This window comes from Argentina anserina, chromosome 5, assembly GCF_933775445.1.
Source record: "Argentina anserina chromosome 5, drPotAnse1.1, whole genome shotgun sequence".
NCBI lineage: Eukaryota > Viridiplantae > Streptophyta > Magnoliopsida > Rosales > Rosaceae > Argentina > Argentina anserina.
This window is the reverse complement of record NC_065876.1, coordinates 17,785,382-17,848,987: the sequence shown is the minus strand read 5'-3', so window position 1 is coordinate 17,848,987 and position 63,606 is coordinate 17,785,382. Positions and strand designations below refer to the sequence as shown.

Below are 63,606 nucleotides of genomic sequence, written 5' to 3'. Positions count from 1 at the left end.
AATGTGTGGGATCTTCTTCAGTACGTGGCAAATGAACATATTAGTTCTGATTATAAAGTATAAATCACAAGTTCAAATAAATCCTCCCACAAACAAACACAGTAGTTATGTGGATCAAAGGTGATGGTTAATTTGTTAATGGTTTGGCTTCTATCAATATGCAAGGCTCCGATTTAATGAACACTTTATTTGACACAAAATTGTACACACCATGTGAGTCGTTATAGATAAACAGATTCAATATACTAGATTAGATATGATAAGTGACATCAAATTAAATTTGTATTAAAAAAATCATATTAGTAATTATTTTTTAATGAAATAAATAATACATATGACTTGGAGTAAGATTTTGAGAACAAGACGCCTGGATTAGAGAAAGAACATGATTCATCTTCTTAACAAAATCTCCCGATTTCAAAACCTAATTACAATCATTAACCCAACAAAGTTTTTATAAAAAAAACAAAGGTCACTACACTTTTATTAGGTATATAATTATAATTCATTTTAGTGGCGGATGTAGGATCTAAACATCAGGTGGGCCTCAAGTTCGGCCAAAGCCCAAAACAGTTTTTGTTAGTATAGAAATATATATAACCATGCAAACTGTAGATATCAATTAGCCTTTAAAAATAAAATAAAATAAAATAGCATTAGTGAAATTAATATAAAAAATTATTTAAAAATCATTGCAATTTAAATACCCAATAATTGTTTTTTGAATTAATTAGAATGAAACTCAATAACTCATACTTATAATTTCAAATTCAGTATATAGAGTAACAAGAAGATTAGAAGAATTATACTTGAGAATTCTTGATGATTTAAGAAGGAGAATACAATTATGTAGAGAAAATTCAAACTAAAAATTCAATTATACAATTGTATATATATACAGTCCCTATCCAGAGTGAAGCTTCACTCTGAAATTACAGAGTGAAGTTCTAATTTTGGCACACTTTTCGGTCAAATTTTTTCACCATAAGCGATTCAATATTTATATATGCTATTCAAGATCATCTCTACAAAGTTTCATCCAATTTGACAATGATTTGAGCTTTCAAAATTGAGATTTACACGAACGGTTCACGTTGAACAGTTTTAATTCATTCATTAATTTAATCTAATTTCAATACCTTAGCGATGTCCGAATTAGATGAAATTTTGTAGAGATGATCTTGAATATCATACATAAATATTGAATCTCTTATGGTGAAAACAATTGACCGAAAAGTGTGTCAAAATTGGAACTTTACTCTGTAATTTCAGAGTGAAGCTTCACTCTGGATATGGACTGTATATATATATATATATTTGTTAACGTATAGTAAAAAAATTCGGTAAAAAATCTTACATGGGCTCTAGCCTAAAGGCAAGCCTTAGGCGGGATCCACAACTGATTCATTTGGTGGTGTAGAGTATATAATTAAACTTATGATTATAATTCATAAGTGTGTTCTTAATGCTGATTTAAACCTGTTGGCTCAAAAATCGTCTCGGCCGCGTATCAATAGGCCGGAGTCCTATTTGGTTTGCACTTGTCCTTCTCTGGCTTGTGACGTGTGCTAAGGCATGCCAACTCGCGGCCAAAGGGACAAGCGAGGTTTCAAAGTTATTGTTTGCGCAGATCTAACTTGTAATCAAACGACTGTGGGCCGAGGAATGATCACTCTCGGCCGCGGGATTCTCAATGCCTTGATACAAGGACTTTGACACGGATCGGTTAGCTAGCCGCAATCTTAGTGTTGTGTGGTACGGGTGAATGTTGTGAATATGATGGTGATTGTGGTTCTTTGTGATTTTCTTAATACTTAATGTAAGCAATATAAAGAAAAGACAGGGAAATATAAAACAAGAACGTAAAAAACAATATAGTAAAGAACGATATAGAAAAGTGCAGAAAGATAAATACCGGTAAAGAAAACGATGAAGTAAACTTGGAAATTGAAAAGAGACTGGTGTGTTGTGGATTGTAGAATTGTATTGATGAGAAAATAGTGTAGCCGCGTTGAGCATTTGGTTGAGGACCTCTAACAATGAAACCTAAGGCCCTATTTATACTGAAACTAAGAAAAGGAAAGAGAATGAAATCTTACCAATAATTGCTCAGATTAATTACAAATGAATAAGAAAAACAAACGGTAGCACTGATTGCTCCAACATTAAGGCGGCCAAATTGTCAAAGTTGACAATGCAAACGTCTTTATGTACATGTGATTGTAGAATAACTATGGCCGCAGTAACATATTATGGCTGCGGTAACTTTAGGGACCATCACAGGCATGACCCATCTGTCCTACTATGCCACGTGGGCCTTGCAAAATATAGGTTCAAAACAAAACCCTAAACCTATCAAACTCACTCAATGAGAACATGAAGTTTGTTATTTGCTGCAACCTCAATATATTTAACAAAGATTATAGAAGTAGACATAATCGAGATCCTTAAAACCTCTATTTTTATTCTATTGTACCATCATATTGTAGATAGGGTTTAATCGTTCTAAGCATTTGAACGTCTTTTGTAACACCCCTAAATTCAGAACAGTAAAAATTCGAATTTGTGGATGCCAACACTCTGATATAACTTCAATAAATGAAATTACGTTACAGCAGCTGAATATCTTATTTAAGTTTAACAAAACACTTAGACTTCAAACTGTAATAGAACGTAAATACACGTGTAAGTTGTATAGTAGTCAACTCTCACAAGTCCTCACTAAAATAGGAAAATGAACAGAAGTAAAAACAGCACCCTGCTGTTACACTGCTCACTCCTTCCTCCTCTACTACTGCGAAGTACCTGCAGTATTACCCCCTACACCAATAATGGTACACCAGGATTGTAAACACAAACCTGGTAAGCTACAAAGCTGGTATGAGTAAACTAATAGAAATACTCAAGAATAATGTAACATATTTCTAAACTCCGAAATATATATAAAACAACATTATCATCACAACACTAACAACGTCAACTCACAACCAATACCACAACAAACGCCACATATTGCCACATAAGCATAATCACAACTCACAATCACATCGCAACACATGTAGAACATTCTGGGTTAATGCGACTCTCAAGTCGCACCCAGAAGATTGGCAGTAATACTAGAACTCTAGATGATCATCCCCACAACCGGCCAAGGAGTGGTTCTGACATATGCCTACGCCACTAAGGCCGCCACACATGTAAAACATTGAAATACATTTTTCCACTTGGGCCGCCACTAAGGCTAAATCATATGTATTCATTTTCTTTCGCCAAACTGGCCGCCACTAAGGCAGAACAACTCACACAAAGTCTTTTGCCTCAAAAGGCCGCCACAAAGACAACACCACAACCCATAAACCTACACGCGCAATAATAATGCCGGAAGGTACATTTTCTTCCCTCCCGGCCACACAACATAAGAATCACAACATAATAATGCCGGAAAGTACATTTTCTTCCATCTCGGCCACACAACATATAAGCACTTCAACTATACAAATATTCCATCCAAATCCTCCAATTTACCGAGAGGTACATTTTATTCCCCCTCGGTCTCATCCTTCACAATTTAATGAAAACCAACTAAAAATACACAATATATTTCACAAATATAGTAGCTTTATATACTTAGTGATAAATATATGCATATCATATTACCATTTAGATATACGTATATAAATCACCAAACATATACACATTTATATTCAATCACACAACAAGTAAGAATATATAAATTATAAGTTCACACGTCTAGTTACTGCCAAGGTGTAACTAGACCAAACGTGAGGTTTACTCACTTTTTCGCTCCCGCAAACAACTTGTAATAAACTTTACTTCTTTCCTTTTTCTCATTTTGTTTCTTTCTTCTCCTCTTTCTTTCCTTAATTTCAAAGCCATTATCTCTCATATAATTCTGACAATAAGGAAAGAAAAGAATAAATATAAATCATAAATGTTACAGAAATGTTGAATAATAAAAATCATAACCCAATTAGGTTTCCTAGTTCGACAAGGAATACTACTTTATAGCATCGACAATTTATGCGTTTTACATCTGTTTTAGCACCAAAATGCAACCAACGCCACCAAAAACTCTTAACTCGACACAATGACTCAATACTACAATAATAAGGGCTAAGTAAAGTACAAATGGAGGTAAAACATGTTAAGAACGTCGCACAAAGTACTCCTATCAAACTTCTCTTCATCCCTTCTTATTATTTTAATTTATTTTTATTTTGGTGACTAAGCATTAAAATAAGATATGAATTTGACTATATCATTAGAGATTGCAATTGTCAAAATATGTCAGTCATATATGCCATGTCTTAAAATTTAAATTTGACAAACGCATTTGACAAGATCATTGGAGTTGCTCTAATACTCTCCATACCTGGAGAAATTACAGTAGGAAAATCCAAAAATGGATTACTCTAAGTAGCTAAACCAACCAAACTATGCCCAACACTATTCGCTGAATGGCATACAAAATGCAATATACTAATAGACAATGAAGCCATAATACATCTCACATCAGAAAAAAAAAACCATACTCTGAAAAATCTAGCGTCCCATGAAGGACAGCATCAACAGTAACATGACAATTTGACTCAAAAATTAGTGGGGTTAAAGAATGTGTGTGAGCAAACTTCAACCCTTCCATGAGAGCAAGAAATTCAACATGTAATAGGGACATAGAAGTAGTCCAATAAAGAGAGAAAACACCTAAACATGAGCCAATATGATCCCTGAAAATCTTACCCAGACTAGTAGCATGATCAGTAGGATAAAATGTTGCATCCACATTTAGCTATGTTCACAGTTGAATAGTTGACATAAAAAAAACCATGTGGCATTCTCATATTGTAGGGTCACATAGGACACATGGTACGTTTGTCCCACGTGAGAATTTTTTTAGTGTATCACAAACAAGAGTAACTTGTACTAAACAAAGATTAGAGTTGCTTAATTGAATCCCCTCTACAGTCATTCAATATCATAAAGTCGACTTTTGCTCTGCTAGGGTTTTGGCCTAGCATTCAACTGTTCGAGTTTTTTTATGGCGGTGTCGGCGATGCATTCTCCATATTTAATGGAAGAGCTGTCATTCAGCTCGTCAATGGTGAAGAGGTAATAGATTATGGTTCCTACCTGTGTGGCCGACTCCTTTCCAAGAAGCCAATTGCACTTCCATCACTCTTGGCGGCGGTCTCCAATATTTAGGGACTAAAGAAAAGGGTGCTCATCCGGCAAGATTAGGAGGATGTGCTTGTCTTTCAATTCAAAGAGGTGGAATAATCGGGTTCCACCAAAGGTCCATGGTTTTATAATAACTCCATCCTTTTATTAGCTGATTATGATGGCATCACTGCTGTTAGCACGATGCCTTTGCATCATTTGGAGGTTTGGGTGGCTATCAAGGGTTTGAGTATTGCTCTAAGGAATGATAAAGCTTTGACTCGTATCAGAATGCCTATGGGAGAGTTTGTTCGATTTGATTCGGTGGCTTAGCATTGGAAGGAGTTGATCCAGCGGGTTCATGTGCGGCACGATGTTCGCTAAAGAGTTTTGCCAAAAAGGATGTTTGAGTTTTCTCCAAGTGTGTCGGTGGTGGTGGCGCTTAATTATGAGAAGTGCCACGACGTATGGGTGTTTTGGTCTTGGCGATGGCATATGTGATGGAGTGGTGGCAATGTCTATGGAGGTTTTGGTGCCGACCCTAATACCGATGAGTGAGGTCCCCCCGCTGACAATGGAGGATGGGCTGAATCTAGGTGAGAGAGGGTTGACGGTGGTTGGTGAACTAGAGGTGGGATCAGTGGATGCGGTCGAGATGGCTGAAGCGACTAATCCAAAAAAGGGATCCTTAGCCACTCCAGTTTTTTCGGCATATAGTATGGGTGGGTCAACCCTTTTGAATTATGGGTTGACTTGGGCTAGGCTGGGTTCTTCTGGGACTTTGATGGAGGGACAAATGGAGACTGGGGTTGGGCTAAATGGGTTTGCTGGTGAGCTTGTTGTTCTTCCCACTCTACAACATGGGCCAGTCACTGAGAGTTATGCTGGGCATTTTGCCCTTGAAGATGTTCCAGTGCGGTTTGAGAAGGGCACACCCATTGTCACCAAACCTTAGGCTCATAACTAATGGTTTGTGGAGGTGTCGATTGAGTTATTTGCTCTAAGCTGATTCTGATGGAGACACCAAGAAGAGGAGATTACATCCTCCAGGAAAGAAGAACAATAATCCTCCCGAAGATAAGAAGGAGCAGGTTGTGATTCCTAGTCTGATTTTTTCTCGTGCTTCGGTTCACCCTACTATTTAAGGCAAAGACAAAATCAAGAGTGTTTTTTAGAATAATATCCTTCAATATGCTATTTAGTAGTAGTTGTATGATTAATAATTCTAGGAGTTTTTTAGAATAATATCCTTCAATTTTTAGAATAACAAGATGTGAACTCTCACGTTATGACTTCACATCTTTATTCTACAACATACATCTATTTTCTATTGAAGCATATTATATTCTAGGAGTTGAATCAAATTCTATTTAACCTTTGGTGTAATAGAATTGTAGAGTGTCAGGTTGAAACATCGTATTTCTTATTTTTCTACTGTGTTGCACTTTTTTCTGTTTTCTTGTGTCTTATATATCTATTAGTAGTCTAATGCTACATGTGCGAGAGTACTAGAAAATTTGAAAATAATGATCATTTCACTCTATAACTCACCCATTGCCCACATATTTCATTGTCATTTCATTTTGTTTCACTTTCTTTAGTCGTTCACGTAATCATCAAATGTTAATCAATTTTATGAAAACCAATATGTATTAATCAATCTATATGAGATTGTTATTTTAATTTGAAATGATTAAATCTCAGATTAGAGCAGAAAAAAAGATTAGATTGAAGATTGGATCAATATATTTTATTTTATTGAAACATAAGATGAGAATGAAAAAATAAAAAAATAAAATAAAATGAGGTGTATATAGAAATTAAAGGAGTAAATTTGGAAAATTTAGGGAAAAAATGATGATGGATGTTTAGATAGTAATTAAAGAATTGTAATTAGATTCACTCTTTCTTAAAAAAATAAAAATAAAAGAGTAACTTGTACTTTTTTTTGTTTTGTTTTAACTTGTACTTCTTCTAATAGTTACTTTTGGAATTAAAAAAAGACTAAAGGACGTAGAAACATCTACTTTCTAAAAACAAATTGAGAGGTCCAAAAATAAATTTTTAATATAAAAAGATTTATTTAGGTCTTCCTTCACTCTTTTTGCCTTCTTCCTGTGAAACCTTCTTCTTCTTCCGAAGGCTAAAAATCTCGACTAATTTCAATCTCTGAAGACCAGAAAACAAAAAAGGAATGGAAGGCGAAGGATCAGAAGAGCTAACCATGGAAGAGCTCTCGTCCAATCTCTCCCTTTACAAAGAAGAGCTTGACAAGGTTAATCTTCTTCTTCCAATCTTGTTTTCCGATTTTTATTTTTAGCGTCATAATTATGTTATGGTTAGGGGTTTCGCAATTCATCTAGGGTTTTCCTTAATGCACCACAATACATTTAGAATTGGCTTCCAAGATATAATCGGGCATCTAATCTATTTCGATGCCTGTGTTATCATTCTGTGAACGAAGCTACTGACTTTCTCGTATCTGTATCAAGTACATGTGAGGTAGTAGTAGTGCCGATTTCGTTGTGCCAAATGTTTTCAATTGTAAAGATTTGTTCTTGTGATTACTGGCGATTCTCATCACTTTATCGTATCATCACTTGATGAATTGGAATACACGACCGCCGCCAGACTAGTGCCTAGTGATTTTAGAACACTGCACATATGCTATTAGCAGCCAATTATTATAAGGGTTGACATCTGCTCAATTCGCATTGGATACCGGGATTGGGAAGTTCTATCCACTTGTCTTCTTTAGTCTTTAACGGAAGTGAACTGTATTCCTCATCGGTGAAATGTCTGCATGCTGTTAAGATGAGGAAATGTAGGAATAAAGAATCGCGCAGTTGAGCTAAGTGAACTGAATTGCAAATTAACTTTTATAAAGTTAGAAATCTTTACTGAAGGCGCTAGGCAATATATCTATGCATGTAGCCGTCCATTGCTTTGATGACTCTGATATGGATTATGTAATTTCAACTTATCAGTTCCATGACATTGAACATGCTCTGTGTCTTATTGGTGTGTTAAAGTGAATTTTGGTTGCAAAGTTTTGTCCCTTAAAATTAACTTTGAATGAGCAGGTGTCGTGTGTTCATAATCTATATCTCACAATTACATACTACGGGCTGCAAAGTCAGTCTATATATTTTATTTTATGCCTGCCTAATGACTTCCTCTGTCATCTGTATCAGGTTAAGGAGATTTTAGCTCATGACCCTGGAAACTCTGACTGTGTTGAAATGGAAAGAGATCTCCTTGAGGTAGTTATTTTTTTGTGCAGCATTTTTTGAACCTCTGTGTAATAATGCATTAACGTTGTATCATAATGTTCTATCTATTTCTTAAACAAAAAAAAACTTCTTTATTTAAATTTGAGTTAGTTGTGTAGATGTCTTGATTTTAGTGTTATTGCAAAAATAGTCAACATCTTCTCTGGCCTTTAGGGACAAGTGCAGTTACTATAATATGGGTAGGTTTCATTACAATATCATTCTTCTTTTATTTCTTCCTTCTCTCTTTTGAAGGAATCAACGTGTTGCTCAAACTAGCAACACCAAATAACTGCTCTGGCAGCTCTCGAGGTTTGTTTTCATTAAAGGATTGAATAAGGTGAGGATGGTTTATGCACTCAAGAAAACTGTAGATATTCTTAGAATAAGAAAAATAAGGATATTTTTAGTCAAGATGCATGTTACTTCTCTTTCATTCATTTGCAGGTCTGCTATGTGTGGCGTTGGTCAAATTGTCTTTCTCTGTCATCTGGTTTCGAATGTTCACACTGAGACTCTTAAGTTTGAATTTGACATCAATGTGTTTTTTTTTGATGATGTTGACAATCATATGCATGTATTTGTTCAAATTCTGGTCTGGACTAAATTTTTGATAATGCAGCTGATAGCCGTGACAGAAGAAGTACTTTCCAAGCGAAATCAGAATTTCAGATTAGAAATTGGAACAACTGGAAGTGCATCTCCTAGTTTTCTGCAGTCTAAGAAGAATGAGAGTGTAAGCTCATCTATTTCATCTTTGTTTTTGCCTTTTTGGGAAAGTTTTATGGTGAAATTTTATTTGTGTTTGCTTAGGGTCTGCTGGGATTCTTTATGATAAAACAGAACCTATTTGTATTCTATTTGGCTGTGTTTGGGACCTGCAAATAATATAAAAGGGTATTTTTGTAGACAATGAAGCATTGAACAGTGATTTTTAGTAACCATGACAAGTACACTAATTGTACTGTAATAAATTTTTGCTGCGATTGGACCTTCTGCTCTTTCTGTTGTAGGTATAGACACATTTTATTTTCTTATGTAGGATACAGGAAGTGTTTCGGATTATCATGACAAATTTGCTCCTGGAACAAAAGTTCAAGCTGTTTGGAGTGAAGATGGAGAGTGGTATGTGAGAAAAAACAAATCAAGTTTTCCGATTTCACTCTTTTGTTATAGTAGACTTACAAATTTCCAGATTTGTTTTACCATTTTTCTTCTCCTTTGTCCGTGCTTGATCAGTTGAATGTACAGGTATGACGCAACAATCAATTCTCTTACTCCAAATGGGTATTATGTTACATATGATGGCTGGGGGAATAAAGAAGAGGTACGTTTTCTTAGATAACTGAATTATAATGCTTTTAAGTTGGCTCTGCATCCTTATCCTAATTATATTCATTCTGAGGCCACATTTTAAAATACATATATATGAGCCACATGTCCTTCCTTAAGCTATCCATGATTACAGACTTGGAATAAGTATTATTATTAATTAACTGTAGAGGATTTAAGGCAGGGGCGGATATGCGCTTGCGGAAAGGGGTGTAAGCATAATTCGACCAAACATGTTTGAAATCTTTCATTTGAGATAAGTTATAATTAGACTTTAATGCAATTAAATTTGAATAACATTTAACCTGTTTAAATAACTTGATTGTTCGAACTTCATCTGTTTGCTCTTTGCCCCTCTCGTTTATTTTTGTCTTTCTTTTGATTTTCATAAATCTCCTATAGAAAGTGACATATACTTAGTGCTCTGAATTTTTATATATATAATTGCTATAGAGCTTATAACTTCAAGGAGACTAGGAGAGTATAAGAAAGCTTTCTTCCAAAACCAGGTGAAAACAAGTTAAGGAAAATTTCTGGATCCGCCACTGGTTTAAGGCATGGAATTTTTTTTTTAATCATGGAAATGACATTATGTATTACTTGCAATGCACTGGCACAACTATAAAAAAGTGTCTCTACATGATCATATGTAAAGGTTTCTTCTCAGAATGCTCTTTTCTTTTCTCTTTTTCTTTTTAACTTATGTATATCAGTATATGTATCGTCATTCACTAGAATCGGTAATTTTGTTCATAGGAAAATGATCCTGATTTATTTGAAATTGTCAGTTTGCTGTCATTTTTCTTTTCATGGGCTATTCAAATTGAGATCTCAAAACTGATTTCAAAAACTCAATTGCCTTTCATTTAAAAGTGGCATACCCTTGACCCTTGAAGTGGAATATATTCCACTACGTAATTGGCATGTGACAAAAAATGGTTGATTTGAGTGGAAATTTTAAGAAGATAAAACATTGTGCAAATTGGAAGTATCTGCCAAATTAGGAATGCACACTAGCAGATACTGTTGGTCAAAAAGGCCAATACTATCGCAGATTACGAAAAAACCCTCCTCTTTTGACTCTGCTAGCGTGCTGCTAATTGCATTACAATGTGATGGTTGTGTAATGCATTGCATTCCATTTATGTGGGCTGCCATGACACCTATCGCAACTTCTAACTTGTCTGGCACTGCAGTATCACTTTAGTGGATTGTATCCGTAATGATTTTGTTATTAGAAGGGAATTTACCATCGTCTTGTTGAATGAATTTTGCAACTTGAAATGCTTCATTACAAGTTAAGGGAAAAAAATCTGAAGAATGATGAGAATGCATTGCCTCTGGGTTGGTCTTGGTATATGACACAACATTCATAAGTTCCCTCTGGTTGCTTATTTATTGTCCTGTACAAAGATGCAATGGCATATAGGCCCCACCTTTTGAGTCTTTGACAAGGTTGATGGAATTGTCTCCATCAATTCTGATATTCTGATCTATGATTACATAATTTTGTTTAATTGAATCTGTTACCTGCAAACAGGAAGTTCAAATTATTCAAATTGTATAGCATATATCTGGTCTATAATGAGTTTCAACTAACAAGCCAATAACTTTTTTATTGGTTCTTGAAAGTTTTATCACCTAGAATCAGTAGAATGCAGTTGTCTGGCTATTATTCCAAAGTTGTGGATCCGTTTATACTGTTCATACAAATGTATGATCACATACATCCCTTAGCGTGGTTAATTTACTCCTTTTATGTTCAAATATTACATGTTGTAAATGTTATTCACCACCTCTCAGGTGGATCCAGCAAATGTAAGACCAATTCAAGAAGGAGCTGTCAATGCATTGTTGGAAGCCGAAAGAGTTGCTGAAGCTACTAAACAAGCAATCAAAAGGAAAATTGCACAAGCTGGTTCTGTTGACTTCCAGTCGCGGAGTTTACCGGCAAAGCTTCGTATAGAACCAGATGATCCTGAGGATGTGGTAATTTGTCCGTCTCTAACATTGTATATAATAAAGTGAAGTGTGGTGTGTTAATGGTAGCTAGTTTGTAGGGTGTTTAGATTATACTGTATTCTGATCCATCATTTTCTATTTTACCAAAAGTTATGTACAAAATTTAACATTATTCTTCTGACTTTTCTTTTTGTACTGATGCTTGCTAATTACAAAATCTGCAGAAAATTGCCAAACGCAAGAAGATACATGCTTTTAAGTCGAAAGTGAGGATGGAGCAGCTGGAAATCAATCAGAACAAGCGTCAAAATGCTTGGCAGCAATTCCAAACTACCAAAGGAAAGACAAAGAAGGTATGCATGTATTTATGGACTCCATTGAGCATGCAAGTTTGCCCAGATCCTTACTATTTTACATTTATTCACAGTTACTGTTCTTTTTATTTTTCTTGGAGAAATCACAGTACCGTTTGAAAATAAAAGGGTAGAGATACACAACTATATTTGCTTAATGCTTATATTGTATTGTGGCAAGTCTGTTGCTTCAGGTCTCCAGTTTAGTATATAACTAAAAATATTAAACCTGCGATGCTTATTATCTATTTTGACGAACATAAAAAAAAGAAATACGAGGTGAAAAGAATACCTTTATGCATATTCTAGATTTGTAACTTTATGCACATTCTGGAATTATAACTTGTTAAATTTTCAGACTGGTTATTTATCTACACGCAAGCGGGAGAGCATCTTCAAGTCTCCAGATGATCCTTTTGGAAAGGTTGGGGTTACCGGTAGTGGGAAGGGTTTGACAGACTTTCAGAAGAGGGAAAAGCATTTGCATCTCAAAGGGGGAACAGCTGAGAATGATGATGAGGCTTCTTAGCTCCAAATCAATCCCCTTTCCAAGTCAAAAGCACCATTCTGAACTTGGCTCAAAACCTGTGGTAGTATTTAAACCTGTAATGTTCTTATGAATGATGTCGATGACTACTGTTGCTGTAATAGCTCGCTTCTTATTGAATCATATTCTCGTTGGTATGTGTTCCTCTCTTTAAATGAATGAATAGTTCCCTAGCGCCAGAGATGTGTAATTCTCTAGGGAGTTAGATGGAGTATCTGGTTTCCTTGCTGAGACCATCTTTGTTGGTAATGCAACGCCGAATGGCAGAACAGTCGGAAACTGAACCTGTTATATCCAGGTTATGGCGGAATAGGTTAGAGAAAGAGAGCTAGGATATGATTATGGTTTAGTTATGCCATAGTAGATTGTCAAATATTTTTACCAATGTGATAATTAGATCCATGACGGATAAAATCACAAATGATGAATAGGGACTGGCCACCTTCAAACATGTCGATCTTTTGGCCAACAACGAATGAATCATTCATTCAAGTAAAATTTTCATTAAACCAACAAGGGATACCAAGGGCCCCTATACATGGGCACCATCCAACATGAAAAGTTCAAAAACATGTTTGAGACATGTCTCATTTCAGAAAGGTTTTATGATTGACTTAACAACACCAAAATGGGAACAAACTTCGCTGCTTCCTGTAGTATGCTTTCTAATTGATTGCCCATATATGCATGCATCAAATTTCTAATTGGATGATGCTAAAATTTCTCTGAAGAGCAAAGGACCCCCTCCTGAATTCAAAAAGTAACACATATACATCATGGATCCCTATCTAACCCATCACTTTGCTATTCATTCCCTTTTTGACATTCAAAACCATAAAGCCAGCCAGCCAGCCACAAACCTCCTCCACCCTTTTGTTAATTATTATCATCTAACAATTTACTCTTTTTTTTATTTGTGCTGGGACAATTTACTCATCAAAGTTTTTGGAAAGCCTAGCTAGTTCGATAAAGTTCGATCATCTCCATCTGTTTTTGTTGTATGTCTAGTGCAGTTAAATCAGATCAAGAATGTTTTATGTTTATTTAATTTTCAGATAGGCACCCATTCTTGACATTCAAAACCATAAAGCCAGCCAGCCAGCCACAAACCTCCTCCGCCCTTTTGTTAATTATTATAAGCTAACAATTTACTCATCAAAGTTCTTGGAAAGCCTAGCTAGTTCGATAAAGTTCGATCATCTCCATCTGTTTTTTGTTGTATGTCTAGTCCAGTTAAATCAGATCAAGAATGTTTTATGTTTATTTAATTTTCAGATAGGCACCCATTCTCAACCCTTATTGTCGAGGACCATCAACTTTCGGCACCTCACCTATGTGGTGCGGTTACTTTGAAAAAATTAGTGTGCGCAAAGCAAACCTATGCTCTAGCTAGATATATTAGCATCGGATAATATCATAAGATTTCAGTCCTATTCTGTTGGCCCTTCAGTAATGATTAGCATGGACAGATTTCATACTCAGAGGTGGAATTTTTGGATTAGGGAGTAATTTTTTTAACAATATAAGAAACTAGCTCATCTACCCTTCATATTCCTTTCTCTGGTTATTCATTCATGCTGCTTAATCATGCACCTAGGCATATATATATATATATATATATATATCTCGAGGAGTCTTAAATAATGTGCATATACCAAAATAGCAATCGAGGATTTGGGAGGGTCTTATACAACATGCATGTCGTAGGCATGTGTTCTGTACATTGACGGAGAGCCTCAATATAGAAGCCCTTCACTAAATCCCCTTTATAATTCACATTTATAATCTTAGAACACCATATTCATTGTTTAGGTTATGGTAGATTATGAGCATGATTCGCAGTGGCAGCAGCAGCAGTAGTGCCATATCTGTAATGGTCTTGTTGAGATGATGAGGAAGATGGAGTACTGTGAGAGTACCACTTAGCCCAGAACAGATAGTTGAGGAAGTTGAGGAAGCTAAGTCCTGCTAGCAACCAGTAGAAAAGGTCCAATCTGTCCCTGTTCAGATCATTGTCACTAAGCCAACCCCCGGTTGATGAAGATGAAGAGGTGATCTTATTCACCAGAGAGACCAACAGTGAACTTAAATAAAACCCGAATGAATACGAGCAATATGTCACTGCGGTTAGAAATGCTTGCATCCGCCCTTTCAAGGATTGCTTGTAGAAGAACTCAATGAGGCCGACTGCCGTTAACATTTCCGATAACCCAAAGATCAAGAACTGCGGCGTGATCCAGAAAATCGACAATGTCTTGTTGGACATAACAGCTGCTTCCCTTCGCTTCTGCTCCATTACAGCAGCTGAGATCATGGAAAACGTGGCAAAGAACAGGCCAGCTCCTATTCTTTGTAATGGGGAGACTCCTGATTCTTGGCCGGTGAGCTTTCTTGCGAAAGGGACAAAGAAAGTGTCGTAGACAGGAACAAGGAAAATGAGGATGATGTACGGGATGGCCTGGAGTGAGGCCGGAGGGATATGGAAAGATTTGGTGAGTTGGGTATCCATAGCACTTCCTTGTTGGACTGAGAAAGTTTGGAGCTGAGCCAAAATGGTATTGAAAACAATTGTGGAAGCAAAGATTGGAATCACTGAGAGAAGGATCTTCACTTGCTGCACTTGTGTCACTGTGCACAATCTCCATGGACTTTCCTTTGTGTTTGTGCCATCTTCCATCTTAATGCACGCCTTGTCCAAGAACCTGATGCATATATTTATTATTGTCAATATAGTCGAATATGCATGGTAATAAGAATCTGAAATAAACTAGAATCAGACGAAGAGCTGTGTTTATAACTATTATAGCTGTGAAAATCATTGTTCTTTCGTATGTTTCTTAATCGTATCCACCTGAACTTTCCAGAATGAAGAACAGGGTCAATGTCAGAAGAGAGAGCGGAGTTGTCATTTAGCACATTGATTTGGCTTCCATGAAGCAAGTGAGGATTGGATGGACACACTTGCTTTCTCTTCAGTATTGCAGCCACAAAAACCTGAAATAAACGAAATTAGACACGATATGAATATATGATCATGCATGCATGAGTCAGCAGACATGAATAGTATGTTCATTATTTTGTCTAGTACTTGTAAGAAGATGATTATGTTATTCAAGTAATTCAACAACCCATGTTAAATATATTCGTGAGCAAACAAAATTGCTTACCTACACATGTAGAGCAAATAGTAGAAACCAATTATATACAAACTATACTATTTATGTTAATTAATTCACACAAGAATAGTTGCATTCCTGTTGGGAAATGAAGTAATTAATTAAAAATCTTACTTGAGCAATGGGGGTGAAAATGCCTCTTTGAGGTGGCTTGTTTCTGTAATAGAGGGTACCGGAGACCAAGCAGATGAGTCCCACAGCCATGACAGCCGCAGAGATACCGAAGCCAACATCCATCCCCGAATGAGTTTGGACCCAAACGAGAAGCGTGAGAGCGATGAGTTCTCCGACGGAGAAGGCGAAATAAGCAGCATTGAAGTAGGAGGAAAGTTTCTTGGATTGTTTAGGGTTATCTGCAGGGTTAAACTGATCAGCTCCATGAGCAATCATGTTGGGCTTAACACAACCACTCCCTAATGCCACCAAGTAGAGAGCTATGAAGAAGATCAATGACTTGAACCCTTTTGCTTCTTCACAGTATTCTCCAACAGCTGTGTTGTTGTTGTTGGTGCATGGTGGTGGCTTAAGCTGCGAAAGATGAGCTTGGACTGACAGTAATATAAAACCCTGCAAATGTTAACATGCACGAACATTTATTGACCTCCCGTACTTGATCTACTTAAACACTTGAAAACCAAAAACTAATCCCTAATAGCTAGGGTTTAGGGCTATGATTGATCAATAATATATAGTCATGCTGCTGTGGTAGGCAGACGAAGTCGTCACATATGTAACTATATATATGGTTATATACTAATGTTTAAGTACAAGTCCGTGACCGAAATACTATATGGTACTCGATCGATCTACCAACAAATACAAAAAATAATAGTGCTAGTCAAGAACGTTGAACGTTTACAAAAAAATGGTGTTACTATCTTCGTCGCTAAAACCGAGAGAGAGAGAGAGAGAGAGAGAGAGAGAGAGAGAGAGAGAGAGAGAGAGGTACCGAAAGTTCGACAAAGCCAAAGATAAGCATGGTCCAGAAGCAGCCGAGATAAGAATCGGAGAGGTAGCCACCAACAAGGGCCAAGAGAAAGACGGTTCCAATGAAGTTTGTCACTATGTTTGCAGACTTGGATAATGAGAAATGCATCTCATTTATCACATATGTTATCAGGTTGTTCCCAACAGCCGCTATTGCCATTATCTCAAATGATTGAAGCCCTGAAATTTATATCACACCAACCAATTACCTACGTCAATTACCAACACCATATATATAATTTTACGTGAACTAAAACGTCGAAACATTTAATAAAGGGTACGTATAAGATGGTTGTAGTGTATTACTCAAAAAAAGATGGTTGTAGTTTCCATAGGGTCCAAATCTGATATTGCATTGACATGCATGTCTATTATACATTTAGGGTTTTGTAAGCATATACACAAATAGCGAATCAGCTAGCTAGTAGAAATATATGTAATAAGGTAATATGAACTCTTAAATTCGTAATGCACCAATTAAGAAAATCATTCTTTCGGGTGTCGTTGCTTTGGTAAGTAGGAACCCGAACGGTATATTCCGGCAAAGCTTCAAAGTGACGACCCCACGTCCGAACATAAAGTTGGATGTAGGAGTGAGTTAATCCTTTGATTGTGATCGGAATAATTGTCGTCAAAACCCCAAAACAAAACGACAAAAAAGGCAAACAAAACCAAAGAGAAACAAGATCGATCGAAGCTATATATAGCTAGCTAAAACAAAAGGCAAGAGGATTAAATTTTCGTAATTTATGTAGATATATACACCATGATATTATCTGGATATATAGAAAGCGAAGGGTGTATGCATACGTACCAAGAACAAAGGAAGCAGCTTTCATTCCACCATGCTTGGCGGGATTAGAAGGTCTGCCTCTCCAATCCACAGTGACGACTACCTCTTCACCACCCATTAACTCATGATGATGACAATGATTATCATTCATGCTGCTCTCCTGACTCTCAACCTTAAGATTATTACTCTGCAGTCTCCTATCTTCTGCTGCCATTTCTGTCTGATATGACGTACCAAAAGCTTAGCAATTCAAGCTAGCTAGTTAGCTTTATACAGCTCTTCAAACAGGTATAATTAAGTGTAGAACTAATTAACCTTAGAGCTATGGGAGAGAGCCAGATAGGGAAAGGGATAAGGACATGTGAAGGAGGAGGCCCTAGCCTGTTTCTTGTTGCTCTCTCTCTCTCTCTCTCTCTCTCTCTCTCTCTCTCTCTCTGTGATATCGATATTGCTGAAGTTGAGGGGAGGGGATCTGAATTTATAGGCAATCTACTATCCTTATTGAGTGAGATTTGTAGACGCAGAAAAGAAGAAGAAAGAAAGTTTTAAATCCACACGCATTATAACCACGTGGATCACACTTGCACCAGGCCTTTGATCGATTTTAGTTGTGTGCTATACCAGAAGTTGCAAATCCATTTCGGCTATTCATACTTTCCTCCCCACCACTGCTTGTGGTCAACTAATTATCAAATTAACAAGTATTGGACTACTCGAGGATGTGCAGCTACAGTCTTGATGTTTTTATGCTCCAGCGGCAAGAGTTGACGTGTTGAGCTGCCTGTATATGTTTCAATGTTTGGCCCATTTCATAAAGCTTTATTAGGTTGAGACAAGAATTGCAGAAGCATCTTGTGGAGTAGGAAAGGACAAAACTTATACATCTGAAGAAATAATTCTTCGCATTACATGCATCAAATTGTTACTGACTTATGTTTTAAACTTGGAACGAAAGAGGCAGTCGAATATTATATATAGACCAATAGACCATGGTTTAAACTTTTAGACCTTTGATCGAAATAAGGTCAATGAGTGTACTTTAGAATAAGAACTTCTTCACCATACATATTATAATTGAGAAATTCCATTTATGCTTTCTTCAGAGCAGCTTACTATCCATGATTAGTGTTTAGATGCTCAAAATATATATATGTTTCCAGTTTTCCCTTCCTTGTTATATAAGGTCCTCATGCATGTACGTGTTCCAAGGTAGCAAGTTAGCAACTGTCTATTCGCATGGCATAATTGCGTTCCGGTTTATCGAAACGTATCGTAGACTCGTACTTGCGATGAGTACTCTGTGATGACACTCCTTTTCAACGAGCATCTTCTTAGGTTGCATGTTAATACAACGTTAGTAAGAATAACTGGTTAGATTTTAATCTTGAACAACTAACTAATATGAGTTTCTGCAACTATAGATAAACGGAATTGGATTTATATTAGCGTTTTTGCATCATTATTGAATTACAATTTCAACTTCACCATTCTCATCCATGTGTCTCGTACATGCGATCTGCATGTTTTTTTTTTCGTTATTTAAAATGCCAAATGACTTCTAGAAATCCTGAAAATTGAGCAAAAAATGAGTAAGGAAAAAATGGGATATGCATGTTGTGTCTCGTACCTTTGTGTTTCTCGCACTTGAGCAAACAATGTTGCTGCAGTTCGATTAGGTCAGGTAACCTCAATACTTAAATTTCAGTCGGGCCTTGCAAGAAAATAAAATGTTAATTAGAGTTTGAGTGGGGGGAACTGTACGTAGATCGCATATTACTGTTCTTCGATCTTAGAGTGAAGTATGAGAGCTCATTTCTCTCCTCCCATTGTTTGAGCCTATAGGCCATGCAACACTTGGAACTAACACATAGGTCTGCCAGCAAAGGAGGCAAAGTCAATCGTGAAATTCATGTCTTCCGTAGAGGCCGGTATATGCAAAAAAGTGGGAGACCAAGTGGAGACACACAACATATATTTTTCTGGGTGGATCCCAACTCACCACACACATTTACAATATTTGGTGTTCATCATCTAGTTTATTTACTTCACATTTCATATCCTTTGATATCATTCCATATTGGATGGAAATGTCTTTGTGTTTTCTTCTTCCAAATCATATGTCAACAGACCAAAATTAGTAAAGCATATATAGAACATTATCAATTAGTGTTCGTAATCCTCAATTATGTTCTTAATTTTATATATCTGTCAAGATATTAGAGAACTAGAAGTGATGAGGAAATCGGTTCATATGTAGTTTTTAACTTATAAAATCCAGCCCCCACTTTGCAGTCAAAGAATCTAATCCATTCTCGTGCCAAGTATAAAAGTGGCTAGTTTTATAAGCAAGCAATTTTCTGCCGACTACCATTATCCATTTAGATCGATCAGCTTGGTTGGGGTGTCCTAGAAATTTTGCGTTGTAGTTTTTCCGTTTTCGATTTCATTCAAAACAAATGTGGATCATGTAAATTCATGATGGTTGTATTCCATGTTTTTATTTTCTAGTACCAAGAACGATCACTCGGAGTCCACCACGTGTCCGTGTCCAAAAAAATTTATATATACCGTGTCTACGTATCAAATCGTGTCAAATACAGACACTCGTGTCTGTGTCCGTGCTACTTAGATCACTCCCTAGCTTTCTCATCATTTTCAAGAGAAAATATAAAATTGTGGTGGATGGTTTTGCTTCGCTTGTTCTGTCTTTCTTTCTCTCATTGTTGGCTCCATTGCCATGACAAATTTTATATACACTACCCAAACCTCTTAATACACCACTATTTTAATTTCTAATTATAATATTTTACTAAATACACAACCGTACATGATCTATCCTTAATCATAATTTATTTTATTATTTGATATTTCAAAATCTAATTTTACTCATTTCACCCATTTCTTTTCACCAAATTATCCTTCTACATATACAATTAAGAAGTTACTTTTGTTAATTAAAATATTTCATTTAATATTTTAATATATGGTAATTCTCAAAATTTCCTAATCTAATCTACTTCCGTTATCTTATTACAATCTCAAACAATTTTAATGTTTTTTTAACAAACAAACAAACAAACAATTTCCATGTTTTTTTTTAAAAACAAACAACAATTTCCATGTTTGTCTTTTCCGATTTATCTTTAGAGATATGATGTTAACATTTGTGACTAACGAAGAAAAGTTTTATTCTTTCTATTTGTTCTTGGTATTGTACATATTTTGATGATTATCATGAAGCTAACGTAATAATTTGGTGAGATGGATAGCAAATCAATGATGATGGGAAATAAAAAAGAAAAAGCAAAAAGACCAATGAAGTATTTAGTATTAATCATTTTATACTTGGTTAATATAGTTTTTTAATAATTAGAACATATGTCAGGTGAACAAAGAACATGATAGGGTGACAATAGCCACACCCTTATCCAAAGTTCTCATACCAGACGTTCCATTATAATAGGAGTCATCTTAAATTCCCTTGCAATTTTAAATTAATTTGTTTCCAAATCAATTTTGTTTTTTGTATGTTAATTTGTATTATATTTTCATAATTTGTGATATATGGTTGTTTTCGTCTTTTCACATAACTACAAAATCTCTTTTAATTCAAAAATATTAGAGATGTGTATTAAGAGGTTTTGGGAGTGTATATAAAATTTCTCCATTGCCACACATGAAGAGTTTCTAATCAGAATATTAAAATAAAAATAAAGTGAAGACTTTTAAATAAACAGTTGTTGGATGACATGCATATTGAAACTTGAAAATAAATACAAAACTTCATACTCATTTTAACCGTTCATATGAACTCCCTTGGTCCTCATGACCACATTGGAAGCTAAATGTGTGTTAAAATATCTGGTTGGTTTTTCAACTCTGTAAATTCATATTGTGCTTTTCAACTGTGCATATATATGTCATTAAGTCAACCAAGATCCACTCATTTTGATTCAATTTAAGTCAGCAGTAGCAGGAACTTAGACATGCCTCATTTTCTATTAGGGTGTAGAGAATGAGAAGACGTTGGACCAATGCAAGTTAGGGAAAAAGGAGAGAAGTGGATTCAAAGAACCACCCTATTTTTCAAATATTGTTGGTTGGTAGGCAGTAGCTAGCAATACTAGGGATGCACTACTGAACCTGAATTTAAGGAGGGCTCTTCACTTGTCCATCCAGGCCCCCCTTTTATTGGAGAGGGTAACCATTTTCTTCCACGCTGTTCCAGTTTCCACTCACTTGATTTCTCAATACTGTAACTAGTTTAATCAAATGTGGGAATGATAACAGCTACATTTGTTGGCAAATTAAAAACTGTGATGTATGGTGGAAGTAACAAACTGCTCATGCATAGCATCAGTGCTTCTACTGCCGAAGAGAGGTGGCATATTGGCTATCTGTAACAATCGATACCATGAAAGTCACAAGCTCACTTGCGTCATGAAATTCAAATCAGTGGAGGAAGAAGAAATATCGTAAATGCTTCCACTTCACGATCATAGTAACTCATGGTAAAAGATATGCAAATCCAATTTAGGCACTAGTTGTGAGTGTATCGATCCCATGTTCCCAATGGATTTGACGTTGTGAGCCTCTATTTTGTTTGTTCCTTTTCTAAAAAGTTTGAGTTCCAGTGTATTCCTCTTGATCTAAAACCTTATGTTGGTCTTCTGTGTTGCCAGCTATAACATTTTCCTCTACCATCAATTGTATATATTCTTCTTGGAGCTCTGATCTAAAAGGGATTTGATCTTTTAATATGAGTTTGTTCTTGCCACAAAATTTAAAGGTAGAAGGTTTCTCATTTAAGAGATTGGCAGGAAAACATTTTGATGCAAGATAATTCACTCAAGATGACGGCAAATACAGATATAAGTGCTCCACCGTTGAAGCCATGAACCAACTTTGATTCCAGCTTCTACCACTAGTCTTTTCCTCCCAACATGGCCTTCGAGTTGCATTCAATCATCTGGCATTCCGGCCAATATGTGGTAGCAACACAGAGCATTATAATTCGTCATGTTAAATATTGCGAGTTTTCACTAAACGAGTGCCTCTTTTATTTATTTGTATTTTTATTTTTTTTTTAATCAAAGAGGTCAAAAGCTTTATTGAGAAACAAAAAGATTACATAGTAGAATTGTAAGTTTGCTATGGCAGCCAAAGCAAAAGAAGGAACAGAAGAAGAATATGTCTCTGCAGATAGAGATTTCAAATAAGCAACCAGAGAATGAGCTGCCCCATTAGCATTATGCTGGACAGAGACTATGCGAATTGCATTAGGCTGAAGCAACAACCTGATATCCTCATAAATCCTCCCCAACATCGAGCAATTTGAGGCCTTCTTACTATTGAGTTGGTTAACCACTACTTGGGCATCCATCTCAACAATAACAGGCATAAGGTCATGAGCAACCACCATGGAAATAGCATGTTGACAGGCAAGTACCTCAGCATGCTCAGCCGAGTACAACCTCGCAAGAGGTCTTCCACCACCACCAAGAAAACTCCCAACCGAGTCCCTGATCACAATACCTGACCCTCCTTTCTTTGAAATATTATTAATAGAGCCATCCACATTAACTTTAACAATACCAGAAGAGGGCGGTTTCCATCGAGCCACAGTTCTCACCCTAACTCTGCTAAAACCAGCCTTTTCTTTAATCAAACGAAAGTCTGTTAGTCGGGCCATACTAGAAATAACAACATTCATAACCTAGCCATTTTTCTCATCCCAAACTCTGTTATTTCGTTCCTTCCAGATTCCCCAAAGCAAGTAGACCAATTCCTGAAAAAGATGAGATTAATATGGCTTGAAGGAATGAATATCATTGATACTGAGATGCATTCTTTATACAAGAGTGAATACAAGAGGTAATTCCTCTGATCCTACAAGTTAGCAGTAGATTGCTATCTAGAATTCATATAAGGAAAGTTACAGCTAATATACTTAATATACAATCCTCATATAGAATATTCTGCAATTATACAGAAGATATGCCAGCATGACTTTCCTTACAATTCCCCTAGAGCATAGGAAGATAGTCTAACAGTACAAGCTTCAATCCACACTAGCAACTCCATAATAACCATATCTGAAGCAAAACATACCTGCCATCGGCTGGCACAGATTTCTTCTATTCAGTACCTATCTCACCAGCGTCCATCCTCAAAAAAAAAAACTTGTAACCATTCCTCCAGTATAAGTATTACACCATTTACCATAAAAGGCTACAAATATCCAACACACAACACTGCCTCCCACGTCCGAACTCATAAAAGTATTGCCAAGTGTAATTTTCAAGCCTGCTCGTCCATTCATCCAAATCCAGACAAGTTCTGCTTTCTGTAAGAATTTCAGACAAAGCCTTTTTTACGGTATTGCATCATATATTCCTATTATTTGGGGCACTGTCTCTTATACTTTGAAATGAAACAGGCCGCTCTCTTATCCGGGATAATAGGATTGATGCCTGCTCAGTTGCTATATCCAGTCTCTCCCTAGACTTTGAAGATTCTGTAACCAGAGCTGATACTATGCTTTGTAACAACTGTATTTTTTCTGCATGGTCACTTGGAACAGTATGAAGGAGTTTCTCAGAAGGTATGCTGACGCGACGCCAACGCACAGGAAGATACCTATCAGGAATCTGAAAGCAATTTCCCGTTGAGAGAACTCGAAGTGCATGGCGACAAAGGATCCCCGAGAACTCAAAATGATGGCAACTGCAATTTATGATGCCTTCCCGAGGCATCCAATATACTTTACGGCCTACATCACCTTTCGTGTGATGTCGAACAAGAAAACCATCATCCATTTGGAAAGATGCGTAGTGCGCAGCCAAAACAAGTTGTTCTTGAAACTTAGAGAAAGCATAAGGAGTAAGAATTGAGGCAGCATGGGATTCCATCGGTGCTCCTGTTTTCAGGCACATATTTTGCAGAGTTTGTTGCATTGTTTGTTGTTCTCCAGCTTGATCTTTAAAATCAACAGCAACAGCCACCTGCTCATGCAAAACAAACTTATTAATAATACACACAAGAGTTTTCACCTAAGAAAGAAAATGCCTCATTGCACTACATCCTGATAAACGAAGAAGCTAAGTTAAAAGCTTAAAATTAGTGTTGACTTATGAACTTGAGAACTCCTCTCTATCAAAAGATGCTGCAGCCCAAAGTTGCTGCTTTTATGATATAAATATAAAATGAACAGTGACCAACAACATATATGCACAAGTTTCAGTTGCAACAAAGTGGGAAGATACAGAGAAAAAAAAATCAACCTCAAGTAATCTAGATTCCAATCTTATTAATCACATGTATATTAGATGCCAAGATAGCAATCCACAAGTAAAAGATATATGTCAAAAATTATGAAGGTGCCTGTGGTTCGGAGTGACGCACAACGGAATGGGTCATACTAAACTGTGGGATGGAAAAGTTCAATAAATCAATGTCCATATATGGTCCCCATATTTGGTAGCTGTACTTACAGATTTTAAAGTAGCTGACAAATTTTTGGCTAGTTCACCGAGCACACACTTTATATAAACTGCATTTTCAGAATTAAAAAGTAGGTAACCTATGGACCAGAGGCACACCTTATTGCAGCTCTACATTTGCCCTGCATTGTTACCTCTATTGTTCTGACTTATAAATTGTTCCTCTCTCTGTTTGGGGTGGTGGGCTATTCATTCAACTTTTGGTATAAAAAAGTGTTCCGAAAACAAATGGAGTACTGAAATTATATTGGCTGTAGAGGGAAAGAGAGGACAACATACTTGTTCAATGAAGTGCGCCAGCCGAGTTTGCGCACTTAAAAATCGTTGGATGAATGCATTAATTGACTTCGACTGACCAATTGTAGCCATTCCTGCAAAGAAATGGCTTCTCAAGAACGGTAGTGCCCAAAGAGAGCGCAGACCATACAAGTTGACTATATGCCGGTTAGACTGAAGTCCAAAAGAATTTACTAAGTCCCTCCACCCTAGTTCGAAATCCTCTATGGCCTCCAAATTGTAAATGCGATAAAACTCACTCTTCCACTCATTGTAACGTTCACCCAAAACAGCATTGAACCAGGATGGAAACTTTCCAACTATCATCCACACGCATAGTGCGTGTTTAGTTGTTGGCATCTCTGCGCTTATTGCTTCTTTCAGAAATAAACTTTGATCAGTTAATATGGTCCGTGGCGCCTTCCCATACATGAATCCCAGAAATGCCTTCAATAAATTTCAATACAAAACAGAAAACCACCGTCAAATCTGGGAACAATAAGATTTCTTCATGAAAATATACATGCTGGATGTGTTGTGTATTCAAAATCCATATAAATTATATTCAAACTAGCAAACTGGAATATATGGAAAGCATATACTGAATACAAGTATGATCTGCATTTACTATGCAGTAAGACAAAGTTCCCAATTCACATGAATTGCAGGATAAATATACTTGTGCTCCCTAGTATTCCCTCTAATGCAAAATTTCACTCAGCCAAAAAAGTTTTAGGCATGGTTAAAATCTGACAGGCTAATCCTTGAGAGATTGCCTGCCAATCTAAAGTAATATAACCACCACCCTAATTATATGATTACTCAAATTCAGAACATTCTACCTTCACACAATTCCACTATCATAATGAACTGATTAATGACTCAGCTACTTAACTTAAAGTACCATATGTTCAATTGTGCAATATAAGGTGACCGTTTTAGATGCTTGAAGCAACATAAAACACACACACAGACATGCATACACGCCGGCGCGCGCGCACACACACACACATATATTGGGACTCACCTTCAGTGCCCATGAAAATGACTTGACACTTTCCTCTCGAAGAAGCACACAGCCAAAGAAGCAAGGCATACCATAATTGTTTATTCCAACCCATACCCCAAGTGGCATGTCGAATGCAGTTAAGCGATGAGTAGTATCAAACACCACTGCATCTCCAAATATCTCATATGACTGTACTGAGGATGCATATGACCATGCAATATTTTCTAATCTGTTCCTTGAGTCAATTGTGCACTCAAATTTAAAGTTTGAATCTTTCTCCTTAATGTTTCTGCACATTCTTAACAAGTCTATGCTCTCCTGTTCCGCATCTATCTTCCGAAATGACTGGAGTAAATTTCTCACATCCTTTTCGGTAAAGGATAAATAACCTGGTTCGACACACTTCTCAAGCTCCATGAGCCTCATCATTTGCTGTACTGAAATTCCTGTCTTGGCAAACATAAGGATCCGGCTCTTATCAGATTCCGTTATAGTTCGATATGCGGGAAGAAAACGAACTTGGTTTGGCTCCAAGAGTTCATGATTATGATTGTTTGCAAAACCTGTGACACGCCATTCCAATACTCCCAATTCTGTTGTCTTGCTAATTCGCATGTATGCTTGACATCCACATCGGGAGGACTTTCTATTTCTTCGAGGCTTACTTTCATTGGATGATTTACTTGGACTATTTCCAGCACGGTGGCAGACAAAGTAGCGTCTCGTAAGTCCATTGCCGACCCCATCTTTTCCCTCTGTACGGTGTCGCCGGATTGAGAATCCACATTGCTTCGCAAATTCACTGTAGTACTCATAAGCCGCATCATGCGTAGCAAATCTTTTTCCAATATATGGAATTACATCGTTTGTGGTCTCCAGTGAAAGCCTAGTTTCATCAAGTGATTCCTCACTGCTGGTGGTATCATCCCAAGAGAAAGATTGTTGGTCTGAGGGATCATCATAAACCACCAACATGACTCCCTCTTTAGACATTATACTACCATTTTTTGAGCTTAAGTGACTCTATGAACTGCATCCACTGAGCATCTGATATTGTAAACAAAACAAGTATTAATGACTGAATCCACTAAGCATGCGTATGAATACAGTTTAAAACCTTGAAAACTTAGTAACAGGCAAGGTTGATATGATAAGGAACTCACTAAACTGACTTCAACAGGCAAAAGTAATAAAAGGGAAGACAGAACCACTAAAAGGAAAATGGTCTTTTAGGGTCAACATTATGCAGCTTCAATGTACACGTATGGTGTAAATATATGCACTGTAAAAGTTGGCCACATAAAAGAGGTATGTCCCCATGCAAAAATGCTCCATAAATAAGCAACCAACATGCTGTATACATGATTCCACATCTTAACACCATAAATGACCTCATATTCAAGGATTACAATGTGCCCTGTAAAGTGCAGGCCATTGTTGAGGTTTCTGAAACAAAAAGAAAATAGAAAAAAAAAAGGATCCATTCTCATCAATCGTATTCATATTACACTCGTATAGTATGTATACCAAATTAGTACATGCAAAAGAAACGTTTCATTAACCTTTTAAACCTTTGCCAATGCCATTACATTATTCAACCTTTCAACTAGACAAGACGTACCAATCAATCACAAAAACATAACATGTTTGTACAAGATTAACAGGCAGTGGCGGACCTGTTCGAAGGGCAGTATGGGCTGCAGCCCAGACTGTTTTTTCAATAAATATAAACTTTTGCACAGACACTACTAAAATCTTGTGGAGTTACTGATCTTTACAAGGACACCCCATATCCTGGGTTCGAACCTTAGCATGGATTTTTTTTTTACTTTATACATTTTTATCCTTCTTTTCTTTTCTCCCTCCTTTTTCATAATATATATTTCCTATTTTCTAGTTTTTCTTGTGAGAGAACCTCTTTTCTATGTAATAATACTATTTTCTTCTTATCCCCCCCCCCCCCTCCCAATTTTTCCTCTAAAATTGGGTTTAATAAGGTGATTGTATTGAAATACCATTTAACCAAAGAAAAAAAAAACGAAAATTACATTGACGTAACCGATTACTTATAGGGGAGGTAAATTAGCTAGACTAAATTCAGTACCTGGATCCGCCTCTGTGAACAGGTAGTTCTGAGTCACACCATTGAAGAGTTCAAGAAAAGAGGTGAAGTTAAGCTGGATGCAGTGTAAAGAAAACATGGAGAACAAGTAAACAAGGTTTTGTACTGTTTCTTACAACTAAAATGATCAATATATGGTAACATGGATAAAAACCTAGGCATACAACAGAAATGCTCAAGCTCGAAAGGGGCAACCGAGATATAGTGCATGTTTTGATTTAACCTTCTCCAATCATGTGGACCTACTGAAGCATATAGTCAATCAGCCCTCCCAGGTGCTCTTCAATCTTTCATTGTCGACAACCGGAAGAATTTCTAATAAGCTAAGCACCTAATGTCAGATTGGAAATGAATAAGTATTGGATTATCCCAAGATCGGAATTGCGGACTACACTACTTCACAACCCAAACCTGGGGTTATGACTAATGTGGTGGTTTAACTTGGAAATGATTCCAAGGCATTATTTTTTTTATACCAAGAAATCTGAAATGATATTTACAATGCTTTGTTTCGTTATATACATATACAAACCAGTATTTTACTCACAACCCTCCCATCATTTTAGTATCAAACTTCCAAATTATATCAGATTAACTCTTTTTACTTCATAGCAAGATTCTAACAAAAGCCAACTCTTCCATTCAAAAAAAAGAAAAAGAAAAAAAGGTGCTGAGAACAAGAACATATATTCAGCAAGCAATGCAAAATCAGCATACATTCCACAAGCAAAGCAAAATGTGGTAAAAAGCCTTTTGGTTAAGAAAACTCTGGAAAATCAGTAACACATCCATCCATGGACTTATTTACTTATAACAATGAAAACAGCAGCGAGCAAGCTTTGGAAGCTCAGTAGCTACACCAAAACGATTAATATAGATAAGATTTTTATTTGGTCTGCATTTGGAATTTCAAATAAGAATAACATATTTGATGTGCTTTTTGGATTGCATATAAACAGATAAGGGAAAATGGAATAACACATGAAAGTTCAAACCCTTGTCTTCCCAAACCAAACCAAACTAAATTCTTATGTAATACTGGTCAAAGAAAACTAGTTTTCAATGAGAACTGAACATGTGTAGAGATCATCTGATGTAAGTAAATTGCTGATATGAATAAAAGAAAACACGTTGAATAGGACCAACAAATTCGACCAAAAACTCCCAAGTTTGACGATTTCCATACAGAATCATAGAGAAAGCAACTCAACAATCACACAAAATTTGTAAAGAGAAAGCTTTGGTTTTTGTTTACCTGAAGCCTTAGGATTCAACCAATGGCTAACACCCTCTTTACATTTCTGCAAATCCAGCCACCAAAAATTAAAACGACGACAGATGAATTGGAAAGGGTGAAGCACAAGAGTTGGGTTTGAGAGAACAATTGGGAGATTGGAGAGGATTCAGATTGTTGGGTTTTGTTCAGTTATTCCCAAACGGACAGACATAGTGACATACCCCCACTCTCTCTCTCTCTCTCTCTAGACAAAAAGGAAGAAAGACCGGTTCCGTAAGGTAAAGAGTAAACCAAAAACGTTTTCGATATTGTTTTTTGTCTTCTTCTTTTTTTGGGTAAAATATTTCACTGATGAGTGATGATGGATTAGAATCAATAGATACACATGCACCTAGGCCCCATGCTTTAAACCCGATAACTGTTTAGAACCGTCAGAATTGTATCGAATAGTCGATTCGATTTGATTTTAGAAAAAAAAAACTAACTCTAGAAGAACCGCACCGAAACAACCGATTCGATTTGATTCCAGTTCCTATTTTTGAACATTTTAAAACCGTTAGTACTGAGTATTCACAACTATATAAGAAAAACTCTTAAAGAAACATCTTTGGTCGCCGCATCCCACATCACTTTTTTTTACTTCTTAAACTCATACTAATCACTATATAAACTAAAAAAAAAACATATTCTTTTGCCTTACACCTTGACTTCTTTTATTATTTTGTTACTCCCTAAAATCCAAATAATTATAGGTTTGCAGTCTCTCTCTCTCTCTCTCTCTCTCAATTCTTTTCGAAATAATTGAGTATGTTAATTGTTGATCATTGGGTAATTGTACTAAAGATGTTGTTGACGTTCTATATTTGCATTTTGAAGTTGGTATTTTATATGGTTATTGTTTAAGGTTTTGAGATATATATATATATATATATTACAGTAATCTTATGAAATAGTAAAAATCTGAAAACCGACCCAATATTTGCGATTCGATTCGATTCCGATTCCGAAAGCAAATGGTGCTAAATTCGGACCGTTTTTTCTTTTTCGATTCCGGTTCTGGTTCTGGGAAAAATCAGTATTTTAGAACCGGTCTCAGACCTACATGCCTCAACTTTGAAGTATATCAGAAGAGCCAATTCAGCCCCTAATCTAACTCACACTAGGATTGAATTACACCATCTAAGTACCGAAAGTTGAAAATAACAATCTACAATCTAATACCAAAAGTAAGCAACAAATACGCCAACCTACACAACGACATCTACTTATATGCTTACACAACAGAAAACATGCATGCACTGCTGAGAACCAGACACTATCTCCATATAATGGAAGAGAACCGTTTTGAATCTATAAGGAAAAAAAATGATCAATCATAAAAATGTATGAATTCCAAATTGCAAAATTTGAAGAGAAGATCTTCACATAAATTAAATAGTTGAATAGAAAGCATGGATGCATGCCAAAAGAATCGGGAGAGTTTTAGCTCTTTTCTCATCAAAATTTTGGGTGCTAGAAAATAGGATTATGGCATTTTTGCTGATTTTGAAGGTCCATTTGGATCATCACTTTTGAAGTCAATTTTCAATATGGATAAAAGCTCTTGTAAACAAAGTTAGCGTCAATGTAACATAAAGTCCAACGCGTATATATACTGCAGATTCACAGGTAAAATGGAAAAAAGAAGAGAAAATTAAAGATATACCTAATATTGGAGCCACTCTTTTAAATCAAACCCACACCCAAATGTTTTTTTAATCTAAACCCAAATTCTTTTTCTACAACCATATTTTGCCCTTTTGATCATTTTAGTTTCCTTAATCATAGCATCTATTTATTGTACATGTTTAATTCAATCTTACCATTGATTTTTCACTACTTTAATTTGCTGAAAGATTTGATTTCAAAATTATTTTTTTTGAGAAAAAATTCTTTATATAGCTCATATGAGAGTTTCAGAATACAAACACTACTCTAGCTTTTATAGATCGTACGAGAGAATACAAAAATTGTTGTGAACTTGTATCATTCATCATTTTTTTTTCAATCTTTTGAATCTATCAATAAGGTACGTATGTTATCCATTATATATATTTTTTCTCAAATCTTTTCTTTTCGTATCATTGTACCATGAATATTTTTCGTGTGGTAAATCTTTTGTTCTAGGTTTCAACCTTCATATTTTTTCACTCTATGTTGTTACCTAATAGATAGAAACATGCATATTAATATAAATATTCAACATATCGAAGAAATTTATAAAATTAGAGAATGTCTACCAAACATGTTGATGTAAAAATTACCTAATAGATAGATACATGCATATTAGTATAAATTTCAAATTCAACCTACGAAAGAGATCTTTGGAATGATAAAATACCTAACAAACAAGTTGATGTAAAAATTCATATAAGAGATGTTAGCTTTAAAGATAAATACCTAATTTTTAGGTTGTAATTAAAAAATAAAAACCTACTAAATAGGAATTAACAAAACTTATCTCTACCTCAAACTAAGGTTGCAAATAAATAGTTGAAATGAACTAAATTACCTATGAAATTACAAATTTTAAATTATTCAACAAAAAGAAAAAAGGAAAGTTCAAATCACCATAAAGTGATTTCGATTTTGAATTGATTTAAATTTAAAAAAATTATGAATTCTAGATATATCAAAAAGGAAATGCTTCATTATTTCTAAATTTGTGATGAGTAAAAGAAAATCTATAATTAAGACAGTTAATGAGAGCACAATTTATTGATTGACTAATCACTAATTTTTATCAGATTTTAATAGTGGCATTTTGTAATTTAGATTTAACGAATGCTTATAATTCAGTGTATAATGAAGAAAAAAAATAGGTGGGTTTTTTTTTAAAAGAGCTTCTAAAAATTAGGTATACATTAAAATACCCCAAAAAAGAATTCACCTTCAATAAGGTAATAACAAGAAATCTTATTAATGTCTATCTTTTATGTCACTTGCTAAACTTATTTTGAAAAAGCTTGCTACAAGTGGTTTAGGACTGAGATTTGAAATCTCTTGTATGGCGAGACACTTCTTCTGAGTTAAAAGCTTTGAAGGGCATGTGGATGGAAGCAAACTCATTTATAGGGGGAGAAGCTAGTACTGTCATGGAAGTGAAGAAACATATTATCCAGCTCCTCTCTTAGAGCTACTCACCTTCAATCTGGTTAGTATCATAGCACGTACGCTTTGAGAACTTCTGTATGAATGATTCGAGTTCAGGAAGAGATCATTGATTATACTTTTGTTTGCAGCCAGAATCATCGTCATGATCACCACCTGGAAGACAAACATATCAAGATCCGGTGAGACTATATGAGTCGAAAAAACTACTACTAGTTTATTATATTTCGATCTGGAAATTATGACCAAGTTTATGTCTAACAAGTTACAATGTGTTGATTGTGAAGCCTGTTGAACATCTTCACAGTGGAATGGAGGTGGCTCGCAGTCATTTGCAACCCCGACTGTTGAAAATGACTGATGCAATTAGAATGTATGTTCGTCTCACCTCTGCTAGATTTTCTGGTAAATAATTAGCTTTTGATTGGATTGCATTATGTCATTGCTGTCAAAATATGCTCGTCTCAAACGTCAGTTATATTTCCTGGTCTTTGAGTAGCTTTGATTTGACGCTATTTCTTACACAAATTCTTTCAGGGAACTGAAATCCTATTTTGAGACACCGGTTGTGGCCAGCAGCCATGCTTTTCTATCAAACTTGTGGTAGCAATGCATAGTTTCTTTCCCCATCCTGCTTATGTTACGCGCTCACCTAGATAGCTTATTTTCTGTAATCTGCAGTTCTTGCTAGTTGCGATATTGTAATATCTAAACAAAATGCACCTTACTAGAGGACCGAATTAATATGTGATAGTAATAACATTACCTACTCTTGTAGTCTTGTATAACCATATTGCCTTCTGTCATGGACATTTTAATCACACTACACTGACCTAAATGTACTATTCTATATATAACAGAACTCTTGCTGGAACGAGGAACTTATGCTAGTTAATGAAGAACGTTGACACTGCTTTTTTGTGGAAGCTGATGTTAGCGAGTATAATTATCTTTTTTCTTCGAGTTCTTAAAGCACATCTGAATCAGTTGCCAACAATTGTTGGGTGAAAATGTGATTAATTATATATATTAATCTCACATACCAGAGCCTTAAATCACCACAAGAGCTTATAGCTACTCTAGGAAAGGCTGAATACATCCATGCAGCATCAATCCATTCGTCCCTTCAAGATCCCCTCCTTCACCTCAGTCGGTGTCCTGCAAGAGTGAATATACACACCAGCCAGCAGTAAAACCTCTCACGTACTCGCATTAGCCTGATGATGGAGATGAATCCACTAGAAGGTGAAGAAGAAATATTTTCAAATGGATTAAAAACTCAGTCTTTCCTAGCAATTGATTAATTATACTAGCTAGTGATCAACACACCCTATGGGTGTGAATAACCTCCCACGTAGTGGCTTGTAATTTTTTTATAGAATATGAGATAATTTTTCTATTTTTTTATGTTCTAATTTTGCTATTTACTTTTCTATCCCTTAATTGTTAAGTAAAATATTAGATTAACATATGGTAAAAAGATAGATGTGTAATTTCACAGGCTATTTGGTTGACAAAATAAGTTTGAGTTATAAGAGTAGGACTTGTCAACGGGCCCGGCCCGGCTCATGAGTGTCGGGCCTTAATACATTTAAATAAGTGGCGGGCCGGGTCAGGCCGAGTATTTTCACAAATATGAAGATCCAAATCCGCCCACTTAAAGCGGGCCTTGCGGGTTTTTGCGAGCCGGGCCTTGCGGGCTTGTATTAGAAAAAAAAATATAATACTCTAATTTAAGGGTTTGAAACAATAAAAGAATTATTATAAAACATTCTAAAAAAAGTCACAAATAAATTCTAGTTTCAAAATATTGTCGATTGACACCAATAGATGTGATCGATATATATGTTTAGGGAACCTATAAAAATTTCATCCGTTTTGAACATGGTTTGACCGTCTCTACCTACGGTCAACAAAAAAAAAGACGTTTTCACATAATAAAACCTCATTAACCGGCGTTTTGCCAAATGGGTTTCCTCGTTGCGACCACACACAATCGGTGAAAAAAATATGTGATTTCAAATATGTAAACAGCTTTCTGCATTCGTATCTTGGTAATGGGTTCCCCCTTAGAGCATATTAGTGTTGTTTTTAGTTTACCGAAAAATCCGACGGTCAAACGAGGTCCGAATTGGATGAAATTTTAAAATGATCAATAAATATATCTATACTAATCACATCGGATGGTGTCAATTGATTCCGAGAAGTTTCCTTCATATAGTCGCTTCATAATGTGATAGTTTTATTATAAACCTAATATAAATGTTATGATACATTAGTGGACACTTCGGCAATCGACTATTACAGTTTGAAATATGGTCGATCGACACCAGTAGATGTGATCGGTATATATATTTAGGGAACACGTAAAAATTTCAAACATAGAGAGAGAGGATCAAGAATATCAAACATCCACATTCGAATGGAGAGCGAGTGTATACGGAAACGTTGTCTGCCTTCGAAGAGTAATGGGATGTGGTGGTGAGCATAATTTAGAATTTGGGGTGCAAATTTTCTCTAAATAGTATTGCAGAACCGGTATAAAAAGAAGAGCATATCGATGCAAGTCGTATTTCTCTGCCTGATACGAGTGAAACTTGTGCATACAAGTGTTCGCTCAAGTAGCTATAGTTGTGAGAAGCATTTTCTAGAGTTCTGATGATAACTATTGGTTTTGTCAAATGGTTGGACAAATCCAAGAAAAAGGATTTTCACTTTTCCAGTGGTTTTGGAAGAGGGAAGTAGTACCATGTGTGGTACTCAATCAAATTTATAGAACAATAGTTGTATTCTGAGATGTATGTTTTAATGGATAGTAGTGTGGTGGGACCACTTGTTGATTCAGTTGAGACCCGGGAGGTCATGATCCTTATAGACTTGTGTGCCTTTTCCAATGGGGGGCTAAAGGATCGTGAGATCTTGACGAGTGGGTTACTTTATATTTTCGGTGATTCCTTGTAGGACAAGGTGCTGAGGGTAATTTCCCTGCTATTTTGTCGCTTCTGAAAAAGCTCAAAGTTGAGTTCGATATTTCCGAGGTTGTGTTGTTAGTGAGCTAAAGAGGGTTGAGAGGCTACTTGGGAGATGCAGGGTTAGATGAGACAATATTACCCTATCCTCTCAAGTAGATAAATTTCGAGGGCGAAATTTTTATAAGGAGGGGAGATTGTTACAACCCGAATCTTTTACGATTCGTGGCGATATTAATTTAATATTTTACTCGGAACGAGAGTCATACTAAGTGTGACGACTCTAAAAGTTGACTTTTCGATGCGTAAATTTTTCGAGAAAACTTCATTCGTGAAAGTCGTAGAGCTCGTCGATACGAATTCGTGGACACGCGGCACGCCTAAATCGGAGTTCGTATGGAAAAGTTACGAATCAGATTAACGTTTGGGCCTTTTTGGAATTTAGTATAAATAGGGGGTGAAAATCGGAAAAAAAAAGGAGATTCGAAAATCGGTTTCGCGCCACTGTTCATGGCCGAAAATCCGATTTTCTTCTCCGGCTGCGATCTCCGCCGTCCAACCACGGATGGGGACGCCACCAGTCCCGTTAGCTTCGTCTCGCCATTTCTAGTCGATCTGTATCGGTCTCACGCCTCGCCGACCGCCGTGCACGGCGCTGCAACGGCCGCCAGTTTCAGCAGAAGTCAACGTCGCCGTGCGACTGTTTTCTGGCGACTCCGGAGCTCGGGATTGCTACGAGTCGACGTGATCCTCCATTCTGGGCATGAATCAGTCGGAGTTGGGCGACGAATCGGGCTAGATCGTGATCATGAAATCAGTGCACTGTTTTGATCTTCTTCTGCGTTTTCCAGCCACTTCCCGGCCGATATGGGCTCCGATGCCGTCATGAAAAAGATTGGTTTCTTGTGATCTATAACTTTCATGTTGAAGTCGAGTTGTTTTGGGGTGGTTAGTGAGGGGTGGCGCGTGGGGTGTGTTGTATGTTGTTGATAACCTAAATTATCGTATATAGGATAAATGTGATTGTGGTATGCTTGGTGTATGATGATTATGGTGATGGTTGTGTATGTAGGATGTGTTGATGTGTGTGATACAGATCGGATTGGTTATGAGGTTTACATGGTTATGGTGAGTGTTGTAGGTTGGCGGTAAATGTGAGAGTTTGTGATATGACATTTACCCTCGATAATTGTTGGTGGTGAGGTCGGGTTGTTATGGTGAATAGTTGAACTACGAATGGCTTGATCCCTAGTAGAGGGTACGTAGGCAGCCCAAACAAGGTTTGGGTGCAGCCACAATTCTTTTAGATTAGATTTCGGTTTGCTGGTTTTAATTTGGTTTTTAGTGCGTAATTAGGTTAATTTTAGGACGGGTCGTCTCAATTCTACTGTTTTACAATATGGTGATGTTTTCACAATGTTCAAATTGAACTAATGCTCGAACAAGATTAAAGGAGTGGCAAACTATAACTAGTTTGCGAGTTACGACCTTGGCAGTATCGCCAAAATGTTCCGTCCGCCGCCCGGTTTACCCCTATTGGCACCAAAAAGTTGCCGAGCACTTGACTCGGCCCCTAGGCCTCCACAGTCACCTACACGGCCTCCTCACGAACTCTTAGCCTTTTTGGCTCTATTCTTTGACGCTGGCAACCCTTTTGGGTATGCCAAGGTAACATCGACCCTTGTATTTGGATCTATGGTGTATATGCTTGATATTAGCATGTCAAAATTACTCGTGAATGACGTTTGAGGATCTAAAAACTCTTATGTAACGTTAGTCGGCCATTCAGGTTACTTTATTGTACTTGCCGAGCTTTATATTATGATGTTTATATGTCTCTATATTCTTGTATATAATATGCTCAAGAGACATTGAGTGCATAGCTAAATGAAAGCTATTTATGGATTTAGTTTTTAATCTAGTGTGACAGCGATGCCTATGTCATCACATAGAATCAAAGAGTGGTTTAATGCTGAAGTTTAAATGTCTAATGACGTTATGATTTAAGCCACATGCTTTTAAGCATCAAGAGAACAACTAAACCTAAGAATTAGTTTTTCCATAGTAGTTGTGTACGTTGATAAATTAACAACGGAACCATGAAATTGGTGAGACGTACGGTAAGCTACTTGAAGGATATACTTAAACCAACGTATATCACCTAAAAAATCATTGTGAAAGAGTTCTTATGAATCACTTCTAATGACGGAGCACATCTCAAGCGCCGAAATAGTGTGAATTGTATTCTTTCACGATACTATAATTCAGAATAATGAATCGATGACTCGTATAGGCTATTCTTTTGAGCAAAGATGTTATGCGGATCAATATAATTCATATGCTTAACAAGTGCATAAGCCCCCCCCTATGATCCTTCATTGACTATGCTCAATCTACAAGCCTATTCTTTAGCAAAATTTAGGAGTAGCATACACTCTCATACGCTAAAGAGAATGAGACATAAGATGGAAACCGAAATTGGCTTATCATGATTCACTTTGAGGATAAAATATATTGTGGTAATACATATTTCATGGTTAAACTCAAACCATAACACTTAGATGTTATGACCCAAACAATGACAAAAGTTGAAAAAGCCTACAACTTCAGGATTTACAGATTGCAGACTTGTCATCGTGAGAACCAGTTCACCTACTTTTAGGTGGGCTATTGAGGTGCTATTTGCGGCCACTAATTCCTAACATCCAAGGCTTCCTACTCACAAATATTGCGCCCATTTGGAGCCCTGGAACATGGTGAACCGCTCAACACAATTGGTCACTGACATCCGGCGAGTATTCCGGCCGGTTCCGATAGTGAGGCCGTGGCATTGGATTCCTAACACCCATATTTACTTGCTCCTAAAATTTCGTAGCATTCAAGGTTCGGAAAATCAATGAACAGAGGTTCAATATTGGTTTTTGATGCACACATGGGTCTACCGTGATATATTTTGGTTGGTCCCATGGTTCCGACGATAAACCAATGTTTTCAAACCATAAGCTATGGCTTGTAGCGTGTCTTGTTTTACAGTATCCATCTATACGACCATTATTGACGTTACGGTTGTAACAATTCGCATGTTAGTGTTTCAAGTCTAATAATATGCATATTTGTTAACAAATTATGTTAACGGTTTATCGTCCACATATTTTATGTGTCAAATTGCGCCTCAACAAGCGCATAATGATGAGTTATTTGATGTTGAATTTTGTCTTTGAATAATACATAAACTTCCACCTATGTCCACTTATAAAGAGTTTAATAGGCCATCTCGTCTAATCACTTTTGATGAGTTAGTCTCCCCGTTGTTAGGGGGAGAGAAGAACAAGTTTGTTCAAGTTTAACAACTTGGTTTTGTCGTTGTTTGTTCCACTGAGCCTCATCATGTTCCTAATAGTCCTATAAATGGAAGTGACGAGATTAGAGATACATGATCAAATCTATTAGACTGGATAATGCAGGAGAATTCACTTCAAAGACTTTAATGACTATTGCATGGGATATATGTTGAACATCCCACAACCCTATGTTCATTCTTCTGAATGGATGAGAAAAAGCGACAATTAAGCGGTTACAACTTGGGCCCTCATTAGGCTTAAGTAATTTACCCATAGTTGCCTGAGGTTATGCAATATTGCATGCAGCTGTACTTAGAATGAAAGGATCTTGAGAATACTTGGTCTCGAAAGTGATGACCGTTATTGATGATGTTATTCATCGGTTGGCTAAAGGGAATAATGACGTTAAACTAATGCCTATAAGTATTCCATGAATCAGTCGAAGTCATGAGAAGATATGTTTTCGCCGTATGAGCGATGATAAGTCTTAAGAGATGGAAACTCTTCATATATAAGTACGATATGTGTATGCATGTACTTGTTGTAATATACTTGACTCGACATGTAATACCCAATATATTTTTAAAAATATATAACAACTAAACAATTATCATCAATTCAGTTGGAATAACAACAAAACTCTCTATAAATTTATTAATTTATAAATAAATAAATAAATTATTCATTTATCGATAATGTAATAATGCCGTTAAACTAATAATTTTTTCCGATCATGACATTATTCATTTATAGATGTTTAATTATAGAAATGAATCATTTGAGCTTGGTGAATAATATGTGTGTCGTTTTACATTTTAAGAAAGGAGGAAGAAACTCACGTTCCGTGTTCGCCAACGACAAGGCCCAATCACATGGCCTGACCCGATTTGGAAACGTAAGGCCCAAAATACTCGCACGCTACCTCCCGAGGTTTCAAGGACGGTCAGGATTGGATGTTGAATCTGAGATCAGTGAGATGGGCTCCTGCAAAACCCTATTTAAGGATCAGCCTGATTCGCTAAAGAGAGAGCGAGAGAGAGAACGAATCATCAATGGCTTCCGCCGAAATGATCACTGTGGTGACGGCGGAGGCCTCGAAGTTCCTAAACGCCGTTCAGTTTTACCAACTTGTATTCGGCGCCAATGACCGTGTGGACATGCTCAAGGGTTTCCTGTCGTCGCTGTTAGGCTCAGGATCGGTAACTCCAGTCTTTTTGTCAAACCTGGCCTTGATGCTGAGTAAGTCAAGCTTGATGGATCTATAGTTTTCTGTACTAAATCCTCGTTGTATTGCTTAGATATCTTAGGTCTGTAATCTGTATGGACTCGATTTCACTATTTTAAATCGTCGTTTAATGGTACCCAGGGGGATTTGGAAATATATTGATGGTGGATGGGGACGTTAAAAGTCATTTTGAAGGTTTCGCACAGGGTGTTCTTATTGAGGCTGCGCAGCAGTGTGAAATTAGGGGCGATTGGGGAAATCAAGGATCCACTAGGTTTTGTGTGGACCATTGCCAATCATACGGTATTTGGCGAGGGTCTTGACACTTGTGTGGCCAGGAAAGCCTTGGAAGATTATCTTGATTTTATGGAGTCAACAATCAATGATGCAAACTCATTATCTGGACAAGAAGAAAATTCAGAATAAGATTACTGAGGTTCGTACGTGGCTACGTGACAGAGCTACTGAAAGGAGGAAGGAACGGGTACGCGAACACAACCTGAATTTGTGGCTAACAATCAACTATAATGAAGATGTTTATGAGGATGTGCTTGATGTTGAAACATACTATGATAAGAGGGACAAGGTTGAACGCAGCTGCAACCGTATCATTGCCAAGGCCATCAATCTGAAGAAGAAGCCCATTGTCATCCAGGAACTCATCTCTGTGGTGACGGCGGAAGTCCCGCATGCAAAGTTGGGTTTCGGTGCTGTCGAGGTTGAGCGCAAGGCTGACCCCGACTCTGTTATGTTGAAGCTCAATGATTCAAAGCTTGTTATCAACAGCAGTGTCAAGACTGAATTTCACACTATATTGGTGATTGATGAGGACGTTACGGATTTTATTGAGCAAGCTGTGCTTGCAGGAGCCGTGCAGGTGGGGGAGTTTACTGAGGATAGCGCCTTTCATGGTAAACACTTGGGGAAAATCAATGATCTGTTCGGCTTTGTGTGGACTGTTGCTGGAATGTAGTTAGGGCTTCTAATCAAGTCGTTAGGGCTTTATAACAGTTTCACTTTGACTGAGGTGGTGAGTTTTAAGACTTTTTCTGTTTTCCTATAAAGTGGATTTGAGTCGGTTATGTAGATAGCTTCTGCCTCTTTTGATTTATCTTCGGTGTTGTGGTTATGGTAACTGAGCTCAAGCTATGGATTATGTCTTTGGAGTTGGTACTTTTATATTGTGGTTGCTATTGAGTTCTACAGATATCATCAGTCTTTGCTCAGGTTAACAAAAGATACTTGAAACAAATTTAATCTTGACCAACAATTTTGAATAGCTTTCAACTGATCTCATTTGCTTTTGGAACTCTCAAGCAGATAGACAATAGTTTTGAAGAATTCCCTTCAATTCAATAAGGGATTGAAATCTAATGGTAGACTAGTATTATGTGCATGATAAATCGATTCACCCAGTAAGTTACGTCTGGAGCACTAGAGTACATTTTATGCATTACTAATATAAAGTGATACAAGGAAGGGATGATTTGAAACCTGTGACTCATCTTCTAGTGGTTGATCTTGCATTATTATAAGGGATGAAGCTGCTTCATGAAGCCTTGCATTATCTGGTAAGTCTTGGATTGTGATACTAATCTAATACTCTGTTAATATTAAATATCAATTCCTTTTCTATCATCATTTTCCCACTTACACCATCACCATATTGAAATTTTTGTTCCACGTTTATTGAAATTCACTTTACTGTAGATTCAAGGGTCTGATAAGGCTTGGCTGCTATCTATTTGGATATCCAGTTATAGTAGTGGAGATATGTCTTCGCTGTATTTTGATATTCTTGTTGCTAATGCTACAATTCCTTTTACAATTGTGTACTATTTGAAGTGGATTCCTTAATCGCTTTACATGCGTCAATTCTATTTCATGCAATTTTCTTTCCTTTAAATTGTCAAATATCTTAAGGAAGCATCCCATTCTATTGAATGCGGATTATTAATTTTCTGCCAATGTTTTGTGGAAAATGGGTAAGTGAGCTTCTCTGGAAGAATGTGCCTGAGTTGCTGTTTACATGTCCTGCTCTGCTTCAGTCACATGTTATCTATTATCCAATGGTCATTCAATTATTGCAAGTGTAATGCTCAACTTAATCTGTTTAACATCTGACATTATATTTCTTTAATATCTTGCAAGGTTGGTTGACTTGGTCCATCAGGATTTATTATTGGCCGACCACTTCTCCAAGTTGAAGGTGAATGTCTTTCACTCTTAACTATCTGTAGCTTAATAACGTAGATGTTGACCATACTTATTTTCTGCTTTGGCAACTATATTTTTGTTAGGAAGTTCCCTCTTCTTCTTTTTTTTTTCCGTTTTTTCTTCCTTAAACTAACTGAATACGAGCAATCCTCAAGGCTCTGATAAAGCGCGTTCTCTTGCCATATGAATTACAATGTTCAATTAAGGATGTCATCAACTCTCCTGATTCTGTTGATTGTCTGACCACCAATTCCTTCGTTCTTAATTTCTTGGTGTTTGTTGAAACTTAAAGTACGGTATTCTTTGAAGTTGATCCAGCACATTGAAGATGGCAGTGATGATAGTAATATTGAGGAGGATATATCCCCCTCGGTAATTTTCTTCCCTACCCTCGTGTTATTTTTTCATTATGTATCATGCGCAATTTTGTTTCATGCTTAACTGAAAGTTGTTTCTATTAGAATTGCCAGCAATTATTTTGTATTCTGGTCTCTCCCTCTTTGTTAATTGAGCGTGACATGTGAAATTCAACTAATAATGGGCTGAAGCAATTGTGGAGAATCAAAAAAAGAATATCCTGCTATTGTATAGAGATAACTCTTGGTTTATTACCACTCCCCAAAATTTTAAGCTGTGAAGACCTGCCCAAAAATCGTTTTACATTTGATTTCATATGATGTATTACCACCTTCTCTATTTCCGTTCGTTAACTCCTCAAATAAAATGTCTTGCGGCAGAACTTGACATATGTTCTGCAAAGTTGTTACTTAACCAGATAGCCTCTTCATTTATATCAAAGGAAAATCAAGGAATACAAACAGCTTTCCAATTTTTGAGCAACCTTGCTTCAGTCATGTGCCTCCATATTATTAAATAGTGCAATGGAAATCTTGCATTTGATGAAGCGTTTTGTGTTTTTCTGTCGCGAGACCTCTATTCCTCTTCTGTTGTCTGTGATTAACAAATTTTGTTAATACTAAAAATTAAAAAGAACAAATAGTAGTATAAATGAGATATATCAAGATTGTAAAGTTAATATCTAGTAGTTGACTTGTACTAACAAGGATGTGTCAAAGTGTTCACGTCCTTTTCCTTATCCGTCATGATGTCATACTTCCAGTATGTGCTACAATAAATAAAAGTCCTTTGTTACTTAAAACCTAAATGGATGAACAAAACATGGTAGAATAGCTGGCAAGAAAACAGTCCATGATTGGGTTGAAAAGTACTAAAGTATTCCTGAGAAAGTTTGCTCACAGATAGAGTTGTCATGCACAATTTTGCAATCAAATGTACTATATGGGCTGGTACTTGAAAACAGCTAAGTCAAAGGAATGCAGTAGATGGGAAGTAATAATATTCAAAATATATAAGCCTCATGTTAGACTCATTTGTTGTGAGATATTATAGTTAGTAGGTGCCACATATACATTTATAGAGGTTCTTGTAATTTAGATGATTTAATAATCAACTTATTGTGAAATAATAGTTTTGGGTTGTTTGCTTGGGCTTTTGCCTCTTCTAGAATGAAATAAAAAATCTAATTGTGAAATAATGCTGCTTGTTGTACAGTGACACATGTGACATGTCCATGGTAATTTAGTCTTGTATGATATTCATAAATTTTAAGTTTTTGAACCGAAAAAAGATGTTCATGAGTCCTAGTGTTCGTTGAGATCACTCTTGTTGATTCTTTTTGCATGGCAGATAAATAAATTATGGGGGGAGTCTGATTTGGCTTATGATCTAGAAATGCCCCATTTGTAGAAACAGTATTGTATGTGTTTAGTGATAAATATATCATGGCCATACATGGACGTTTGTGAGAATTTCCTATGAATCAAACTATTTGTATCCGTTATTATTATTTCTTTCCCAGAAATATGTTCTTGTTGTCCAGTTGCAGACCAAAGTGAAATCTCCGGCCACTACTGAAGCTGGAGAAAGTGCAAACTTACAAGGAAATTGCACATGAAAGCACTGTGTCTGGAAGTAGAAGGATAACCACCCAAACTTGGACTAAATGAAGGGATTCTCCACGGAGGAAAGATTATATAAGTGATCACATAAATTGGCTCATGGAACTGCATCAGACCATAGATCATAAAGCTTAGATGATTACTGAACTCATCTGAATTTCTAATAGATTTATGGGACACAGTTTTCTCTTGTGATATGGATAAAGTTTCATGATTTATATTTTAAATGAACAATCTTACAATGAAATGTATCTAAGATATTAATTTGTCCACATTTCCATATTTTTGTTTATTGTTAGCTATTGCATCCTGCTTTGTTTGCAGTCCGTAAGAATGTACTCAATAGTCATTATTTAATTTGTTCTACCTAGATATATAAACTAAATGCCTTTCTGGTTTAAACTGATTAGGAGGCTCTTATAAATTCCATGAACGGTGAAATGCCCAGAATGCAGGAGCAAGTATACTATGGCCATATAAATTCTCGAACGGATGCTCTTGACAATTTTCGGTATAACCCACAGGTGATTGATGTTCAATACTTTTCATTGGAAGATGGCGTAGTCCTTTAGTTAATATTATGGTGGTGCATCGCTCTGTGCTAACATGTTCTTCTTATAGATTATTAATGGTGGGAAACCAAGTTTCACATCTTTGCGCACATCTGTTCTTGGAGGGGAAGGTGTCTTCAATGACATTAGTTATTTGCATTCCCCTGAAAGTAAGCTGTTTTAAGTAAAAGACTTAACATGCTCTACGATTTCTCTCAGTAAATTCTGTTTGGTTAGTTTTATTTTGCTTGTTCTTTTTTAACTGGGGTGTAAATTCAGCATTGACCAGAACTTCTAGTATGGTTTTCTTGATTTATTGAACTTGCTTGGTCGTTATGTTTGCGTTCCAGTTTTGAGGGTGGAATATGTCGCTTGTGGCCCTAGCTAGCACAATATGCTGCTAAGTCTACCAACTTGTGAAATAAGGGTCATGCATAAAAAAGAATCCGTACTAACTATTTCAATATTTACATTGAGGCTCATACACTCTACATTAAGATAAAAACCACTATAAATGTTTGAATATTCTGTTGCTTTTAATTTGGTGTTGAGAGATGGCTGGGGAAGAAGTTTTATTTTGAGATTAATATCAAGTCCTGGTTGTATCTATTCTTCGGCTTTTGGTGTAACAAAGTATTTTAAACTTCGTTAGGGTATATATGAAAATAGTTGATTTAGCTTGGAGCATCAAAGATTTCTCCGTCAGTATGTAATCTGTATTGTTTTGGATTAGCTGCTATTGCAATCTTCTTTCCATAATGATGTATCTAGCTAGGTGATTCTGGCTCATTTATTTACATCCTACTTTTCTTCTATTTTCGAAAGTTTCTGCAATGTCTTTTTCTCCAGCTGATCTAATAAGCTGAGTGCTCTTATGCCATACGTTGATATCTTATCTTATCGAACTCTAAAGAGCTTTACCCTTGTAGGAGAACTATCGGCTTCTTTTGTCTTGGGGGAACTAGCGCTTGGTCTTTGTATCGTTAACCTGATTTTAATTTTATTTTTCAACGAATAGCTCTCAGATCTAGTATCTATTGTTGGATAATGATGCGAATTGTGGGAAAATGATGTGGTTATTGTTATCGATATGAAAATATGTGCAGGTTTGAGATGGATGAAGGGAGATCGGATGAAGAAACTGAGGCTGGAGAGGGGTGGGATGGATGAAGGGAGATCTGATATTGAAGAAACTGAGACTGGTGAGATAGATGAAGGGAAGTTGGACGAAGAAACTGATGCAGGAGACAGTAATGAGGAGGAACGGACCGAGACCGAAAATTATGAAGAAACCGACATTCCGAATGGGTTTGATTTAGATGAAATCAGAGTTATATGTTTGCAGATGAGCATTGTGCTATATGTTTGGTTTTGATTTTACTGTTGGGAGTGGTAGTTTTGATCTTCCAGTGTCTAACTATTTGCATGTTCAGGAATATGAAAGTTTTTTGTGGTAAGGGTACGAAACCGAAAGGTTTGTTTGGTACAATTGGTATTCGTGGTATATAAGAATCCAGATGGTTATGATTTCTAGATAAAGTTACGATTTTTAGAAGTTAAGGGTCTGCAACAGATTTTTTTGCAGATCAGTAATAGCTGCTTTGGACCCAGTCAATATGTTGTTGAAAACACAGTGCAGTTTGGTTTGGAATTTTGATTTGGTGTCTTCACAGAAGTTTTGGTAGACATCTTAATGCAATAATGCTTATTTCAGAACTAGAATCTGTTAAGAAGATGCATCTAAATGAGGATGTGATTTTTGGAGTTGAAGATCAGTTTAAGGAAATACTGTAAATCAGTTTTTCTGCAATTCTGGACCCAGCTGCCATTTTACTAGAAACTGCATGTTTCAGTTGGGTTGTCAAAAGTGGTGTCTTCAGATAAGTTTCAACAGACATCTCAATGATCATTTTAGGACTTGAATCTCCTGAACAAGACATTTGTACATTTAATTGTGATTTTTTCGAATTTCAGTCTGCATTAGGAATGCTGCATTTTGTTTAAATGTTTAATATATCTGTTTGTTTTTTTGCAGCATAAGAATCTGGTACATTTTACCTCAGTAAGTATTGGAAGCGCTGCTGACCTTGTTGCTTGTCGGTTTATGTTGTGCTAATCTGGATAGCTCCAAGAGGCCTACAATGAGGACAGTTCCAGAAATCTTTAGTAATGGGGAAGAACCTTCAGCTGTTCCAAGGGTTAAGCCAAGACTCAGCTTCTCTTGTGGTGTGTCTCTTTCTGTTGATGACATCGTTTCAGACTGATGAAGTCTTATATATGTTTTAGGATAATCACTCTAAGTGTGCCTTGGTATATTCCACTTAGGAAATAGGAACATCAAGTTCCATGTAGTAATAGGTTTACTATTACAAGTAGAGATAGATTTCCTAGTAGGTATCATGTAATTCTCTATAAATAGAGGCACTTATCAATGAATTAAGACGATCTCTCTATTCTCTCTTTATGTTTGCTGTTATATTTCTCTTTAAACACGTTATCATGCACTTTAGCTCTCAAAAGATTGAGTTGCTTTAGGCCATCTAGGTTGTTTTGGACATGTTAATTTTGAAGACTCGAAGATTTGAAGACTCAAAACTTGAAGATCCATGATTGACGTTGAAAACTTGGGTTTATTTTCTTCGGGTTGGTGTTTTCCGGGACTTCGTTTCCTCTAAAAGTTTTATATATCACATTTCTTAGAACGTGACATTTTTTGGAAAACAAGTCGACCTATTGTGGTTTGGAATCACACGGTAAAGTTGCCGACATATAGTGTAGTTTGGAACTACATGGGACTGTCAAAACAAGAGGACAAATTATTTGTGGTTTGGAATTACAAGATTGACATCAATACCGTATTATCAGAGGTTTTTGGCCTAAATGAAGTTTTATCCTCCTCTACCACTATGGGGGATCAACTGATATGCCCTGATAAAACCGCATGGTTATATATTTAAAAGCAAGGTCCACTCACAGTACTAGAAGCACCCGGTTTAAGGACCCTCGTCAAGTGAAGTATCCGTACGTTGTCCTGAATCACGGAACAACATATAAACAATAATTTGTAAAATAGTTAAACAACTTAATTCATTCTAACTTCAACCGATTACTCTCCAACTTCACCAACGACATCTGTATACTCCCCAAATAACCTAGGGTCCAAATCCCGAGAGTTTCCCAATTTACAGTTCGAGATCTCATCTCATTAACGATTGAATACGAGTAAATAATTGCATAAACCACCTCAAAAATCCTCCAACCTACAAAAATTCTAACACCGACCTTAACCATCAAATGACACAACATACCATCGAAAACATCTCCGACAAGGCGGCAGAGGAAGTGGTGGCCGACCGCCACCAAATTTCACCAACACAATCTAAACAAAATTTCTAACAACTTTCTCAACTACAACAACCAATTTCAAGCCAAAACCATCCAATTTCAAGAAATCTGAAAACCCCCAATTCGAAACCCTAGACTTTCAAACGTTCAATTCGGGTACTTACACTTCGAATTGGATCGATTCCTTTGGAGAGATTGTAGTATGAGAGGATACCTTCAAAACAAGACAAGAAACTCGCTGGTGGTCGGAGGAGAGAGTTTCAGCGAAGTGAAGATCGGCGAAAAAGTGCATTGTAGAGCCAACTTTTGGGCGTCGCCGCTCCCAAATGGCGGCGAGATAAGAGGTGCCTCTGCACAGACTTGAAAGGGGCATTGCTACCTTTAGATTGGGACAGGTGCGCCGGTCTTTGGTGGCCGGACGACGGAGATACGGTGGCCCAAAGTCGGCAAAAAAGAACTGGGTTTCGGGCAAAAAAATCTGCAGATTTTTTTTCTTCTTATTTTCTATTCTCCTTTCCCAAAATGGAAACTCTCCTCCTATATATAGACTTTTCCCGAAATTAGAAGCTAAACTTTGGTTGCTAACAACTTCCTCATACAAATTCCGATTTGGGCATGTTGCATGTCTACTAGTTGTATCGACAAGTTCTACAACTTTTGTGAAAGAAGTTTTCTCGAAAAATGTACGCATCAAAAAGTCAACTTTTGGACTCGCTACATTTAGAACGACTCTTTACGAGTGAAAATTAAAAGTAAAATAGTAAGGAAGGATACAAGATTCGGGTTGTAACATTTATTATAAAGTCTAGGACTATTTATGGTCTAGAAATTATTTTGGCACAAGCTCGCCAAACTCCCAAGGGAGTAGACGGGAACCAAACCGGCCTCAGGGAGGCGCGGTGATGTGGCCGGCCTCAAGGTAAGGTGCAGCATTCTGTTGGTTGCATCACCTAAGTATATTTATGGGTGAAATTTATGATGCTACCTACTCCCAAGATTAGGAGGTCAAGCTTTAGTATAGAGGGGAAAAATAAGAGTATCGTACCCAAGGGATTGAGTAACTCCACCCTATCTAGATTACTGCGAATAAACCTAGAAAACACATGCAAGTCTACCTTTTTCCAATTTAGTGGTGTAAGCCCTTTGGAAGCAAATACCACCAAATGGTGATATTAACAATGAAAGGTAGTAAAACGGTTGTTGAGTTTATTTTAACTAACTAATATAAAGTAAAAATAAAGCAACTAAACTAACAAGTGTAGAGATAGATCAATGAGAGGAGTGGAGATTTAGGCATAGCACATACCCTTACTCATGCACAAATGTAACCCATAATTGATGTGAAACATGTTTGACAAATTTCCCCTAGTGCTTTGCTGAAGCTACCAAGAAACCAACTAATCATGCAATTTAACAAAGTCTTTTGAAGCCAAGTTAAACCACACAACCTTAGTCCTAATTATATTACCTTATAATACAAGTGGGCAATGTACCACAAGTATTACACCCCCTTAGAGTAATTATACTCATGACACAAGTATTAAGTTCAAAGTAAGAAATCCTAACAACTTAATATTTCCTGTAAGAAACACTAAGCCACCACCTAAGGGCTACTTATGCTACGGATTTAAGAAGTTGTCAATTTCAAGTTTCCGGTTCATTAGTTTACTAAACATGCTTTCTAGGTGACAAAGCTAGCAAACATATTTAGTCGCATTAAGTATAGAAGCCAATAGATTCAAATATGCATCAACAAAAAATTACATTATTGCACATATGTGTGGGTAAGACTAGGCTATCCTCAACTCCACTACTCACACTATATAGACAACTACATAAAAGCCATAATAAAGTAATTCATCATGAAAACAAAGAGTATGTGAGAAAGAACTACAAGACCCATGAGCTTCTTAGATGTGAATTAAGAGGATTTGAAGCATCAAAGTATAGCATTTTCGGTTTTCTCAAACCCAAAACACTATACAAATCTACATACACAAAAGAAAGATTAGAAACAAGGCTCATGTATCTACAAGTGTGATTGATCAAGAGGTGTAGAATCTTAGGTTTTGGTTATCAATCCAAGATGCTACACCCCTTTCTCTATACAAGGGCTACACTAAACTACCTAAAAGATGAACCATGAGAATTGAAGAAGATGGAGAGTTGAGAGTTGCCAGATGAGAGATGAGAGTTAAAAGTTGTCATCCAAAATGAGAGAGGATATAAATAGGCCTAGAGTGAAGACTAGAGGGTGGAGATGCATGGAAATGAATGGTTAGATGTGGTGGAAAAAAGTGGAAGCACAAATTGTGGATATAGTCTCATAAAATGACCAACACATCCAAAGATATTTTAGTAGAGAAGAAAAAGGAAGGGTATGAGAATAATTGGCTAGGGATAAAACCTAGAGATGGTCCCCTTCACTTGTCTTCATCTAATTTGAATTTAAATCCACAATTCATGATTCATCAAAGCTCCATTGACTTGTTGACTTCAACCACCACTATATTCCGGCAACCACCTTGCTTCCGCCGAACTTTGACCACCGTTAACCGGCATTGACCGATAAATTTTGTCTTTTAGTGACTCTTCCACTTTCGCTCATTTGGTTCCGATTCTCCACCCAATTCTGGAATGTGTGCTAAATCCACTCCTTTTGACGTGTTTCTGATCATTTTCTCATTTTCATAGCATGAATAGGAAACGTAATAAGAAATAGATAAATATACAAAAAGATAAAGCAAAAGAATAAGAATAAGGCAAGAATTACTAGGTTAATATTGACCTAACACATTCCATGCCGAATTCATTGGGAAGGTGCGGCTTTGCTCTTCCTTTTCTACCTTCTAGAATTGGATTTTATGTGTTTTAGCGGAATTTATCATAAATTGATTCATAACTAGGCTCATCCAAACTATATGTGATGTGCATGTCAGAAGGTAATTAAGGGGTCTAGACCTAGTCTAGCGGTTACGAGTGTGCCTCGCACTACCGACCCCCCCTCATTTCTTAGACAAGTACATTGGCTTGGAGTTACCGAACGGTTTCGATTTTTGGTTTCCTTACACATGTTCTATCTCCTAAATATGGTAGAATCATAGTTTCTTAACTTTTATTTGCATAATATATCATTGGGAGACGTCAACGTCGTCCCTACGGACGCCGAGCATGTGTGCACGGACTCAGGGAGGTCTACTTGCCATACTTTGTTTTCTGGGAAGCAATGATACATGATATTAGAGCATACAAGTGTCATAAATTTCCTCTGATTGGATCATCACAAATGATTAATGAGCAAGAAACATGCTCAATTTATATTGCATATTGGCATTATATTTCATGTCACAGAAGCTCTCTATAGAGAAGCTATCAAACCTTGCAATGTTCTAAGAATATGTACGCCAATGATATTTATTAGAATGATTATAATTCTTATGTATTATCTCTAATGAATGCGAAAAATAAAGCCTATTAGAGAATATTATGAGTCAATCTAGTGAACTAGATTCACTACAGCCATTAGGACTATTGGATTCTTCAATGTCGCCAACAAAGATTTTTGGGACATCGACTCATATTGGCTTCGACATGATCACTTGGGTGATCTAGGATGAGATTGATGATCCAATTATTTAAGAAATTCACATGGACATCAGTTTTTTGCAGAAGAGAACAAGAAATTGGGACCGGTCAATAGCATGAGAACGAGACAACTTCTATGCTAATACAAATGACCAACAACATTTTTCATAACCTTTTACATTATGGTTATTATCATTCCGATCAAACAAAAATTGTCCTATTATTGGACGTCACGTGCTTTTATGATCTTGGAGGCTTTCATCTCCCATGCATGCCATTGGTTTTATAAACTATTGGGAGGCCAATTTGTTCATCTCGTTTATGTGTATTAAACATATGCATATATACATGCCATGTCATGAAATAGTTACTCATGTGCATGTTATACTTGAACTAGGCTTAGCTCCATGATCTTGGAGGCTCTTTAAGACATCAAATACAGGGTATTGTGGCGCATCCAACTTCCCGCTATGCTTCATTGGCAATTCTCAATGCCATCACTCGTTCTATAAAGCCTATTTTTTAGCTAAATAAGGAGCAAGACCCTCCTACGCTAAAGATACATAAGAAAATATTTTATTCTTACATTGAATCCAATCCCCGATTCTGTGGATTGATTCAACCAACTTATGGACACCCTAGCTATTTTATGGTGTTGGTTGTCTTGGTAACACGCTGGTTACGTGTTAAACCATCTTCCAGTACTTATGCTGCTTATGCTATAGAATCAAAGCACCTAGTTCGGGTTTAATTTCCGTAGGTGGCAATGATTTGGAGCATATTATATGAGATCTATGATGGGATTCATATCCCTATATAATAACCCAATCGGTCTTACGATAATTGACTATGATGATAGTCATGATGTTTGGTAATGCGCTCCAAACTTTCGTATTAGGGTCATGTAATTTTTGCATGCAACATTACTTATTCAAATACGCCCACCATCATTGTATTTTTCACTAAGGACTAGTGAATATGTGCGAGAATTGACTAGCACTTGCAATCCTTAAGCTCGACAAGATTGAAACGGATCTACAATCTTTGAACTAAGTTAGATGTGCCATATAGCGCTGCCATTGCACACAATGATGGGTTCTTTGGTTAGCTTGATATATGAATAAGTATTTGTGTTGGATAGAAACTTCTAATTATGTCTTCTAGTGTTAGTAACCTTGACAGGTGATCTATTTTCTGCTATATTTGCAGATTATCACTTTGATGAGACAGTCTTCTAGTCGTTAGGGGGGGGGGGGGATAAGAACAAAGGTGTTCATGTTGAACGACTTGTAATTGTCGTGGTTTGTCCCCACTGTGTCTCATCATGATCCCCCAAATCTCATAATAAAAGTGACGAGATCATATAGCTGCAACCTACAAGGGTTAATGTCCCATCAAGAGGACATGGCGCAACCCAGAATTGGGCAAGTGTTTGAACTAAGAAGAACTCAAGAACCCCTGAAAGAGCATATAGAAATTCTTATTGTCTGAATAGGATGAACCAAAGGGTTGAGGTTAAAGTCAAGGAAAGAGACAAAGAAGCTAAAAGCTTCTACGCCCCTACTTCAGAAGCCCTTGCTGAAAATCTGAAAGCAAAAATTCACCAGTAAAACTATAATATACTTATCTTCAAGAGATAGGTATGGAGCCGGAAAAACAATTTAGAGAGTTGAATATCAAACTCTCACATCTACAAAAAACTGTAGAAAAAATGAAAGTTGGAGCTAGAACAAAAAAGATATATGAAACTAGCTCAAAATGTAGCTAGCAAGGTAATCATACCATCCTCCCCAAAACAAGAAAGTAGGCTTAAGTTGAGTGAACCCAAGCTTCTTACATGAAAAACTTCCAGTACCATTGAAAAAGGAACGTGAAGAAGTTGAGCAGAATATTCAACAAGAGAAACACAATTCCTGTACAACTCATCAATGCTCAAGAATTTGAGTATAATGAGATAGAATCAAGTGTACAAGAAGCTTCAGTTCCTAAATTCAAACTCAACTAGATCTACAAAAGAGATTCTTTCCTTTTAGATTCTCACAGGTTAAAGATTCTTGAACTAACTGTCTCGGCGACAGGTGAAGAAACAGATATCAAGCTGATCACTCAAAAAGAAGTGAGTGAAGCAGTTCGAAAAAGCTACTGATATATGCACATTAGAGCAGTACAAGTAGGAATAAAACTCATAGCGAGAGATGAGATAAATTCATTTGTCTTATGTGTCCTGCAAGATGACAGAATAACAGACTTTAAGAAAAGTCTGTTGGGAACAGTCGAAGCCTCCCTATGCAATCAAGTTGCATACTTCAATGTTTTTCCAAACTTCACCACTCACCTCGGGATGCAACACGCTCTCTTAGGTTGAGAATCAAGACATATGGAATTTCAATGAAAAGAGGAATGATGGAACTTTCCAAAGATTACAGAATCTATTATAATCTCATGAGCTCGATTGTAGCTCCAAATATCAAGTTCCTTAACAACCTTGGAATCACTACGACCATCCTCACCAATCCGAAAAATCATACAGAGCAGAAGCATGCCACAAAATGGAATGAGGTGACATTTCCAAGGGAATGAAATCTAAAACCTCCAGTCAAGCAAGTTGAGAATACCAATGCTTCAATCTATGAAGACATGGGAGGAAAGATAAGCATGCAGCTCCATAGACATTCGTTCGCCAGTTATGAAGACACTTCAAAAACTGGGTCATCCACCTTCCTTGAAAAATCATTTGAGGAAGAAGATACCAAAAGACCTATGAAGACGCTAAAATCTGATGAACTCATAAGGTTGTATTCACATGCAAGAACTAGTGAGTCAGTAGAAGATTTATAAGAAGTTATGCAAAACATTTCTCAAGTCAAAATAAAAAAACCTAGACGGAAGATACTTCTGTATTAGGAGGCTAACCCAAAGTCTGGTGGATCCTCTAACATGGATACTAAGAATAATGTGAATACAACAGATCCTCCTCAAGGAAGCACAGTAGTTCTGAATATCATGAACTACCCCACTAAGATAATCAAAGAGAATAAAGTCAAGCTTCCTAAAGGATTAGTTCCAACAAGAAAACCTGGAGAGAAAAGTTCTAAAAAATTCATTCCTAATGAACCCAAATGGGGACAGTTAGTAACAGAAATGGGAGTGTATCTAGACCTTGACCAGGTTGGAAACAAAAGAAAAGTCATAGACAATTGGGTGGCTAGTTTGAGGTTAACTCATACTCTGGTATTGTTAAAATATGAATACTCGAAAGCTCATGCCTATTACGAGTCAACCCTGACCAGAATAGTCCAGAAATGGTGTCAATATTTCAAGAAGAACACTCAGTGGCCTGATTGGGCAACCAAACCTGCTCAAACCAATAATCCTATAGATTTTGCATGTCCAATATATGCTCAATTTTGTGGAGACATAACTGGACATAGCGAGTAGTCGAAAGAAAGAGGCAAGGCAAATATTCAAAAGCTGAACATCTGCAACATGATATATTTTGAGGAATACACCAATAAATTCCAAAATTACAACTGCACCATCCGAGACATAGATAATGAAGATCTGGTAAGAACCTATTACAGGAAACTATTAGAACTCTGTAATGATGCAGTAGCACAATCTCTAGAAGAAAATCCCCTAACATTTTTTATAGTGGGAAAATTGCAGAAAGAGTTAGGGATCTCCTAAGAAAGCAACGTGTCGAGAACATGAAATCTAAAACTGTGAAGAAACAACTCAGAGGAGTTGAAAACATGTGTCCCAAGATATTGGAGACTCATACGCAGTGGGAATGTCACACAGAATGAAAATACAAGAAGATGTTTTCTAGCAATAAGACCGAAAAGAAGAACTTCTCTTCGAAAAAGTACAATTTCCGGAAAATATAACATTATTCACTGTTCTTATATCCTGGTAACTACAACAACCTTTTTGACTATTTAGTAACATTCTTAGATCGTATGTTTCACCTCGAGTAGGACTAGCATAAGCCATTTTACCAATAGTTTCATAGTGTAATAACCCGAATTTTTAGAAACTAAATGTCGAGTATTTTCAAAGTATTAAACTTGTGAAATTAATTCAAGACGACAATTGGAGGTTTGCCACATTTCGAAACGAAAACGGAAACGTTCTCGGATCGTTTATTTAGAAAATGTAACGTTACCGCAACGTATAGATCGACTTTTATTCCGTCGCTCGGTTGCGAAAACTTCCTTCACGAAAGTCGTAGACCTCATCGATACGAATTCGTGGACATGTCATGCGTTCGAATCAGACGTCGGACGCGAAAGTTATTAACGTCGGAAGTTCGTTTCCGATTTTGGAAATAGTATAAAAGGAAGGAGAGGAGATTAAAAATCAGAAAATCAGATTTTTCTAAAAATCAGCTCGGGTACTGTTCACCCTAGCTCGGGTACTGTTCACCCGACCCAAAAACCTTCTCCGGCCGATTTCTCCACCATCCGACGTCGCCTCGTGTCGTGCCACCTATCAAACTGACGGGCTCGACGAGCTCCATCTTTTGGGCTACGCCTTGCACTCCGGCGACAACCACACACGGTGTAGCAACCGCCGGAAGTTATTGCTGTTGCGGCGCCGCCTCCTCCGGCCACCATGGCTCGAGATTCTTGGGGGGTTTTGCTTGTCTCAGTCCCAGCAACATTCCCACAAAAGCAATCGAGCCAAATCGAAGTGTAAGTACCCGAATCAAAATTTCAATTTCTAGGGTTTGTGAATAGTGCCGAATATATGTTTTTCGTTGTTTGGACTATTTAGGCTCGGATTTAGAACTTGGTGTCAACTAGGAAGTTGTTGGAAATGTTGTTTAGGTTGTGGTGGTGAAATTTGGTGATGATTGGTGGCGGTTGGTGAACAGTAACGCGCATGAATAGTAATTGTGAATAGTATCACGCATGAATAGTACTGTGAATAGTACCGCGCGCATGAATAGTACTGTGAATAGGGATCTGTAACAGTAACTATGAATAGTGATCTGTAACAGTACCTGTGAATAGTGAACTGTAACAGTAATTTGAACAGTGCATGGTAAAACAGTAACTGTGAACAGTGGTTTGTAGAAAACAATGATTAGTAAACATGAACAGTGTTCCGTAACAATGTTTTAAAAACAACATTTAGCTGTGCTGAACTCGTCACCTGATATTTTAAGTATCATTTTCTAAGCATTTATCGTGCTATTAGGTGACTGACGAAACGAGTGAGGAAATTACTTTCAGGGTCGTGGAAGTTGCACGCAGGAAAGAAGGCGAGTAAAATCTCACATATTTACGAATCTACCCTTGCGGAGATTCAAGATTTTACAAGAGTTTTTAATATTGAATTACGACATATATACGATATAGTGGATTATATATACATTATATAAATGGTAATAAGTACATATATATATAGTTTGCTATATTATATACTGTTATAAATTCATTGGGATTTGTCATTTCGATGACGAGAATTAAATATTGAGCATGTGATTTAATTTGTACAATATGAGATTATTGTACGTGGTTTTAACATGGTGTTTGTTAAAACGTTTTGTCTTCGGACGAGTTTTGTTTTCGAATGAGTTTTGTCTTCGGACGAGTTTTTGTCTTCGGACGTGTTTATGAAATATGACATGTATATGATATAATGGATTATATATATTGTATAAATGGTAAATATGTACATATATATAGTTTGCTATATAATATACTGTTATGATTTTATCGTGTTTTATGTCATTTTGATGACAAGATTTATATATCGAGCATGTGATTTTGATTTGTACAATATGATGTGAGATTATTGTACGTGATTTTAACATGGAGATTGTTAAAATGTTGATTTGTCTTCGGACTTGATTTTTGGTACAATATGATGTGAGATTATTGTACGTGATTTTAACATGGAGATTGTTAAAATGTTGATTTGTCTTCGGACTTGATTTTTGGTACAATATGATGTGAGATTATTGTACGTGATTTTAACATTGAGATTGTTAAAATGTTGATTTGTCTTCGGACGTGATTTGGTACAATATGATGTGAGATTATTGTACGTGTTTGGCAAGTCGGAATCTAGCCTTTGACCGGGCGAAAGTTACGATACAGTTAGAGCTCTAGTCTGTCTGCCTTAGTACTGCATGTGAGGTAACGGGTGGTTATCTGCTCATGGGTACTCAGATTGTTTTGGATGTTGGGTAGCGGGTGGCTATCCAATATCGACGGTGTATTACGAGAGGGGTAACAGATGTGTACCAGCGTTCTTGGTACCCGTAATATAAATGCATTTGGGTAACCAGAAGGGTTACTTAATTTCTCATGAGCGTTTTATTTCATATTTCTTTGGGACGACCAGATGGGCCGTCCATTGACTCATGAGTGCATTTATATTTGTTGATTTCTGGATTTCCGTATATATTGATATGCGAGATATGTTTTTATTTTACTCATACGAGCTGTAAAGCTTACCGGGTTTGTGTTTACAATCCCGGTGCACCAATTCGATGGTGTAGTGGATAACTCCGCAGGTGTGGATTAGCGGGAATTGACGGACCGCTCAGAGGACTTGAAGTTATTTATCTTCAGCTTGTGTGAGGATTTTGTGTGACTATCTTGTGAGGTTGTTGTGAGGATTATACATTTCCATTTGATATAACGTTGAATTATAATTTGGTTTGTATTAATCGGTTTGACTGAGTTGTATTTTGAACTCAGAGATGATCCGCTGTGGCATTTTAAATGATTTCGATTTCATCGAGATTGTTTGGTGTTTAACGACTTTGAAATTTTGAGTTTTTAAGCTTGAAATTTGGGGTCGTTACACATAGTGCTGTCTAGGTTCCCACATTTGATAATTGGGTTTCCATACGAACTTAGTAGGAAATTCAGGATAAGTTAATTCTTTAGCATGTTTATATTGTTCATTTGCTAGAAACCAAGCAGTTAATGTAGTACGTAAAATCGATCTATAATTTATTAGTGTATTTATTGTTTCTGTCTCTTTAAAAATAATATTTTGTTCTGAAGGTAAATGAACTGTTAAATATTGAACTGCATGATATCTTGAATGAATTGAAAATTTAAATAGTCTCCAAATAGATTCATGTGGCGTTAAATATCTACAATTTAGGTAATTTTGAATTTCATCGGGTCTTTCTCCATATATCATAATTCGAGTTCTATCTGGACCTTTACGTATATATTTAAATAAGTATTTAATCATCATAGATTGTGAACATAGCTCGACATTGATATGAGCATTGTATCTTAATAAAAGTTCGGCATTATAAGGAACAACAAACTGATTTCCAATTTCTAGACCATTTTTTGTTGTAAATTTTGTAGGATCATTTCGACGTTTATATACAGGAGCATTAATTCTTTCAAATACAGTGTAATCACTGTATGGTTTAGGAAAAGATTTGGTACATTTTCTTTCACGTATGCATGGAGCTTTTGAATTCATAAGCTCACATGGTCCGTGAATCATAAATTGACTAACAATGTTAAAAAGAATTAGATTAATATTTTTATCTGGTAATTCGGCTGATATAATAGAGTCAATATCATTTGAAGTATAACATTTATAATTTTTCGTTAACCAAAATAAAATATGAGCATGAGGTAGTCCCTTTTTTTGAAATTCAATTGTATACACATGGGCTCTAGTTTTACCAAAAGGTTTTCCAGACTTAATATAATCAATCATGTCTTTTAATTTGACTTGAAAAATTCGTGAAACTACATCAGGTCTATCTTCTTGTTTATATCCAGGATGCCTCTCGAAGTATCTCACTATTTCAATCCATTTAGGATTGCAAGTAAATGTAATAAACAAATCAGAATTTCCATATTGACGGCAAATAGCCATAGCGTCATGGTAATTATTCATCATATCTCTTGGAGAACCAGTATGAGAACTTGGAAGAATAGTTCGTCCAATATCGCTACTATATTCTATTCCAGATGAGACACCAACATAAATTTCATCACACTTAGCAGTTCGAAACTTATCTGGATTTTGTCTAATATAGTCTAAATGATTTTCATCGACGGTAGCATAAACATCAACTAAGTATTGCTGGAATAATCTTCCACCTTTACTTAATGTACTCATAGCTCCATTTCTATCATGAAGATGATATGCAATGAAACTGCGCATTGACATTTTGTTTGGTTCTTCATTTTCTTTACCGACTATCGGTTGTAAGAATAAATTAATATGAAATCCGTTTCACCGTATGGAAACAATAACGGATACTGTAATGACATATATTTTGGATATATTTTTGAAATCCGACGCAAACGTCGATCTATAGATTGAACAACTATATCTTTGTTTGAATTAAATTCACCGATATCGCCAACAACTAAACCCCCTATTTCATCATTTACAGGGTGTTCATATTGTTTGTTATTAGATGATTCAGGAGCAAGCATTGTCATGTTAAGTGAAGACAAAGAAACAGTTTGAAACCTGTCTCTAATAGCACAATAGGTTTTAGTCAATTCATTTATTTGGTTAAACATTTGGATCAATGCATTAACAATATTTAGGTTAACTTTGGAAGTGTGTGAAGGGTCAACGGCATTTACACGATTTGAAACTTCATTTTTTGTATCGTAAATATATAATTGGGCGTATTTTGGAGAATTGCCATCTAGTGGTAACATAGACCCCATTAAGTGATGAATTTGTCTAGAGATCTTGAAAACATACGGTGCAGATCCATCATTTATCTTGTAATCAATTTTTGCACCCATAGAAGTATAAGCAAACATTGAATTGTAAATTCGAATATTTTCCCGGAATCTTATACTTTTCCGACCATTCTTAGGATTCAAATATTGTTCAAGTAATACAGGAGTTGGTTTCAATTGTTGGACTTTAACCCGTCCTTTTTTACAACATTCTGGATAAACAATAGGTGCTCTTTTCGATTGTCATTTGTTTGCTTCTCCCAACCAAAAATTAGCAGCACAATGTATACATTCATATCCATTATGACCATCATCATTGTATTCAATAACAACATCTGTAACAAAAGCAAAACAAAATTAGTCAATACAAACAACACATTCATGTTAAAAGACTCCTAGTATATCAGAGATATAACCTCGTCTATTTTTCTGGTACCATGCATGTCCCCTTGAAGTTACACCTACAGTTTCATCACTCGCTGCAACATAAATAGTAAGACTGAAAATTGCCATCACAACACATTACAAACTGACATTAACCGTTTATCCTTATTGCTATTGTCTTAGATATCAAATATGAGCTCGTGAACAAAAAAAACATATAATTCTACTACAATAAAAGATTGATAAATAGCAAATGACTGGGAGAGCAATTTATCCACAGAGCAAATATCTTTTTTTTATATATCTTTTTTGGTCTGGAAACATTAAGACACTATAAGCGCTGATTTCTCTTTGTATGTTTATAAGTTTAGTAAAAATAAAAGCAACACATTTGTTTTAAATCTGTTGAATAAAAAAATTGTCACAAGCCAACACAAATGAAAGCACCCGATTACCACATTTTATATGAAAGAATTATAATTAGCAAACAAATCAAGTCATTATAAGTTTAGTAAAAAATAAAAGCAACACATTTGTTTTAAATCTGTTGACTAAAAAAATTTGTCATAGGCTAACACAAATTAAAGCACCTGATCACCACATTTGATATGAAAGAATTATAATCAGCAAACAAATTAAGGCATTTAACTCTAATTAGCCGTTAGAATCAAAACTAATTGTGTTTACAACAAAACTATCATACCTATTGAATATTGATGAAGTTCTGAAATCTCATTAGCACTGGCTTCTTTATCAGTAGCATTCCTTGTATGAATATAATTTCTTTTCCCTTCATCTAAAGTACAAATTGACTTCCTTTTTCTACGACTTCTTGTAGGTATCACATCTGTGTTGCATAAAAGTCAGTGAACAAATATTAGATACAGCTATTTACCAATTTGATATTGTGAAATTTTAAAACCAAATCAGATAAACAAATTTAAACTATTTCAGATCAATTGAGTTTGTATAAGAGTAGAGATGTTGTATGAAAGTGTGAAGGATAGTTTCTAAAAGGCTAGTGTAACTAAGCCAATGTCGTATGAATAGTTCATTATGTTTATAGGAAGTGAAGAAAGTTTTGTTACTGGGACAAAAAAAAAGTAACGATCTTGCTGCAAAGTGTCGAGTTCAGTCCATATATGAAAGAAAGAAACATGTTACAATTGACGATTGAAGAAATGAGATATTTATTAAAAGATCTTGAAGGATAGGATCACTAGCTCTAGTTCTCATCAAGGCCTCTGCATTTTATCAACAAAAAGCTTCACTATCGCAGGACCATCACCCCCACCATTACTTCCATCAAAACATTTGTACGTATGATCACAGAAACAAATAAACAACTAGGAAGAATAATTGTCAGAGAATGACACATTTAAGCTTGCACACCAACAACAATTTTGTTTTCTTTTTCACTCAAGGACATTCAAAAATAGGATGAACACATATATAACCCAGATTCAGTGGTAAAAAGGCATCCAATATAAGGCTTGCAGGTTGTTTCCTCATCCATCATGTCCTAGAAAATAAGTAACCATAAGTAACCTCTATGTGTTTAAATGATAATAACACACTCAGATATACATTTCAGCATAATTGATATATTTGAAAAAGAACCAAACTCTCATGACTAAGCAAGACAATTAAATAACTTTCAGACTGAAACTGGAAGCAACAAAACCTTAGCTCAAGTGGAAAATAAATATATAGAACTCGATCCTATATTTGAGGAGGTAATAATAATTAAACCAAATTTATGCAAGTGTACCAAAAGATCACAGGTCCACAACCACATTTGAATTCCATGAATATATCATTATAGTTACTCTCAAGTCGGCACCTCCATAAACAATATAATTACTTTACTTTCAAGCATCAAGTCACAATAAGCTCATTTGCTGTTCAATGTCATACTTTCAAACAAAAGAAAATTGCTATATGAGAAGCAAGGAGAGCAGCAAAACAAAGATAACATCTTTCTGGTCTAGAGACAGACAATCCGGTTGCAGTCAGCTCGAGGCTACAAGAATCGGTGGTCTTATTTGTAATGGAAAGTTGGAAACCACGCAGAGGAGAGATCTCTGATGTGCACATAAGAAGGATGCATGTTTACAGGACAAAGTACCATTTAATTCCAAACATCAAATCTTAGTTGGACTGACGCAATGCTAGCAAGGACCCCAACATATATAAACCCAACTATTAAGTTAAAGTTAGCATCAATGTCAATTCTAGTAGAAAAGCTTCCAAAGAACTCAGAAACTTGGCAAAATGTCCAGATAAAGAAAAAAGACAAGCTTCAAAAGAAAACCCAAAAAGGTTCATCCTCAAATTGGATTTATACTTTCCTAAAGAGCTGACAGACCTCCAAGCAAGAAAATTGATCCAAAGAAAGCCATATCAAAATCTATG

General features: G+C 36.3%; 3 protein-coding genes and 1 long non-coding RNA gene across 5 annotated transcripts; 2 read left to right on the top strand and 2 right to left on the bottom strand.

The window, feature by feature from the left end:
• Window positions 1-7,301: 7,301 nt before the first annotated feature.
• On the top strand, window positions 7,302-12,781 carry LOC126794350 (uncharacterized). 2 transcript variants are annotated; one of them, XM_050521045.1, is made up of 8 exons: window positions 7,302-7,453; window positions 8,373-8,441; window positions 9,073-9,186; window positions 9,493-9,575; window positions 9,702-9,777; window positions 11,586-11,771; window positions 11,969-12,097; window positions 12,456-12,781. In XM_050521045.1, the coding sequence occupies exons 1-8, from the start codon at window positions 7,373-7,375 to the stop codon at window positions 12,624-12,626; spliced, it is 909 nt and encodes a 302-aa protein (XP_050377002.1). In that variant the 5' UTR covers window positions 7,302-7,372; the 3' UTR covers window positions 12,627-12,781. The 2 variants fall into 2 exon arrangements, with proteins under 2 accessions (XP_050377002.1, XP_050377001.1); XM_050521044.1 differs by lacking the exons at window positions 7,302-7,453; window positions 8,373-8,441 and having other exon boundaries at window positions 8,900-9,186.
• A 1,509-nt stretch (window positions 12,782-14,290) lies between these two features.
• Window positions 14,291-18,003, bottom strand: LOC126794345 (protein NRT1/ PTR FAMILY 4.3-like). The gene is made up of 5 exons (XM_050521034.1): window positions 17,622-18,003; window positions 16,770-16,987; window positions 15,935-16,387; window positions 15,496-15,638; window positions 14,291-15,346 (listed from the first exon to the last, which is right to left on the bottom strand). The coding sequence occupies exons 1-5, from the start codon at window positions 17,812-17,814 to the stop codon at window positions 14,458-14,460; spliced, it is 1,896 nt and encodes a 631-aa protein (XP_050376991.1). The 5' UTR covers window positions 17,815-18,003; the 3' UTR covers window positions 14,291-14,457.
• Window positions 18,004-23,395: 5,392 nt separating this feature from the next.
• LOC126794340 (protein FAR1-RELATED SEQUENCE 11) lies at window positions 23,396-29,952 on the bottom strand. The gene is made up of 4 exons (XM_050521023.1): window positions 29,765-29,952; window positions 26,406-27,434; window positions 25,382-25,825; window positions 23,396-24,604 (listed from the first exon to the last, which is right to left on the bottom strand). The coding sequence occupies exons 2-4, from the start codon at window positions 27,378-27,380 to the stop codon at window positions 23,987-23,989; spliced, it is 2,037 nt and encodes a 678-aa protein (XP_050376980.1). The 5' UTR covers window positions 27,381-27,434; window positions 29,765-29,952; the 3' UTR covers window positions 23,396-23,986.
• Window positions 29,953-42,587: 12,635 nt separating this feature from the next.
• LOC126794353 (uncharacterized) lies at window positions 42,588-47,635 on the top strand. The gene is made up of 2 exons (XR_007672137.1): window positions 42,588-45,151; window positions 45,249-47,635. It is a non-coding gene; the product is annotated as an uncharacterized LOC126794353 (long non-coding RNA).
• The last annotated feature ends 15,971 nt before the right edge of the window (window positions 47,636-63,606 follow it).

Coding starts and splice junctions, on each gene's coding strand:
- LOC126794350 (XM_050521044.1), top strand. CDS start 8,905: ATGTGTGGCGTTGGTCAAATTGTCTTTCTCTGTCATCTGGTTTCGAAT. Junction 9,576..9,701: donor TGGAGTGAAGATGGAGAGTG/GTATGTGAGAAA, acceptor TTGAATGTACAG/GTATGACGCAACAATCAATT. Junction 9,778..11,585: donor GCTGGGGGAATAAAGAAGAG/GTACGTTTTCTT, acceptor ACCACCTCTCAG/GTGGATCCAGCAAATGTAAG.
- LOC126794345 (XM_050521034.1), bottom strand. CDS start 17,814: ATGGCAGCAGAAGATAGGAGACTGCAGAGTAATAATCTTAAGGTTGAG. Junction 16,988..17,621: donor AGCTGCTTCCTTTGTTCTTG/GTACGTATGCAT, acceptor TATAAATTTCAG/GGCTTCAATCATTTGAGATA. Junction 15,347..15,495: donor CTTCATTCTGGAAAGTTCAG/GTGGATACGATT, acceptor TATATGCATCAG/GTTCTTGGACAAGGCGTGCA.
- LOC126794340 (XM_050521023.1), bottom strand. CDS start 27,380: ATGTCTAAAGAGGGAGTCATGTTGGTGGTTTATGATGATCCCTCAGAC. Junction 25,826..26,405: donor CATTTTCATGGGCACTGAAG/GTGAGTCCCAAT, acceptor AATTTATTGAAG/GCATTTCTGGGATTCATGTA. Junction 24,605..25,381: donor TGGCGCACTTCATTGAACAA/GTATGTTGTCCT, acceptor TTGCATGAGCAG/GTGGCTGTTGCTGTTGATTT.